At 40.8% G+C, this 72,089-nt stretch overlaps 1 protein-coding gene across 1 annotated transcript; it reads right to left on the bottom strand.

The window, feature by feature from the left end:
* Positions 1-21,595: 21,595 nt before the first annotated feature.
* DAP (death-associated protein) lies at positions 21,596-69,131 on the bottom strand. The gene is made up of 3 exons (XM_009883747.1): positions 69,040-69,131; positions 25,522-25,564; positions 21,596-22,331 (listed from the first exon to the last, which is right to left on the bottom strand). Exons 1-3 carry the CDS (start codon positions 69,120-69,122, stop codon positions 22,212-22,214), a joined length of 246 nt encoding a protein of 81 aa, XP_009882049.1. The 5' UTR covers positions 69,123-69,131; the 3' UTR covers positions 21,596-22,211.
* Between the last annotated feature and the right edge of the window lie 2,958 nt (positions 69,132-72,089).

Below are 72,089 nucleotides of genomic sequence, written 5' to 3'. Positions count from 1 at the left end.
GTAAAAGGACCATAGCAGGGGAGGGGGCACACCTCCAGCCATCCAGAACGAGAGGAAATGGGTTCAAGTTATGTCAGACAAGGTTTAGATTACATATTCGGAAAAAAATTTTCACTGAAAGGATTATGAAGCATTGGAATAGGCTGCCCAGGGAGGTGGTGGATTCGCCATCCCTGGAGGTGTTTAAAAAAAGGGTAGATGTGGTACTTGGGGACACGGTTTAGAAGTGGTGTTGTCAGGGTAGGTTAATGGTTGGACTTGATCTTAAAGGGCCCTTCCAACCTCAACAATTCTATGATTCTATGATTCTATGATCCGTCCCCCTTGAGCTGCTGCCACTGAGGAGGATTTGATTTCTGTTGGATTTCAGGACAAACAGAGTGGTTTGGTTTGTGTTTGTCTGGTTGGTTGTTTTTTTTTTCCCCAAGAGACCTATAACTATGAAATGCCAAGCAATACCAGCTGTACTTCAGATCACTCCTGGTTGCACAAGCAGGATGGTTTACCTCCTAAAAAATGTCCACGGGCCCTTGGCAGTGCCTCCCTCCTGGCAGCTGGAGCCCTGGAGGGAATGCGGAGGTGCTGCTGCAGGAGGATGCTCCCACAGAGGGGAAGGGGACACCGATTCCTCAGGCAGAGGAAGGTTTTCTACCTGCCTTCAGCACCAGGCTGCAGCCTGGCACATTAGTGGGAACGATGCTCCTGACCATTGTGAGGGAAACTGGAGCACGGGCTGTGTGCCTTCACAGCCATTGCTTGTCTTGGTACACCGTGAGCTTTGACATGACGGCCAGCCTCTCACCATCTGATGCTCACTCACAGAGAAGCACCCAACCCGATGCGTGGGCTGACTTCTGCAGTAAGCAACGTGGATTTAATATAGAGATGGTGGGAAGAGAAATCCCAAGTACTTCCCAATGTCTTCTGAAATGATACTGTGCTCCTGTCTTGGAAGAGCAATGGTGTCACAAGGAAGAGACTACCGACCCCATGGAAGGTTTTCAGGTGAGAACACAGAATTACACGTAATTGGCTCCCTGTGTCACTGTGTATTATTAATTTGGGGGGTTTTATGCCAGTGAAAACCGTTCCTTAAGCCTTGACAAAGATCCTCACTGGGCCTCTTCACTGAATGCCTTTTTCTGGAAATGGTCTTAATAGCCCTCAGTGTTCATGCTGGCCTGTTAAGGGATAGATATTAGCATCTCTCCTATGAGGAGAGGCTTAGAGAGTTGGGGCTGTTCAGCCTGGAGAAGAGAAGGCTCTGGGGAGATCTTATTGTGGCCTTCCAGTACCGAAAGGGGGCCTACAGGAGAGCTGTGGAAGGACTTTTTACTAGGGCGTGTAGTGATAGGATGAGGGGGAATGGCTTTAAACTAGAAGAGGGCAGGTTTAGATTAAACATTAGGAAGAAATTTTTCACTTTGAGGGTGGTAAGGCACTGGAACAGGTTGCCCAGAGAGGTTGCTGAGGCCCCATCCCTGGAGGTGTTCAAGGCCAGGCTGGACGTGGCCTTGGGCAACCTGGTCTAGTGGGAGGGGTCCCTGCCCACGGCAGGGGGGGTGGAACTCGATGATCTTCAAGGTCCCTTCCAACCTAAACCATTCTATGATTCTATGATTCGAGCAGCTGGCAAAAAAACACCTTGAATCCAAAAATGGCACACAGATATGCGGCATTCTTTGAGGATATTTCTTTTTTAAACATCTGTATTTCAGCAGAAGACTTCCAAAAGCTGTGACTGAAATTAGGACCCAATAAGCAGATGGTCTGAACTGAAGCCTTTTCTTTTTTCTTTTTTTTTTTTCTCCTGTAATTCATGTGCTGCAGCCCAGTTTTGCTAGGTGTGCTCATTGTGCCTCAGGACTTAACACTGCACGGTTTGGTTAGGTACCTGGAGGCTGCAGGTGGACAACAGGCTGGAAAGGGCAGCTGTGTCCCATTCTCCTGCCCATGCACTCCTGCTTGACCCCGGCAACCCTGGCATTTTGCTAGATTAGCAGTCCGCTGATTTAATGAGCTAGACAAAGTCACTGGAGCCAGTGCAGGGGAGCAGGGAGGGGAAAGGGCGAGATGGTCTTGCTGAGAGCCAGTGAGCTGCCAGGTGGCTCAGCCAGTGCTCCAGGCTGTGCCCAAAGCAGCAAGGAAGAGCTCCTCGGCACAGGTTGGGCAGCTCCAGAAAACATCCAGTTGTGTGAAACATGGAGGTGACACCCTCTTACAGGCATTTGTATCTCTTCTGAACCTCAAGGAATGGGGCTTGGACTGGTTTGCGGGAAAATTACAACTCCCCCCAACTCCATCCTCCTTTGAGCCTGCTTTGGAAAGATTAAACAAGCACTAGCAACAGGGCTGCTCAGTGACTGCAGCCTTAAAGTAGGGCAGAAAGATTTTTAAGAAAGGGGAATTATCCTCACGTTTTTCTTCCTTTTAAATTATCACAGGTAGAATTACAAACCCATACAGTCATTTGGGTCATTTAAAGAGCTTCTTCATTACTTAGATAATTACTCACCCAAAGAGTGTATTCAGCAGAGAGAGCAGCTGAGCAGCCAGCCATCTTCTCAAGGCAAGCAAAAACTGGACTGACAGTTCTGCACTCTCCCTATAGTAAATTTTGCAACTCAATCTTGGTATTCCAAGTCACTGAAAACTGCTAAACCAATGCTATCAGAGATAACAGTGGGCAGAGATAATCCCTGGAAGAGTGGACAAGAGGTAATAGAGGCAGTGAGGAGGAAAGAAAAATACATTTATGTCTATGGTGTGTCTGTGATTTAAAACAAGATCTCGTTTTTGACCCAATTTTTTCTGACTCGTGTAGACAAGAGTCAAAAGCAGCCATAAAGGCTTGCTTTGGTCTGCTAAGGAATATATTATTTAAAAAGAAAGTGATTCAATATGAGCCTCCTTCAGTGTCTCCTCAGTCTCCCAGCATTCTCTTGTGAAGATTTTTACTCAGCAATGACTTTGGACAGAGTTGTAAAAGACTTGATCTGAAGTTGGGGAATATGCCTCCAACAGCATCTTGAAAATAAAAAAAACAAATAAACCTGTTACCCAGCAGGCTGGCCACCAGGGGCCCTCTCCAGGCTCTAAAGCATCCCATCTACCAACATGTTATGCATTAAGATGAGTAAAAAAATCGAAACAATAGCTAATAACAAGCAACATCACTTAGGTCCTTCCCTGTGTACCTGTGCTAAATATGTTCAAGGCACCCAGGCCTGCTCTTTGGAGAAATAATGTTGGCTGGAGGAGCTAGAGACCAGAGGCAGCCTGCAGAGCAGTGGCAGGCTGGCTGTGGAATATACACAGGTCAAACAATGAAAGTCTGAAATCAGCTCATTTAGAACAGGACACGTCAAGCTATTGATTTTTGTATGGACATACTCCTTAAGTGAGTCTAAGAGTGCTCCTTTGTATTAATAGGGTGGCGAAGAGGTGATTTCTAGGGTCATAAACACAAACCAGGGCTTCAAACATGCTGTGAGGCAAAGGATTCCTCAGATGCAAACCTCAGAAATAAAACTCTTCAGCTCCATAAGTAACTCACACAGGGATAGTCCTGTATCAGTTCAGTTCAACTAGAACCCCCTCGGGACCGGTAAATGTTGTCTGTCTGATGATCCTGGGGACAGTCTTTCTCCAGAACCTCCCCAAACCAAATGAAAAAAAAAAAAAAAAGGAAAAAAAAGTGCTTATCATCCCCAGGTACCATTCCTCTCACAGCACCTTCTCAGCTTGCAGAAGGCCAAGGGGGCATTATTTCCAGGGAGCGCCACTTTGGAAAGTCCACCAAGGCATAGGAGAGGGAAATTGTATTCAGAGATGTAGTGTTTGAAGTGTTTCTGCCCAAGCTCTTCAGTCCTGCAAGTAAGCAAAAAAATGTAGTATTCACAGATACCTCCAAAGGTATTGCTGGCTGTCACACTATTACAAAGGAGGCCTGGAGAATGTCTTATGGCACATGAGAAGGGCCAACTCACCTTGATGCTGCCTGGAGAATTCCTGTGTACAGCTAAATATGGTATTTAAGGAAAATCTCACAAATTCTGGGCCATTTTTGCTATGGCTGTGGAGTTGCTGACCACTGAGAAGCACGTATGACGTCAGCCAGAGCCACGCTTAGACCAAGATGTGTTTTATAATGCTAAATACACTGAATAAGGACATCACAAACTCGGCAAACTGGATGCCCCAAATCAGTTCCCTAGCTATAAAATATCTGTACAATTAAGTTATATTAATTATTCATGATATTAAATTAAATCATACCTATAAAAGTACCTATTGGTAAGATAGCCATGCATATATAAAGTAAACAGGTGCTATACGTATATATATAATACCTATATATTCATATATGTTTAGAGATTTATAAAATATGTACATATTAACGGCCTCTCACCTGCCAGTGATGATGCGAAGCACTCAAATATGCTAATGATGACCATGTCTAAGAAAGCTAGCATTAAATAATTGTTCTGTAAGAGGAACAAATCATTCAGGGTACAATATGCAGGCTACAAAGAGAAAACAGACCAGCTGCCTTTTCACTGAACACTATGGAGCGCTTGCACGGGAAGAGGCAGGGGATTCTGTGAAAAATCGTACTTCATAGGGTAATTAAAGTTATTATGCATGTTAATTCTGCCTAGTCAGGTTTAAATTTGGCACTTCTCTTGGCACATTGGAATTTACAATGTTCATAGCATTCTTTCATGGCTATAAAACTGTGCAGAGGTTTGTGGATAATTAGTGGGCCAAATGATGCTGTTTCAGTCCACTCTCAGGAAAACAGAAGAGATTGGGAAAATGGGTTCAGGTGGTTCCTTTCCCCCTTCCTGTCATAGCAGCTTCCCACATGAATGACAGTTTACTACTTTGCCCAAGCCCTTCCTCCCAAATAAATCAAAAATAAGCACAAACCCTGAAGAGGCAGATGTGCAAATCCATGCTCGCAGGCACCATCCTGGATGCATTCGGTATTTTCTCATAGCGCACTGATTGAACAGGGAGCTCTTGTATATGAGGATCCAGAAAGGGACACAGGAACTGCTTGAACGTTTCTATTGTGCGTGTTCACGTGCATGTGCATGATATTTTTACTTCTGGTGCCGTAGTAACTGAAATCTGCTCAGGTCAGTGTTAACCACCAAAGATGCTTTCTGAGTATCAATACGCATCCTTCTGCTGACAAAGATGATAAAATATTTACTTTCCAACTGCATCCGGCAATGGGAGCTAAGGTTTCCTCGTGCTTGCTGCCATTATGCTGAAGCGAGCTTCTCGCAGAAGCCAGTAGCGTGGGGATGCTCTGTGTTACTGTGTGACAGTGTTACCGTGACATGAATCAATAAGCGATGCTGTTAAGTAATGGCCCCACTAAAAGTTCTGTTCCAAAGCAAGGTGCAACAGCTTTTCAAAAGAATATACGACCATAGTTGCATTGAAAGCAGACATGCTGTATTACCAGCTTGGCTGCTTTCCCAGGGAAGTGGAGTGGAATAGTTGTCACTCAGGATTTGCCCAGTTTCTGTGCAAGCGATATGTGGTCTTGTAATTGATCACTTTCACCACCTGGTATCCTTTTCCAAAAGCTGCAGTCTCAGCCTCCTGAAGTGTATTGTTATAAGCAAAATAAAACAACACTTGTTTGGTGATCAGACGAGTCAAATTAATTTTGCTTTGTTTTGCACTTAAAAATGTGTTTTGCAAACTCAAATTTGAGTGACGTGCTCAGATAAAAAAATACTTTGTGGGTATTTTACACGATCACTTTTTCCCTTCTGCTTTGTGAAAATTGTGGGTTTTATTCTTTGTATGATTGATTGTATTAGCCTTTTTTTTATATTCCTGAACAGAGTGAGCAGTGTTTGCCTGTGGTTTCCCAGCCGGTATGAGGCAGCCTTTTGGGGCTTACATAGGGTCCTGCACCAGCACTATTGAGAGTCTGCACCTGCCCTTTGCTAGATGAAACTTGGTCAGCTACTGCTGAGCCACAGGAACTGGGCTTCATTGTGTGACAGTGGTCATCTCAGTCATGGTGACTTATGGGCACTAGTTTTGGTTGCACTCTAAAACTGGATTCTCCGCTTTCTTGGGGAATCACTTGCCCATTTATGAACCTTAAGTACTCTAAAACATCTTAGGATTTCCATGAGTGACTAAGCTATTGTGCTTAGAGAAAGCCAAAGATAAAGTGCTGGACTTAAAACTTCATGTCAGCTGTCCAAAGAAGAAATAGCCAGGGATCATGATCAGGTCTTAAAAACAAAGCCAAAAAATAAAAAACAGTTCAACTGATTTAAGTAGAGGGTTAAGATGAACAAATATACACAAGCTCTCTTGGGTTGGTTTAAATCAGGCTAATACTCACTTGACTTATCAATCAGAATCAGTCTGAGATTAATGTGATATGAATCATTCATCCTGAAATCAGAGTTTCCACCCAGAGAGTTGCGGCAGCTTAACTCAACTGATTTTCAATGGAGAGTGCTGCCCTGCCACTGGGCAGAGGGCCGTACCCTCCACCTGGGGGAAGGCTCTGCCTCAAGCTCTCTGCTGACCCATTCCAGTTTCCTTCCAGCTTTTCCTTTTGCCAACAGGATGGTAAGGTACTTCTTTCTCTTCTACAGTTCATCATTGATGAGCTCTCTCGTACACAGCAGAGTCAATGGCACCTTCTGGAGCAGTTCAGTGCCTCTTCCTCACCTTCAGCTAATTACCCGTCTCACTTTCATTAACGTGGTTCCCAGCTGCCAGAGACCCTTCCCCTCGCACAGACCCCAGCACCACACTGCAGCTTTGCACTCCCATTTGGATCTGGGAAACTTTAAACCCCTGCATGCAGCGCTGGGTAAGAACCACATCGTCACCACCCTCCACAGAGAACTTGCTCTCTTTCCATCAAGTAAAACACTGGCTTAATCTTTAATTCAAGGCTGTCTTTTGAGGATCACAGCCCCAGCTCAGGAACAAAGTGTGCCTGACAACAGTCAGAGGCAGAAGATGAAATATTAATCCATGCTTTTGTGACATCCAGGCTGGATTAGAATAATTCCCTGTCTGCAGGTCTTCCCAAGGCCGCCTCCTACAAAACGCAGCTTGTACAGAAGCCAGCTGTGGGATTTAACCACATACTGCAGACAAACAGCCCACCTCCCAGACACCAAGGTTGGGCCTTGCCTGGAGACCTCCATTTCTTCTTTATCTCCAGGTATGTTCTTCAATTGCCAGTGTAGAGCACATCCATAACTGCAGCTATTTTTAGTCACTAAAAAAAGTCTCGTCTTCAGAATGTGTCTACCTGTACAAGAAAGCAAAAAACACAGAAAATCTATAAATGTGGTAGGCAAAATCTACAAACATGGTAGGCAAAATCTACAAACATGGTAGGCAAGCTCTAGCTCTTTCCCTCCTAAGCCCATCATCCCAGGACACAGGAGGTATGCTATATTGGTCACCCTTCTTCTTTCAGAGGATTGAGTGGCATTTCCTCAAGGCAAGAATTAGTTAAATTGAAAAAGCAATAAAATGAGTTTGTTGTGAAGAGCTGAGTACACCAGTCAGCTAGGATATGACCAAAGTAAGGAGATGTGAGGTTGGATGAGAGCCAGGAAACCACCACCACAGGGGGATATGGCTGAAGAAAACACCGAGGGAAGGAAACAGATTAAAGCCAACATCACCATCCGGGTATTTCCAGAGGCATCAAAGCTGCAACTGTTCCTGTGTTGGCACATACTAGATTGAGTGCAGGGGTTGTTCCAGCCAGACTTGCTTGTCCCCTCTGTGCCTCAGTTTCCCCATCAATTAAAGAGAAATATTTTCCTAAATCCCAACTTAACTCATAAGGGCAGCTCTTGGTTATCAGGTAATGAGGGAAAAGGACGGGTAGGAAAACCCATAGAGAAAAAAAAAAAAACGTAATGAAAACTATGTCAAATTAAGCAAGCAGAGCACATATCATCTACTGGCTTTGGAAAACCACATAAAGTTCTTTACAGATGGTAGAGGCAGTTTAGAGAGCAGGGGCCAGAGTGGAGCCTGGGGTAATCCCAATGGTAGGCTGCAGGTGTCAAATGATGGTGAGGCCAAACACATCCAGAATGTAGGTCATCTGCTGCTCATGGCTGGAGGGTGGCTAAACCTGTACAGCTTCTGAAGACAAAAAAGTATGAGAGTGCTCGTGCATTCCCCATAGTATAGATACATACCATTAAATGTATCATCCTTCAAAACCCATAGGAGTAAAAAATCCACCAAAAAAGCCCTTCCCTGGGAGTAGCAGGAAGCTGACAGTGTCTTTAGCCTGTTTTTCCACCAAGTGCTCTCCTCAACTAAATGAGTGTTTGCTGTATAGCATAAAGTACACTGAAAGTGTCACCTAGAAACGCAAGGCAAAAGAAGTTTTGCATCATATACCACCACAACAGCTTGCTTTTCTGAAGAGCTCCAGCTTTTGGAGATTCCAGTGGGCTATTTAACAGATTTATGAAGTTATGAAAACAAAAGCCAGGTCCGTGCAGTCTAAATGCTGTTAAATCCTGTGCTGCCATTTCCCGTTAGCTGGGCTCTTCTGAAAGCCTTGTGCCAGCCGAGAAGACACATCAGGGAATGACGCTTAGAAGGAACTGAAATGAGCCTGGGGCAGGAGAAGAGAGGAGGGAGAAGCGGCGGCAGCAACCCAGCAGCAGCAAGTCAAACAAATCCAGGTTCTAAATTAACAGTGATAATCTCCCACCAGAGTTATTTAAAAATCCCATTAATTTATGGACACGAGTTTTCATATGCAATTGTGGGTTTGCACCAGCCCAAAATAGCCTTTGGATTTCGAGGCCCAGGGAAGAGCAGAAGAAAACAGCATTTCCTTGGCTTGTGCCTGAGGGCCTCTCCCCCATGCCAGAGCAGCCATGCCTGTCACGTTATCAAACCCAACCCAAATATCTGATAATAAAGTTTATAAAATGAGTATGAGATGCTCGGAGCACGCATTGATAAAGGCTTTAGGAGAAAAGCAGATATTTCCTTACTTCTAGTCTGGGCAAGACTGCTTTTTAAACAGGCCATGCAGTATTCAAGCACCACCTTATCTCAGTTCCTTTGAGTTTATCCAGAAACCTAGCTGAGGCTGGTGATGTTTGGATGGGATTGTAAAAGATTCCTAGGCACCAAGAGGGAGCCACGAGTGAGGAAGAAGCAGAAGGCAGTAAACTAGGCCCTGGGGACACCACAGCCAGCTGAGCCTCAACCCTGTCACAGGCTGGAGGAAATGCAGCACTTTCTCATCTGATTTATACAAAATTAATGAACTAAGTATAAAAATAAATACCACAGTCAGTACAGTAGTCAGACATCTTATTTTGATATGAACTTGAATGTGTTTTACCCTGCCTTCAGCTTCAGTATTAATGATGCTGCCGATTGCCAGTTTAGGGTTTCAGTGCCAACAATCCCATTAAGACACATGAAGAGTACTTTTTTCTTAAAGATAGTTTCAGGCAGCCTGCAAACTCACATAACAGTGCACTGGTCATACTGCTCACATTTTCAAGACAGCATCAAGAAAGCCGTGGTGGTGGGAAGGAGGGAAAGCAGGAATTCTTGAGCACCAAGCTGCACCCAGACCTCTGCAGCAAGTTCTGCACCTCCAAAATACCTGGAGAGCTGCTCATACCTTTCCTGGGATTCCTTGCAAAATGTTTTTTCTAATTTCAATTGCATTGGTGTCTTTCCCCTGAGAAAATATCTACTGAGTTAGGCAGTGAATGCTGGGGTGCTGGCAGGGCATATATTTAAAGGTTTTTTCACATCTGTTTTCACAGGCAAACCCTATTAAATTGTAATAATATGCACATGCCTTTTTGCTGGTGAGCGATCAACTTCCATGAAAGACAACAAAGCTTCCACTGAAATAGTCTAGAAATCCAGATCCCTTAAAATTTGAGTCCATATTCTAATCACCATGCTCTACGTATTGCTGTAAACGCTGCTTGATTGAGGGACTCAATGTGTGCTTTTATTAGGTTACTTGTAAGCATCACTGGCAGATACAGTCACACGTGGTCTGTACCCCCACATATTTTATGTCTGGTACTATCTCAAAACATATCCTATGGTCCAGAACAAAACAGTCTTGTTCCCCCCTCTCCTGTCAGCTGCTTACTGGCAACAAGCCCTCAGACTCTCTGAAAGAACTTCACCTGATGGCTGGATGCTACCACAAATGCCACACATGCTGGGGCTTTCCGACCTGCCTGAGCCCTGAAGACCATGCAAGGCAGTGTCCTGAGAAGTGTCCCTGGCAGTGGCCCTCCAAACTCCTACATCAATAGCATTTGGGTGTAAACTTCAGAGACGCTCGCACCAAGGAAGGATACAAAGATCACATTCTGGTCTTCCGTGCTGGTGGGCTGTCCACCACATCATCCATATAACTGACTTGGAGATAACAATAGAGGGAGACTCACTTCTAAGGCAAAAAGCTGTTGAGAACACTCAAAAACATTTTCTGATACTTCATAAGCTCTTTTCGGCTTTGTTGGTACTGATTGTTCAGGTGCTTAAAGGCAGCCTTGAAAAGCCTTTTCTTTGAGCAACTATTTGTTTTTTCCCCTGATGTACAGATCTCTGTCATGCCCAGACTCTCCCAACGCAGCTAGCTCCAGGGGAAATTTCTGAGCAAGCCAAAGGCACCTTTTCGGCATCACTGTTTCTCCCCTTGCTGAGAGGCTCTCATCTGGGATGCCAGCAGTGACAATCCAGAGCCAGGAGCGTGCCTAGCTCCCTCCAGAGCACAGTTCCAGTGGTGAGAAATTTCAGGGAAGGGGGACGGGGGAGTTGGAGACAGAGGTCCCCAGAAGACCGTGCAAGACAGTGTGGCAACCTCGTCCATGAGAGCTGAAGGGAAGGGCAAAGAAGGTGGGATTTGTGTTTTCAGAAATGATGGGGGCCAGGCAAGTGAAAGCTGCGGGCACGCATGTGTGCATTTCTCCCTGTCACAGTTTTCGCATCCACAGAATATATGCTCATGATTCTCTTATTCCGAGTGCCATAGACAAAGTTGTCCTGAATAATTATGTGAGCTGTATTCACTCCTTTTCTGAATCGCACCTTCCTTAAGAGGTCTCTTTTCTGCTCCTTCCAGCCCCAACTTGGTGCATTTCCAGGGTGTGCTTCCAAAATGGCTGTAGCATTTCCCTCTCAAAATATCAAGGTTAGATCAGCCCAGCTGCTACCATGATCTTTTGTTAATATCCTCCCCAAATTCTGCTCGTCTGCCAAGCCCTCTCCCAGCACATCTACAGAAAATGTCTATGTGATTCTCAACATTCAGTGGAAATTTTAGGGAGTGAAAAGATGCATGTTCAGCTTGAGGTCTCTCCCCTGGATGGTGTCCCACTGCTTTTAGACACTTCCCCACGCCTGGACAAGCTCTCACCTCTGAGAAGCTCAGCCCACCACAAAACAATACCAGCTGCTCTACCAAATTTAATCTGGGAGTTTGCAAGGCACGTGCAGGAGCCAGGCCACGGTGTGGCATGACAGCCCGTCCTTGAGAGTGGCAGCAGTGGGGAGTGAGATGCCAGCGGGTGAGACAGACCCACATGCTATACACCGCTGGCTCTCAGGGACTCCAGGTCCAACAGGTTTTGCTGGCAAGTTAAGTCCCTCCTCCTACCCCTTAGCTGATATTTTTGCAGAATCTTTCTCTCGCTGCCTCTCTTTTCTCCCTTGTTGTTGCTGATGGGAAAGGCTGTGAAGCCAGAAAGAGTCTCCCCCAAATCTGCATCAGTCCCACTGAAGCGTTGCCCCAGCCAACTCCAGCAGATGCTGCCAGCAAGCTGTGCTGGGATCAAAGACCTGTTCTTAAGAACCGTTTCTGTTAAGTTTGCAGAGTTAAAACAAGTTCACCTCTCCTTTCACTCTTGAAGAGCTTTTGCCGCACAGCTGATGGAAAGCAAAAAATCTTCAGCTGTATTGTTATTAATGCCAGCAAATATGGCTGAAAATACACAGGGCTCATATTCATTCCTGTAGCTTATATTACCCATTAGAACTATAACGCTATCAAAGTAATATTCTCCATTTACATCAGGTCTAGCATTTTACCTTGAGTACGTATTATAAGCTATCAAAATGCAGTGGCCCGTAATGAACACAAAGGTGCCATCTTTATTTAGACACCTTTCAGAGTAGTAGTGCTAGGTCACTAATGCTGTTTAGAATTGCATCTCAGGGTAATTGGTACATCTCTTCTTCCTGAAGTGCTGTGCTTTAATCTTTTTACTCTATAATCTCAGCTCCTTAAAAATGGCCACAGAAACATTTGTATTTTCAGAACATAAAGGACAATAAATCAAGAGTGAAGTTGCTACTTGATTCTGACTATTAAAAGCATTTCAATAGTATCTCCAGGTTGAGCAGATATCTTTGCAATTGCTTTGCAGTCTCGTTTGATTATAGGCAAAGCAACGCATAAGTAAAGGAGAAAAAGCAGAGCAGTAACTCTGGGAGTCCTTTTGTAAATTAACATGGGGTTTATACCATTCCTCAAAGAATGGCTGTTGTAGGACTTAAGTTTGTTTCTGCTGAGACATACCATACACTCATTTATTAGGAACTGCAAAATTAGGGCATAATAAACCTTAGTTATTAAAATCAGGTAATACTGAATTATACAACATATATATGTAAAGATGTACATGTACATGTGTGTGTTTTAATAGTGATTTTTTTTTCCCCTTCCTATCTAGTAAGCTACAGCATTTTGTTCAATTGTTTTGTGTTTTAATAGTGATTTTTTTTTCCCCCTTCCTATCTAGTAAGCTAATTTACAGCATTTTGTTCAATTGTTTCCAGAATAACTCAGGCGTTCACTCATACCATCTTTTCTTCTAAACTTGCTGTTCCAGCAGGAAGCACTGCATAGACAGGTGTTCCTTCTTCCAAGGAGCTCTGTGGAACTCCAGTCCCCTATTTTTGAAATCATGGGACCTACCCAACAACAGGCTGGGATCATATTTGGCATTTCACTCCCTGAAGCCAGGGATTTACAACACATTTGGGAGTTGGCAAAAAGCCCGCGAACCAATATTAAAAAGGGGCTTCATAGCCACCAAGATGCAGAACTGAAGATGGGACGTTGTCATCTGACACTGACATTCTTCTGCAGAGCTCCACAAACACAACTCACACAAAGCAAAGGATTTGCCCACAAGTCTTCTCCTCCATCATTTGCCAAGTTGATATGCCTTACAGTGTTTGAGAAAAAGAGACATTTGGAGGTCCCTACCTCATGTAAAATGTCTAGTGTGATAGTCCGGTCCTGCAAAATGAATCAGAAGTTAACTTAATTCCTTGCAGAGTATCACTGAAGTTAACAGGACTCTGTAAACATAAAGTAGAAATCCTCTCTGAAAGACTGGTGGCCTGCATGGGATAGGAAAATAACCTGCCTTGGTTGAATCACAACCTGCCAGATGTGATTCCTACATCTGTAGGAATCCTAAATCTCCCAGGAGAGATCTGCTTAGATGCTGTTGGTGACATTTTATATACATTTTGAGGCATCAATTTTGCCTTTTAACCTGCTCCCACTGAACAAAGTCATACCTGTTGCAAAGGACCGACCACCAGACAGTGACACACGCTGCACGCAATGACAGCCAGGAAAAAAAACCTGTGTCCGTAAACAAACTAAACATACAAACCTAGGAGAGAGGAATATCATGAGTCACGATAAATAGTCGGATCACGCTCTATACTTTCCAGAAATATTTATCTTAGCAACAATTGGCTAATGGTGACCCAGCTATTAGCATGCAAAGTAGAGCTCTTGTACGACGAAGTATAGGTTTCTAGTGTGTATGTTGCAGGAGCTATTTGGTGCGGTGAAAAGCGAGGCAGTGTTTAACAAACGTCCTCATAATAAGCTCAATTGAAAGGCTTATTTAAAGCTTCAGCTTTTCATTCCAGACCCCTCCAGCTGTCACGAATGTCACATCAGCAGTGGGCTAATGTTTATTCTGTTCTGGGTGATAAATCAGGCTCTAAAAGAGAATTCTTGCATTTGCTATTCATTATCTTTTATCCAGAGAGTAGGAATTAGGTAAGGAATCAGCTTCTAATGTAAGTTTTTTTATTAGCAACTCAGATTTAACACAGTGAAAAGCTGCCCGCAAAAAACATGTGAAAGGTGTTCACCCAAACTGTGTATTCCAAGGAATCTGATCTCACATTGCTTAATGCCTCTGAGATGAATAAAATAGTAGATTTTAGATTCTAAAATTGACTGTTCTCTTTCTTTGTAGGTACACACACACACACTAGAATATTTATTAGGCCTCAGTTCAACTAGAATATGTCTCAATTCCACATCATACATGCGCATACAGCCTGGGCTGGCTTTTGCAGCAGAGAGATAGTATCTATATTATGCTAAACTTTGTAATTAAAAGATAATATATACATTATATAAGAGATAATATTAAGAGATAATATATATATATTATGCTAAACTTTGCAGTTAAAAGAACCAGAAGTTTGTTAAAATATGTTTGCATTTCCATTTCCTCATCCAAAGTTCTTTCACAAGCAAAAAGATTCAAGGACATGTAGATTTACAAATGAATTGTACTTTCAGTATATAATTAGGCAGCAGAAATTGAGGTCACTGAGCAGCATAAGAAACGGTCAGTATCCAGTGCTGAAACGAGATGACAGCTCTGTTTCTTTTCTCCCACCATCTTCTAACAACAGTTTTACAGAGCACAACTGAATCCACTTCTGTGCTGATCCACTTACTGTTCTAGTTCTAATACCTGAGGGTTTACTCCTTTAGTCACAGCTCCCGTTCACTGCAGATTTAAATACATCACAAAATAGAAAGAAGTGCACAGCATTCCACTAGCATGTGTCCCAGACTGCTGGTCTTCAAGAGGCAGAGCCACAAGACCTTTGGCTCCTTCAGAGTTGCCCACAACCCTGTTACAAACCCAGCAGGCCCACCTTGCCGCCGGGGAACAGACCTGCTTGGAGCAGCGGCTCGGAGCTGAGAACCATAGCTCCACTCAGCCCACACTTCTATGATACCTTGACAACAGATGCGAGGACAAATGAGGGAGAAAAAGACCAGGGCCATGTATCTGCTCTGTCCTACTGGCTCAGAACTACTATCCCTACCGCTGTCCCCCACCTCCTGGGCCTTCCCTGGCAGCTGAAGGCTCAACTCTCTCCCTCGTGAACCACATCTATGGGCTCTCCCTTCACTCCTTGACCTCGATGAGCATTAGGAGTCTCTTAGGAGGAACCCGCTGTCCGTCACTCCTGTTTGTGAAAATCTCTGAATTGACAGAAACAATCACAGATTAGAACAGCTTTTTAAAGAAATGAACCATGAGGTCAGCAGAACTCAGACAAGCGGAAGGTTAATCCTCACTGCAGAGCCATACATCACTTGACAAATGAAACGAAGCCTAAGATTAGGTGTATATGACTTCGCTTTTTTAAAAAATACTAAGCAAAGTTTTCAGATAAATACAGTAGGCTCAAAAGTAAAACAAGGAGAAAAATGATGCCTCTCTTCCTTCAGACCCAAACACTGGCATGCTGGTGCAATTTTACTCAAAAAGGTATTGAACAGATCTCTGGTTTCAGTCACATCTGAAACACAATGAGATACTAGTTATTTCAGCCGCTGGCAGTACGCAGAGATTAGTAGCTAACTTTTGCTTTTCATTGTAACTAAATCCGCTGTTCTGTATTTCAAGAGACAGTTCTGGTTTAAGAGGGAATCCAGGTTAGTCACTGTGCCCTGCGGTGCACTCGCTCCTCCCATATGTAACTAAGTGATGCCATTATCCTTCTTAACGTGGTATCAGACATCCACTGACACCTGAGGCAGCCAACCAAAAACAGCTTGTGAGAAGTTATTTTACCTACTTTCATAACCTGTCAGCCAGAAAGATGGATAAAAAACGTTTTGCTGAACCAGCTCTAGTCATAAGAACGTGAGAATGCACCAACGGTAATACATGTGTCCTTACCGCTGGCTGTAGAGAGCTCACAGCTCGTTAACAGCTAAACAATTTTTATAATCCTTAAAATCACTGTGGATTACAAATGCTTTTCTTTTCCTAAAGCCGCAAGTGACCTACAGAATGCCAGCCACTCGAGTTTTCTAAAAATACCTCCAACGCAAGCTGGGCAGCAGAGATTATATTGCAGGGCTTCTTTCAAGGTCATTGCAAGATCTATGCCTGCGATGGCTTTACGAGCTGTGTCTCCATTTTGTCCCTGGCAGCGCTGGGACTGCGTTTTGCAAGAAGTCATCAGCATCCATGCATGCCTGTCAGCGCCAAGCAGTAATAAATTATATTCTCAGAAAATGGTATTGTGTTCTCGTTCTTGACGCTGATCAGCATCCTAAAGGGAAGGGAAACAGTCTTTGCAACTGAACTGACTTGTTCATGGAGAGCTTTGTCAAATACAACCCATTCCACCTCTCCTTACAGGCTTCCTAGCTAAATCCCGGTGCTACCATTTTATGAAAAGACTCAAAAAATAGCATACACTAGATGCAGTCTCTTCGCTGATGGGGCATGAGGAAAGCCAATGAAATACACGTTCTTGAAGGAGACCCAAGAACACAGCAACAAGCAAAATACGGACCTCCACCTTCCTAAGAAAAAAGTCTGCATGCCAGAGATGGGATAGAGAAATTCTGAGGAAAAAAAGGAATTCCTTAGGAAAGCAAATTAGGTATTTCGTAATTACCTTTACTAATTATCCGTAATACAATCTTGCACAGCACTTACCAAAGACTACAATGCAGATCTATTTTACTCATCTGTTGAAGAAGCCAGATGAAGATTTACCACTGTAGACTTGACTCAGTTTCTTCTCACCAAGGCTCCTCCAGTCACTATGATCTGGATTCCTCTTTTACTGACAGAACAGATAAAGACAACTGGCTACAGCTAACATTACGTGTCTTTATCTTGTAAGGGAGGAGGTTTGTGTGCAAAGAAATTCAACCAAAACTGAGATTTCTCTTTTTAATTCTTTATGTCACTGCAGCATCTGAGCAGCAACATCTCTTCCTGCTGTAAAAGTAACTGTTCCCCTTACTGACATCCGCACTTTTTCTAAAATGCAATTAACAAATCTCAGTCCAATAGCTAAAGGCATTGGCCTACACTTAAACCTCATTTTGTGGTGGGTTGACCCTGGCTGGACACCAAGTGCCCACCAAAGCCGCTCTGTCACTCCCCTCCTTGGCTGGACAGGGGAGAGAAAATGTAACGAAACGCTTGTGGGTTGAGATAAGGACAGAGACATCACTCAGCAACTACAGTCATAGGCAAAACAGACTCAACTTGCGAATATTAGTTTAATTTATTACCAGTCAAATCAGAGTAGGGTAATGAGAAATAAAACCAAATCTTAAAACCACCTTCCCCCCCCACCCCTCCCTTCTTCCCGGGCTCAATCACTCCTGAAATCACTCCTGATTTCTCTACCTCCTTCCCTTGAGCGGCACAGGGGGACAGGGAATGGGTGTTGGGGTCAGTTCATCACACGTTGTCTCTCCCGCTCCGTCCTCCTCAGGGGGAGGACTCCTCACACTCTTCCCCTGCTCCAGCGTGGGGTTCCTCCCACAGGTGACAGTCCTCCGTGAACTTCTCCAACATGAATCCTTCCCACGGGCTGCAGTTCTTCACAAACTGCTCCAGCGTGGGTCCCTTCCACGGGGTGCAGTCCTTCAGGAACAGACTGCTCCAGTGTGGGTCCCCCATGGGGTCACAATTCCTGCCAGCAAACCTGGTCCAGCGTGGGCTTCTCTCTCCATGGGTCCACAGGTCCTGCCAGGAACCTGCTCCAGCCCAGGCTTCCCACAGGGTCACAGCCTCCTTTGGGCACATCCACCTGCTCCAGCATGGGGTCCTCTATGGGGCTGCAGGTGGTTATCTGCTCCACCATTAATCTCCATGGGCTGCAGGGGGACAGCCTGCCTCACCATGGTCTTCACCACGGGCTGCAGGAGAATCTCTGCTTTGGCTCCTGGAGCACCTTCTCCCCCTATTTCTTCACTGACCCTGGTGCCAGCAGAGCTGTTGCTCTCACATATTCTCATTCCTCTCTTCAGCTGTTACCATGCATATTCCCCCCCTCCCGCCCCATCCTTCTTAAATACGTTATCCCAGAGGTACTACCGCTGTCCCTGATGGGCTCGGTCTCGGCCAGCAGCAGGTCCATCTTGGAGCCGGCTGCCCTTGGCTCTGTTGGACGTGGGGGAAGCTTCTGGCATCTTCTCACAGCAGCCACCCCTGTAGCCCCCCCCCCAATACCAAAACCTTGTCATGCAAACCCAATACACATTTTAAGCTTCATATACCCAAATCTGAAGGCAATACGAGAAGTGGTTTATAAAACCCACACCTTCATCCTCTCTGAAGATGCTGAGTATTCAGAATAAAGTTATTCCAAAGGGACAAAAAAGTACATCTAATCCACCCTCTTCACCTTTGTATGAAACAGATTGCTGTGAATATTTTCATTAAACAGCCAGCCAGGAGCATGTGGTGATCATACTGCCATGGGTAAAAGTACAAGACTTACGTTTCAAGATATCTGTTGAGAAAAGGGTAAACCATACTGTTGAAATTAAAAGTAAGTAAACTCTAATTACTAACAAGCTTTGCAATACTGCTTACGGCAGGGCCATGGAACTTGGAATAATCATGGACAACTCTATGAACAGTAGGCCAGACGTCATGCACATGTATTTTTCCAAAATTTGAATGAAAGAAGACATATTTTTCAATAATACAGTGCACCATGATGTGACAGCAGAGTCTAAGGATGTAACATTGCAATACTCCCAGGGCTTTAAATCTATGATTTGCACTGTGAGGTATCACATATATTTGTTGTATTGTATACACACTACACATATATTAAATATAGGATACCAAAAGTATCAGAAAGCTTCCAAAAACACTGCAGCCATTTCTTCAAACTCTTTTGTGAATCACTTGTGTTATGGTGTGCACTATGTAATGTTAACGGTAGTGGTATGAGAGGTTGCCACCACTTCTGATTACAGAACTTTCTTTTTCAGAGAGAAGATTAGAACTCGAACAGCAATGAAAAGCATTACATTTCATTTCCTTTAACATACCGATTTATTACCAGGCTTAGATTGCAAACCTTCGCAGAGATCTAGTGGGGATCTCCAATTTCATAGTGGAAAATAGCAACTCCCATTCTAGTTGGTAGTGTCTAATTTTATTTTAATGAGACCCGACTACCCAAAAGAGCTCATCCACTCTGTCATAAAACTTCCTAATAAATTTCACTAGCTATAAAATGTTGATTAGTTGTCCAGAATTCTGTAATAAAACCCCATAAACCCCACCCTGCTGATTTGCATTGGACTTTGGAAAAATGAGCGCACTATACAACTTCGTGCTTTATTGTTGCATTATTGCCACATTGACAATTACAGAAAATTTCTTTTGTGATCATTTCAAGTTAATGTCTGAACATCTTATGCGTTTGTATGTTATTGTAACATGTTTTAAATGTACCAATAACCATCAATAGGCAATCCAGACCACCAGTTATGATTCTTTATTTTAGGCAAGGTAATGCTTTGGTAAGGACACCTGTGTATAAACATGGATACCTCCTGACAATATAGAGTATGTTTTCATACAGAGACGTTTTCTAACCATATAGGAACTCCTGCACTCTAAAAGCCACTAAAGCTATCCTGAGAGTCATACTTCATTGTACAAAATTACATATCCATCTAAGTAATCAAAGACAAAATTCACATATTGTCTATAGATGCGGTATATATTGCATTAACAACCAGGAGCAGTAGTTCATAATTCAAAAGCATCCATGTTCCTAACTTTTAGTATTTGAATGGAAATGTGGTGTTGTTTTCAGAAGACAGAAATATGCATTTCTACCAGCTATTCCTAGACACAGAGTAGAGGTACCCAGCCCCACCTAATTGTGTGCTTCTACACTGAGGTACGTTTAGTTTTCCACTGCAGTCACCATAGTCAAGAGTGATCCAGCTATTCTTGAAAGACGCTTCCATTTGGTCAACACCTAAACTCTACCGACTGTCTTGACTACATCACCACTGACTACAGCTGGAGCCTAGACGCTATTTCAGATGTAGGCACAAGACTAGGGGAGCTGAATCCCATCCAGCTCACCCTCAAGCCAGCAGCTACCAGCACCAAGCAACCGCGATGATCTGCTTCATCGCTGACACAGCACACTGCCAGCTACCGGCTGCACCATCAATGAGATGACACCGCCTTCTGTCCCGAATCTCCAAACGTTCCTGCCAGCAAATTACCTCGTGCATATATTCCACGGGGCTCAACAATGCTACCCTTATGAACGAGCTACTCATGTGTGAATCACTTGTACACTCATGAGTGGCTATGAACAAGGCCTCAGACGTACTGCCATCAGAAACATTTTTTTAAATTATGCATATTCTAATAGAGAATAATTCTTATAAACAACGCTCATTCCTTAAGGCAAGTATGGTTATCTAATTAAATTGAAAGTAAGGACTGCATATACAGATTGTACATCCTTCCTTGGGTGTAGAATAAATATATCCATGCATATCCTTTGCAAAACATCATTTCCACTTCAAACCTACAAGAAATGGAAATGCCAGGTCCCTTTCACCTACATGAAGTGAGTTATTCCACTTGTGAAATGGGCTATATTTCACACGATTTTGTTGGTTGTTGTTGTTTTAAATCAGCTACTCAGGGAATAATTATTTAATCTGCAGATTTTTAAAAAATAAAATTTAATTCTTTTAAAAAAAATTAAATTTTTAAAACTCTCCTCACTCTTTTTTCCATACTATTTTATTTCAAACATAAATGAACCAGTAAAGTGAACCCAAACCTTCACTGATTTGCCAGGTGAATGTTTGCAGCACTAGCTCCAGTACCCACTTTTTTTGGAGGTTATTAGAAGTTTTATAAACCTAAAGGGTACTAAAGCCTGTACTGTAATTGTAGTCAGTTAAAAACAGAACTACACTTTAAAAATTAAGGTGGAATTTTAATAAAATTATTTTCCTGGGTTTTATAAAGATGAGCTGTAGAAGGAAGATCATAGAGCTAAGTGATTTTGAACTGCGTTATCAAAAGATTTAATTATGTGGCCAAAACTAATCCAATTGCTCTATTTGAAAACTAACTTTTTTATTCCCTCGTATCTGTTATTCACAATAAGATGACTACAAAAAAACCAACTATCCACAATAGAGGTTCGGTCATAAAGTTAATCGCATTTACTAATGGTATCTCTTAATTTTCAAGTGTTCTCAAACTGTAAGTTAAAAAAGGAAAACAGATTTTTCTCCAGTTTATTTTAAGCTCAATTCTGGCAGGTCCTGAGCTCCTTCAGCTTGCTATTGGAATTCAGAAATCATCACCTGATAAAAATATAGCCCTCGGTGAGATCCATGAGATCACAAGTCAGTTGCCTACAGCAGCAGTGTTCTTGTAAACTGATTTCTCTCCCCTCTCCATACCCACAGATCTCCAAATGGAAGAATCTCAGCAAGACTGTGCAAGTGCAAAAGGGTGCAAAGCAGATTCAGCTGGATTTCTGCCCCTTTGTCATCTCACTAGTTGAAATCAGAGGGCACAGCCACTGTGGTGGGACACTGTAGGATGCTGAAGACCGCAAGGGTTCTACGTAATCAAGACAACCACCGATTTCCATCTCAACACACACGACAAACTCCCTCCAGATAGTAAAGGTACCAGTACAAAAGGGCTATTCTTCCTTACCGGCTTAGCTTAAAAACTACATTAACTATCTGCTATTGCGATGCCACAACTAAAAGTACAAGTTTTAAGCTCATTAATCACATTATTCGTACTAAAATTTTATTTTGGCAATAAGAAAATCTTATAAAAAACCCACCCTTGATCAGCAAATACTTAATAGAGAATTTTCCATCTGGGATAACAACTGAACAATGTCTTCATTCTTATTAACCCTTGAGAATTAAAGTAAAAGAAACTGCTTATTATTTTAGAGGTCAGTTTTACTGATTTGACAGTGTGAATCCTAAAAGGTCTTTGTCTTCTCTTGGAAACTTATTCCCTGATGGCTGTTTGGCTGAAATTTTGATGGAGGGCTCACTTGCGAGGCTGGTGGATGTGCTGTTTGACATGTTGCGGGTGAGGAAGCTTTTCCACAGAAGGATGTGGTTTCTGATGAGCCACCTGAGCCGCAGCTGGAGGGAAGTCCTTATCACCCTGTTCAAAGAACACACCAGGAAAAATGTAAGATATCTTAAAAGCATACTTGCTAGTTCAAGTGGATGCAAGGTTTTAAAAATGCGAACAGCGGATGGAAAAGTGTTGCATGTTACTCTGAAGTCGCCCTGTATGCATCCTATCTTGCCATTCTTTTAGCCAACTTCAAAATTTCAGTTACGCAAGTTTCACTTCTTCCAATTACGCACACCATCCAAGAATGTAGTATCTTAAAGTGACCCGAGGGAAAAAAAACATTCCTGTCTTCAGTGCTTAATGGCTCCTCATGCTGCATCACTTTCACTGGCTCCATATGGTCAGTTCTACTTGATCTATTTGGTTTTCACAAAGCAACCAGAAAGAAGAGACTATTTTACAAATACGGTAAGGCTGCATGAAAAACTATCTGCACAAAAAAACCTACTGTAGGAATGCCAGTTCTGTAGGAAGAAAGGGAGGATCTAAAACAATTTTCGGCTCAAATCTTAGGGGTGGCTGGTTTCTAAGTTTAGCATGCTCTTTTAGCCAGGTTTGCTAGTGTTAGTTCTCACGTGCTGCTGTTGGGCAAGCTCAGTTCAGGTGTAACTCTTATGCCACCTATTTACAGCTGTCACTTCTAGAGTCAGTCCCATGAGGTTTTCAAAAAGCAATGGGAAACAACTACAACCAGTGCTCAGGGAGGAGAGTAGCCACACAACTTCCCTCTTCAGAAACTGGGACAAACATATCATAAGCCAGACACTCCCTGCATTCCATTGGCTCACGGGGTGACAAATTCACATGGAGGTATTCTATACAAAGCTGACATCTCAGATGGCCTGTTTCACACCTGACCCCATTTCAATCTACTCCAAATTCCTCCTTTCTGTTCTGGCGTAACTTTTTTTTTTCCATCTTGATCACTAGGTTAACTTTTTACTTTTTTCCCCCGCTATTTTTGTACTCCAAGTTGCTTCCAGTTTTCAAAGATCTGTTTTCAGACTTGACATTTTCTGCCTTCTTTCCCCGTGATGCTGCTGTTTGCCTTTTCCAAATCTCTCTGACCTCTCACACCTTGTTTTCTCAAACCAGTGGTGTGAATGCAGCTCTTCTATGTAATGTGGGTACTGTAACAGTTGAGCAGATGACAGTCAGTCTGTAAGCGTTAGCAGGAAATGCCTATCTTCAAATCAAAATATTGTAGAATAATTCAGGTTGTAAGGGACCTTGGGATGTCTCTAGCCCAACCTCCTGCTCAAAGCAGAGCTAGCTATGAGACCAGACCAACTTACTCAAGGGTTTTATCCAGCCTGCTCTTGAAAACCTCTAAGGACAGACACTGAATAGCCCCTCAAGGCAATCTGCTCCACTGCCTGAATGTCCTCAAAGTGAAAAAGTTTATTTTTTTATTGTCTAGTCAGGCCTTTCCATTTCAATTTGTGTCTGTTGTCTCTTGTTTGTCTGCAATGCATTGTTCTGAACAGCCTGTTTCCATCTTCTTGATAACCTCCTGGTAGACGTGGGAAGGCTGCTATTAGGTCCTCCCAAACCCACTTCTTTTCCATGTTAAACAAGGCCTGTTCCGTCAGCCTTGCCTCCCAGGGCGTGTGCTCCAGAACCTGACCACCCTGGTGGCCCTCTAGTGAACTTGCTCTGGTTTATCAGCACTTTTCATACACTGGGGTGTCCAAAACTGGATTAACTATTCCATATGTGGTCTAAAGCATGCTGAGTAGAGGGGAATAATCCCTTCCTTCAATCTACCAGCTACTTTAATGTAGCCCAGGATGCTGTTGGCCTTCTTGCTGTTCTGCATGCGGCTGGCTTGTGTCCAGCTACTGCCTGCCATTCTTCCAGCCTGTCCAGGTCCCTCCGAGTAACAGCCCTGCCCTCAAATTTATTAACTGTTCCTCTCAATTTGGTGTCATCCACAAACCTGATGAGGAGCACTCTGTCTGATAAAGACATTAAACAGGACAGGTCACAGTATATAAACCTCCACTTGACACTGATAAGAACTATCAGGAAACTTGAAAATATAACTGAAAAATTACTCTGGGTTCAAAAAAAGCATTGCTAGGTTTTGTTTATTACATAAAGAAGAATTTTTGATACATGTTTGGGAGCTATCAAGTCTCAGAAAATGACAGAACAATTTCGCCCTTCAGAGGTTAATAAATAAACCTGTAGCTGACAGCTTACTAAGGATAAGTATAGTACCCTATCAAGTAACTGAATAGCTAAAGAGCTGGGTTACAAAATCAAGAAAATAGTTTCCTTCCATTTTGAATCTTTTGCATGCCTACTAAATTGGGAGCCTGTGGGTTTTATGTCTGAGAATTCCGACGTCACTCAAAAAAATATCACTACCCTACAATTGTTAATGTGCTATCAAAATTACTAAACATTAATGCAATAATTAATTAGAAATAATTAAGCATCTAAATGCCTAAATAATAGATATCCACCTTGGTGCAGATGGAGGTCCAGGAAATACAGCAGTGCATGTGTACCACCCCTACAGGCTAGGGAAAGTTGCCTCAGCTTGCTCACTCCACCTACGTGACCTGACACAACCACAGCATCTTACAGGTAAACCGCCCCCCTTACACACCCCAGTGATGTAATGCCATCAGGACAAAGGCATGCATCATGTAAAGCCACAATAAAAACCCTGTCACAACACACGAGGCATGAATTACTGATCATACAATTAACGCCTAGTTAATACTAGTGATTTAGCTTATGGATTTCCAGGTCCTGCCTGCTGTTAAAATACAGGGAATGATGCCGTGAATCCCAAGTACCTCAAAGTACATATGGCAGCTGAAACATGTATCTTCAAACACATAACCTTACAGGCAGGAGCTCCTCATCACAGATCAAGCTATAGCAACAGACTTACATGCAACCGTTTTCAAAGAAAATGAATGCAGTAATTTCTAGCTTAGATAAGAAAAGAAGATCTCATAAACTTAAAGTGCTAAAATTCAAAGTAAAATGGTGGAAGTAATTTCAATAAATAATTTCAATTTCACACAAAACTACAAAGAATGTTCAAAGGGACTTACACAAATATACAAAACATAAAGCCTCTTCTCATAAAAGAGGAAGGGGAATGAAAAAGATTAATTTTGCTCTGATCAGTGATAATTCTGAAAAGCCTACAATCATTTTTCTATGATTGAAAGAAATTTAATGGCAATCTTACCCTAGCAATGACACCAGAGATGAACACCGTTGGTTTAGGTGGGCTGAAAAAAAATAAGAGGGATTATTCGTACAAATAATTTACAAGGCAAAAATGAAAAGTACATCACACATACAATGCAAAAACAGGTGGCATTTTTGGCAATTAGGAATGTTTCAAATAGACAAGACAAATTCCCTCTTCAAATGACTATTGCCTTATCAGTACTTATTGCAGCCAAAACCAGACCTGTAGGTTTTGGCTGCTATTACTTCACAGTAATTGTGACAGCAGTGAAAGGCTAGTCCAACAACGCTCCATTCCTTACTTAAAGCTGAGAGTCTTTGTTTGTTTGCATTGGCTTCTTAATCCTCAACTTTTATATATAAGCTGCCAGCAGTACTTTAGGCTTAGTATATTTGTATTGCAACAATGAAAACTGTAGTTGGACTAAACTTACTGCTGTGATGGAGAATAAAATAAAACTCAAGTTTATACCTGTCAATCAAATAGATTAAGATTCTGAGTCTCAGAAAAAACAACACCCAGTACTTTAAATCATAGATTTTTTAAGCAGATATTTACCTACTCTGTTACACAGAAGGACAATCATGTCTGCAATAAAACAAACGTTAAACATAAAGCAAAGTCTGTCCTGCTTTTTCATTTGCAGACCTCCATCCATGCCAATAGGAACAGATTCTCCACAGGTAGAATTCAACGCTGAAGCTTGGTTAGCACGAGGGATCAGTTTCCCTGGGCCACTCATCTCTCAACTGACCACCTCTACAGAGGGGCCAAAGTACAGCCACGTCTAACAGCTCACCCCTGGTGGTGGGCATTGCCACAGTGTCTAAAATATAAATACTCAGCAACTTCAACGGCCTCCTCAGCAAGCAAAACCGTACATCTGCGTGGAGTCTGCAGAAGGATTGAGATCAAGTGCACTGGAAAATCTCCACAATAGAGGTAATACTTCTGTAAGAAAACCGTGTAACCTGAGGCATTGCAAAGGGAAGGAGGGTGCGGAGGTGAAGTTGTGCCTCCCTCTGAGCATGTCGACAACCGAAGACTCAGAGCAGGTGGTTCATTAATTGGACCACGAGAAAGGTCCCTCACCTGCGATGTTACGGTTAACAAGGTTGGAACAACACAAAGCAAACACAAATCAAATGATTTATTAGAGGAATGATCCTGATTATTACGATGCACTTTACAACTACACAGCTTGTAAAGATTTATTAATATGATGCTATGTGAAGTTAAGTTAACAAGCAACACAGTATTAGACCTTGATATAACAGTCTAATAAATACTGCCTAAGCCCTGCTTAAGTCACAGGATTGCTACACAGTCTCTGAACACCCTAGTTCTTTAACAAGACTCATCATCCCTTTGAGAAATTTTTTAAGTCAGAAAGAAATGATTAGGAAAAAGGAGAAAGGAAGTTCTGCTCTAAAATACCTCCATTGTGATACCACCAGTCATACTTCCTGAAATGAGAAAGGATATTTTGATACCGTACTAGACTTCTTCAATCTAATTTGCTGTTAGTATGAATTAATAACAAGCAAAGATCAATAGCAAAACACTTACATTTTATCCTAACTGTACTGAGCCCATTTGTACGTTACAGTCTGCGTGAGATTTCCTGGATGCCAAGCAACAAACTCAAAGAAATAACTCTGACTGAGAAAACACAGATGCACTGCAGTGGCTCAAGATACCATTCATAAACTAACACCATGACATTATAAAGGAAATTAACAGTAAATGGAAAAAAAATGTGTGGCAAGTTATTCTTCAGCTATCCATAGAATCTGGCTTTAGTCACACTCGGAGAAACAGTTAGTTATTTGACATTGTATTATTAACAATATTGGATAGTGAGGAATTCAAATCAGACAGATTTTTTCCTTATATTCTTACTATGACCTTTCAGTGTTCACTATGCTTGGATGATGCATGAAATTCAAATCAACCCTTTGCAAAAAAGAGCCTGTATTTGCTGAACGTGCTACCGCTTGTCTGCCTGCCACCAGACTGTACTATCTGCTGTCCGTTCCATACTTCTTCCTTTAAAAACAGGTTAAATGCTCCATGGCTTTGGCCAAAAATGACAACCGGATGGAACCTCTAGCATAATGGCCATTGCAAACACAGCTTTTCCCACTGCAAATTGTAAAAGTCTTCTCACAAACCCTGGTCTCCTGTTCAAAATGTCACGCTATTAATATTCAAAGGACCCAAGCTTGCAAGTGCCGAGTTCCCTGGGTACACAATAAAGCTGGATAAAGGTAGAATATTTGGTATGTTTTTGTACTTATTTTTACTTAGTGGTATATTCTTTCGTCAAAGGAACCAGGCTGAAGATCCTGTAAGGATCGTTTTCAGAATCAGTTAAGCTAAAAATCCAGTTTGAAGTTTATGTTTCAGCTAGTACCGCAGAACTAGCTAACGTATCTTTGTAAAAAGAAGACAAAAATCAACAATACCATTTTCCTGGTAAAATTAAACCCTTCAGATATAAAGCATTTATCCTGAACTCTATCGTGAAATAACATATTTAGCCTTGTCTGTATGCAGTTGGCTCTGGGACCGTCTTCAGTTGCACTGGCTTAGGAACAGGACACCCATTAGGACTATCCCATGGGTATGCAGAAGGCACCGAAACGCCTCACACTAACTCGCCTAAGGTTAATGTGGAACATTTTAGGATAGCACAGGGCAATTCACTGACACATAGGGAACAACCTAATGGGAAACCACAGTTGCAGCTGGAACAGATTTGTCCTTGACTTTCTCCCTTGTTTGCTCTCTCCGTGACTTTTTTGATTGGACTCTTCTCGTGTTATGCTAGATTTCCAGCTTCTAAATGGAAGAACTAATGGGAACACTGATATGGCTTTCAGCTCGAGTGCCTCTATGCTCCATCCACAAAGATCTTCTACAGAAATTCTGGCATTCATTTCTGGCTGACCCAAGTTCCCACACTCAGCTGTGGGCACACAATGTAACGAGGTTTCACTAGATTACATTGTCCCCGAAAAGATCTTAAAAAATTTAAAATTATCAGTCATCTTTGATGATCTATAGAACCAGAATCTGGCGAGAGCATATATAATCACACATCTATACGATGAAGAATTCAAGGTCAGAGAAAGGCCTGGATAATCACTCACTGATTCACGCTTTAATTTCATTCTTAAAGGAGAAAAATATTTCTATACATGAACTTCTTCACAAGGAATTCAGTCACCACTGCCAGACTCTCAAACCATTGGCTTTTGCAGACCCAGATTAGCTGCCAGGACCATAACTCCGTAATTACACTCTGGGACATCTACTGGGATTGCAGTGTTGCAACATCGCTCATTATCTTCCCCAAGAATCTACTGAAAATAGAAACAAAAATGAAGAATATGCACAGGCTATCATCGCTACATTTGTAAAACACTTTCAAGTGCTTTAAATTCTAGTGGTGTTTTATGCGAAGCACAACCTACATTTCCAGTATTTTGTAAGCTGTGATGGTTGCTTTGAGGATATACTTAATCTGATGAAAATCGGTTTGACAGATGTTGTTTTGAAGATGCAGCATTCCTTTGTCTAGGCGTCAGTAAACAAGAAAGCGAAAAAATATTACTTGCTGACAAAAACTGATTTTATTTATACATATATGTGCTTTACAGCTATTTAATGCACATATTTATTTAAAGTTAAATAATAGCCACAGCCAATATAGTGTAAGAAATACCACAGCGTGTTTGCCAAGAATGCTTAGAGTGTGTGTCAATACTTTCAGAACAAATCCTTATTTTATTATAACATATGGAGAAAAAGAACACATCTGTTAAGATCTGAGTGTTCAAAGAACTTACCCTGATTTTACATGTGCGATGCTGCTAAGAACTGCACCTGCTTAACATCCGATTCTCTACTGGATTCATTTATTCTGATTGCATTCAAATAAAATACAGATTTCTATTATTTCATAATACTTAGCTTAAATAAGATCTTTATCTGACATTGCAAGTAAATCACAAAGAAGATGAAATACTTGAAAAGATCATTAACTAGATGAAATGAGGCATTAATAATACTAAAATCTTATACCTTCACCTTAGAGGGATTGGTTGAACTGAAGTCTGACAGGCATACTCTAAAGACAAACACTGTGACATTGGAATTACTGTGAAATCTCCCACAGGCCACAGAACATACATAGGGCAGGTGAGTATTTATCTAACCCCTTTTAAAACAGAGAACCTGAATACATTAGTTTTCTAAGTCAACAGGGAATTTGATAGTTATGAACTATATCTATCTGTATACGTAGTGTATGTGCACACACATGTGCAGAGGCTATACATGTATACTTATATAGAATACACAGATTCACAGCTGTTTGAGTGGTCCCAAATGCAGGAAAGAGCGCAGCACGTTCACACAGCAATGCCAGAGATGAAGGCCTGCAGCCATTCTCCTGCTTGTAGCGTCTGAATTGCCTACCACACCGTCACCTGATGGGATGGACCTGAATCTGATGCCAGTTTCCAGTGGCAGGTTGAATGGCAGATCCGATTTGGAGGAAAGACTATGAGCATTGCTCACTGTGGCTGAAAACAAAAGCCTACGTTTAGAGCTGACTAACCAGAAAATAGAACCATGCATATGCATCATTCCTTTCCACTATAAAAGCTCCTGAAATGGAAAATGGGTCAGCTGGTGTCAAAGGCTAGTGCTCCATGTCCACTGGTGATCAGAAAAACCAAACCAATACGCTAAGACAAATAAAGAATGAGAAAAAGCAATGGTAAAAATAGTATCTCACAGTATACCTCATTTAAAATACTGTATTAAGTCCAGGAACACCGGAAGTAAAGAATTAGAGCAGAAATAAAGATGGAAAAAACATCTGAGAGAGCATGGAGAACCTTCTCTATGAGAAAGAGCTAAGAGCTACTTGCATACAGTATACAAAAGTGAAGAATATTGTTCCCGCTGACCTTCTTTATAGTATAAGTAGAAAGTGACACTTGAAGAAAGTAGAAGACATACATTTAAAACTAACAATAGCAGATACCTTTAAAGTACCATAGAACTGCAGAAATGGAATACCATAGAAATGCAGAACGTCCTGAAAATAAGACTAAATTAAGATGAAAAGTTTAGTGAGATTCAAAACCGGAATTAGACATTTACATGATGCAAACCCATTTCCATAATTTAGACTAGAAACATGTAAAAGCATGAACGATGATGCTCCAGGGCTCAAGTTACCCTTAAACTGATCAGGACTACAAAGAAATATCTCCTGTGCAGAGGTTAAACTTTGATACGTCATTACCCTTTCTGCCTTCAATTAAATATCCTAAGACATTATTTTCCAGATACATCTGAATAATTAAATATTCATATACATACTATAAATCAGGGTACAAGCACAGTCTCAAGATTCCTATTATGCCAACATTTAAAACAGGTTAGCCTACTTTTAAAAGGACAGAGCTACACAGATGCAAGGCTTTTGTTTGTCAGATTTTTTGTCAAAATAGGTTAAAAGAAAGGCAAATACTTTGAAACTAAAGTAAACTAATCTTCTTAATAGGAATGATTCATATTTGTCTTTTCATATTCATGGAAATTAATGATATATCTTATCATTAGCAATATCTTACCACTTTTGCTGTTTAAGTGGGCCTGGCAAACAGACACCTGCAATATATAAATAATAGAACAACGTGTTTTTTAAAGATATGACCACAAATCATGTCATGTCATAATTTTTAACTACCAAACAGTAACGGTGGTGTTTGTAATTTGGTGTTTCCTTCCTTTAATCAAACCATCCAGTAGCATGTACTGCATGTAACTCATAGCTGGCACCTAGCTGTGAAAAAGCAGAGAAGAACTTTGAGTGCCAAGCTGTGAACTGAAGAGGCACCTATGCAGAACCAGGAGCTGTGCCCAACTCCCGGAACCACGGGGAAAAGGCAGTGTGCAGACAGCATGCACCTTGCCCTCCAGCACCCCAAAACGGCAGGGACTTGAAAAACGGGCAGAACCTTCTGCTGAGCAGCTTGCCCTGTATTTCCTTGCTCATTTGCTAACAAACATATCATTCACTCTCATTAACTAAGGGAAGCAAAACAAAGAACATATGAACTAGTGTGATCTGCAGTTACCCATTGATCCCCCAACTGCTCCCTAATGACAAGAAGTTTTGCTATTTTCTACCTTGTCCCGGCATGATATTCACTCCATGAACAGAAAGTTCTCCAAATATTCTGAGCAGAATTTCATCTTCAGTCACCAAAACTTCAGACTTTAATCCTGCCCTTATCTTTCTGGAATTAAAAGCATTTTGGCCAGTTGTTCAAACCATCCAGCTTAATCTTCAATGTTGCTTAGGAATTCATATTTTCTGCTTATGAAACATGAAAGCTAACTAGTCTTAGTTTCAGTCTAATGTATCTTTAAAGACGTCCAGATACTTCTTTATAGGGCTGCTTATTTGAATTTATATAGTTGCCTTTGATTTTGGCATTGTCTGCAAAAATAAATTTCAAGATGATTAAAAACACACTGACATGATTAAAAACACATTTCTCAGCAAACGAGTAAAACTAACAAGCACGCTGCTCATCAGCTTGCCTGAAATACTTTCCCATTGGTTATAATACATTTAGGTTATTAATTTTCTGGACAGAAAAGTAATAATTAGTTTGACTGACTACCAGAGGGAAATATTCTAGCTGATTGCATGGGGACATACAGTATCTGATAGTCTATGATAATTTATCCTGTTGACATCATTTATTTACCTGCCATAGCTTTTAAACCTTTAAGATCACCCACAGGATGGCACTGTTGAACCTCTGAGTACCGTGTACAGTAAGTAGGGAACAACCTCAAAGAAATCCAGGCGCTGGGCAAATACGAAAACAAGTAAAAAGCAATACTTCCCCCTGATGCCAAACCTTGATGAAATGCACTACGTATATACATACGCACATACACAAATTCATACGTGTACCTACAGACACTGCTTATAAAGAACAATTTTCTTGTCCCGTGTATTAGCCTGTGCCCCAATAAACCCATGAGATAGCTTCCACTCTGCTAAATTGTTCCTCTTCCTATGCAGGCAAAATTAATGTGCTTGAAGGAAGAACTCAACGCCGGATCAGGAAATTTTAACGACTGTTTGTTTTGCTATTCACATACAAGCAAATTGGGTGTCATGATCTTTTAATGAGGTGGTAAATCACTGGCCATTATATGTAATAGCAACTGATTGACATTCATTGTTCTTACATTCACTGTCAAGGTATTGCAGCATATGGCCTGATTAATCTCACCAGCCTCTCATTCATCTTTGTTTTTAGTGCATGTGTTAGCCATAAAAGAAAATTATTTAAGAAAGATATCCACCATCTCTTATCTATATCGTTGTACATGACATTGCTATCACAGAATAAATTTCTCTTCCGTGCCTTCTTCTGATCACAAAATGAAGATTTAAGTATTTCACCTTTTCTATAAACTCAGAGGATTTAGAAATTGGCTGCAATTCTCCAACTGCTGGTTCATTTATTAGGGTTCATCCCTGTTATCGCAGTATGTACATTAGCTCTTAGTGAGCATCAAGGACAAACTTCTCATGGGCAGCAACTGCAGCATGAGCCCACTAAATATCTGTAGCCACTTAACTGTGGACAAATGAGACCTGTGAAAACTGACATAAAGCAAGCATTACTTAAATTGTGGCACAACTCAAAGGAAACTCTAAAATAAGGAATCAAGTAGGGTAGACTCTAAGCATTTACAAAATGGCCAGCAAAGACCATGACGCAAAGGGGAGAGAGGACCAAGTCTTCCACATATTAGCCAAGTGCTGAAGTCTATCCTGGTGCCTGTTCCCATGACAGCAACACACTTCCATACTGAGAATATCACAACCGTGGGCCTGCACTGCCGCATCTCACCTACAGAGACACATTAGCCAGTTGCAGCACTGCTGCAGCTCCTCCACATCCCAGCAGATGAAAAATGGAGTGCAACAGGAAAAAACGGCGTGAACACACAATGTCAGTGCAATGAAGGAGACACAGAAGGTAGAAGCTAATGAGAAGGCAAAAATCTTCTTACTCCTGCCCAGTTGAATCTGTATTTGTCTCGGAGACACACAGCAGCAGCCCAGAAATTGCAACCCTTCCTGTTAAAAGTTCGTACCTGAATTTTGCTTTCCAATGTCTCAAGGCATTAATCATTCCGTAGATGTGTACCTTTCACTCTCCTGCTGCTTTGAACAATTCCAATATCATTTCCTACTACCCCAAACTACACTGCAGACACAAAGTCAACCGTACATGGCGTGTGCATGTGTGTGCATAAATACCACATCATCTTCCGCAGCCACAGCACTATTGCAAGGAGTCTTCTCAACCCAATTTTACACCATGCATTCTGCATGGTTTCCATTCTCAAGTTGCACCCTACTGCTCTGTGAAGCTCTCCAAAGCAAATCCAGACTCAGATCAGCTTTTTTTCCACTTCTGTGATTGTTCACCGCTCTGCCCACAGCAGAACAGACGGTGATGAACTTGTCCATTTCAAAAGGCCATTGCTGGGAAAACTCTGAGCACACTAAAGGGCATTGGGGAGGGTCATCAAGACACTCTGGTAGTATCAGAGCCCATGCTGAAGATTGTGTGAGCTGGCTGTATTGCCCAGGAACTTGCTTTAGTCCAAACCCTGCCAAAGTTATTAACACAATTCTCCCTGTTCTCCGGTGGCAAGTGGCATTTCTAGAGGCATAGATCTTGTCACAGGTGTAAGAGGCCAGTAAATCCTGGAACCTGGAATTCCTCTTAATTCAGACATAGAAAACAAAGAAAACATTCTTTAAGTATGCAATCTTATAGTTAGAGCTCATAAAAGAGCAACAGAAGACAGAATCAGAAAACATTTTCAACTTAAGAGCTTACTTTTAATGGCAAGAAATCCTCTTAACCTCTAATAAACTTAGCCCAGCTAGGTTTTTAATGTGACAAAAGACAAGGAGCAAAGTTCTCTAAAAGGGATTCAGACAAGGGTGCATCTTTGTTTTAATGAACTTTGAGAAATTTAGTTTCTCCAGAGAAACTGGCCTCCATTGATCTGAGAGGAAGCAACCACTTCATTTCTCTGCTGCCATTACTACACCTGCTGCTGAGCTGTGGCAGACGGAAAGGCAGCATCTTCATTTTCCATCTAGAAACATCCAGTCACCTGAATGCAATCAAAACAGGGTGTTTCTTCCTTCCATATTTATCTTAAGGGTTTAATCTAGAAGGTCAACATCAGATATTACTACAATCACTTGCAAAACTGTCAATGGGACTGGAACTTGGTACCAAGAAAATACACAGAAAATGACCTTGAAGAAATCAATAGCAATTGGATTCAAAGCATTACAATCTGAGGGAATTCAAGAGGAGTTCTTAGATAGTAAGCTTTCCTTCAGTATGAAATAAATGTCTAGCTTTTTTAAGTGGTAATAAAAGCCATGACAATGCAAATGGGTAACAGACCAACGTGCTATTAAATCTGAATAGTTCTATAGTGGTACCCATTCATTTCAATGGAATGTAGAAATCTTAAAGCAACTCCAAACTCTTGAATGTCAGTATCACTAGTGATTTTTCTGTTAATCTAACAAAAACAACTCTTAATTTTCTTGTTCAGTCTGTTAGATCTGTCACGTCCTGGTGCTCCATTTGTTTGAATGCCTTTTAATTGCTTTAATAATATAGCTCAAGCAGTTCGTTTCCGAAAAGACATACTATAGCACCTGCAAGATGGCAGCTAACCACTTGGCAACATTACCTCCTACCATACAGAACAGGGCTAGATTACATTTTTTCTGTTTGTGATGCACATGTAGCTTTGCTTCTTCACTTTGCTTCTACAGGACAAATAGATCAGTCTCTTTGAAGAAGGAAAACAAAACAAGCACGCACAGTCTCAGCTGAGTTTACATTTATTGAACAGCAGCAATACTGTTGGTACTTCATACTGGTAATTTGTACCACTATTTTATACTGGTCATTTCCATACAGATCACAACAGAAAAGAAAAAAGACACTAAAAATGACTCATTTTACTTTATCCACTACCTGGTGGCACAGTTCTGGCTATGCTAAGTCATGTTTTCTGTGGCTGTAGCTGAAGGGTGTCCTCAGCAAGAACAGAGTTTTTCTAAAACAGCTGCCTAGTGGCAGTACCTCTGGCCACTGTCTGCATGTTAGAACAAGTGACAGTATAATAATGGGAGCTGAGTTAGGAAATCATTAGCCTACTCACCTTTGAAATTACGGACAATGGGCATAAGTAAAATGTACTTCTTATTTCAAAAATAAAGTGTACCTATCTAAGTATCAATTTAGCAAAAAATATTTTTTTCTAAAGATTCCTCAATCCCTCTGTCTGCTTCAAAAAGCCGTTTCTGTCACACTCTGCGTACTTGGACATATACACATTTTAATTAATTAGCTGTTATTTCCTAATGAGCCAGGATATACCTTTTGTAGAAATCTATTAACATGCAAATGCAGAGATTTCTCCTGATTCAATAGGTCATTTTTACTCTATGTAGTTCAACAACGTAATGGATTCCAAGTACGGTCAGCGTGAAAATTAATGAAAACGTATGATACTGCAATCAGATTTTCAAACAATTAAAAAGTGGAAATAGTATTTGTCACAGTAAGTGTGCTTTCTGTCATACGCCAAACCAAGCATCTACATTTGTAAATGCTGTACTGCATGATTTTCATAACATGGTTATGACTTACCGACAGCTTATTCTTCCCAAAGTTTCACATTTTGAAGGAACATTTTGTAAATATGAGACATTTCCACTACAAAAATGTATTTCCCATTATTTACCTCTTTGTTCCACTACATTGTCTTATTTTCCTTACCACCATTAAAACTCCCTAATCTGCTGGGACGTACAGTTAAACATCTGTGTAATGCTAACTTTTATTTTAAGCATTCAGTATATAACACATCCCCACTTAGTTTTCATTACAAAAGCAAATGGTTAGAGGGAGCTCAAGATCTGCAGGAACAGGAACCAGAGGAAGTTTTTTTAATGGTACTTTTTGGCCCAGGGTAGAGGGGAGATAATGATCCTGTCCTTCCTCTCTATCCTCTCCACCTCCAGCTAGTTCTAGCAGCCTCTTAGACCCCAAGGGCTAGTTCCCAAACCAATAGGTTTTTTTGGTTGTTTTTAATAACAACGTGTTAACTGTGCACAACGGCAAGTTAATCACCAAATTGTTTATTTTCTAAGGAGTGATGACTTTGGATAACATATCTCCAAAGCCGGTGCTTTCCTGAGAAAACATCTCTGTAACTTACAGTATAATTACTTCACATGTAAATGGAGAAGATCAGGAATTTGAAACTTGTAGCAACCAAATTCTGCTGCAGGCTGGAGTGCAAGATGATGCACTGCCTGATTCACCTGAACTCTCCTGAAATCACATGATCTTAGAAGCAGCTGCAAACCTCTGCAACGAGAAGTCTTAAAAATACTTTAGAGGAAATACACCATTTTGGATCTTAACTTTCTTCTTTTTTTATCAAAGACTTAAGGAGAAAATTAAAGATAAACTGTCCTAAGATTGCTAAGTCAAAGAACACCAAGAAAGGATTCAAATGGTCAAACTGCTCGCATCAGGAAAACATACCACAAAAGAATGTGAACAGTGAGAGACATACAGTAGAAATCATACTGATAGAAATATATGTATCTGAGAAAGATCTCACGCTCCATTAAGGCTCTAAATTCTGGTTTGATAGCTTACAGTACAGATAAATCTTAAAAAATGGGGCACCGAAAAAGAATCCAAATTTTCCTGTAACTGAAAATTGAAGATATTATTTGATTTTTTTATTCAGATGAGACAAAACTCTGAAACATAAAATAGAGGAGGTCACTGGAAAGCAACAAAGCTACATGTAATGACAATGTATTTTGGGAATGGTTGTCTATCTGTGGTTGCTTCTCCTCAGTCTCATAGTGATTCCCAGAGCACATACCACATGGTAGTTGCAAATTACGTGGTGAGGCTGGATTACAATTCAGGCTGCTCCCAGACACATAAAGCTGGGGTTTAATGAATATCTAGTCTCTGATGTGGGTTGAAAAAAAAAACGAATCACATGGATTACTACAGGTTTTTTGGTCACAGCCAGGCAGTTATGCTTAAGACCTCAAAATAAGAATACAAGAAGCCAAATTAATGCCTGATACTTTCACTGCTTGTACCTGTATTCACTTGTAATCCTCCTTTCACATTATTTCCCAGGATCACATTTTATAAACCGGTACATGTAAATTTCTGACCAGCAAACAAATTTGCACGCTCTTTTCATGTCAGATACCCACCCGTTCATTCTGAGTTTTCACCATGGAAAAAGCAAAAAGAGCAGGTGTAAAGAGAACATCCTTAATTGATCAAAAGGCCAAACCATTTTCTAATTTTCATCCTCTATATTTATGGCAAAACTTTGTATTAACCAATGTGGCATTCCTATTATTAACCTGCACTTTCAAGTGAGAAGACAGACCTCTTGTGTATACTGTCTCGGAATACTCGCTGCTATGACATTAAAATTGACAGAAGAGTATTGGGCTCCTGTCATATTTATTTAAGATCTTTATACAGAAGTAGTCCACGGAGACATACCCTAGGCACCCAGATGACAGCAATACTATTGCTGCAACATAATGGCCAGCTGCAAACTGAAGTTTAATTTCATTTTTGTCTATCAGAGGGATCTCTTCTAGCTACTTTCAGTTGCAAAGAAAGAGAAATTTCCACAAATTTTACAGCAGCGATTCTCATTCATAACTGTAACACATCAAGAGAAGTAGAAAGTAAAAAAGAGTACAGGAGCTTTAAGCGAGAAAAGCAAACTCTGTTATGAAGCTCTGCTGTGAAGAATGGTAATGTTTCCTGATGCAACATGGAGAGGATAATAGGACAACCCAGGGTTCAGAAAAAACACGGTGCAATCATGCTACTTAATCTGTGAATGGAAATAAGACGAGAAGGGCCCATTCTTTCCAAGGACAGATAGTTCAAGAATTTTGTGAGTACTGGGCCTAAGTACAATAGGAGAGGAAACTGTAGAGGCAAGGGGAGGGAAAGGCTGGGGAAAGGGGAGAAAAAAAAGGAAGGAAAAAAGGGGATTGTCTCCTTTGCCAGTACCGCTGAATAAGCATCAGGAAAAAATTTCTAAAACACAGTAGAAGTAAAGCTATTGTGACAGACCTAGATGACACCGCAGAAGAAACATCCAGTGACATGCTTCGTGTTACAAGAACTGGGTATCTTGTTTTGTACACAATAGTAACACTAGAGAAAGCACATGAAAAGACAATGCAAAAATGCCATTGGTTCGCCCATGAGGTGCTTTGATGTAGATACCGCAGAGTATCAATAACAGGCATGTTGCCATGGGCTCACCACCTCATCCAGACAAAGAGCTTGGCTATTACCTTGTTAAGTGCACAAAGGGAGACAACACTGGTGCACAAATATTCTCTCTCCCTCTCCTCCTCCCCCTTTTCTGTGTGGGTGAGCCAACTACAGTTGCATGGATGCAACTCCCACCAATACATTTTACTGATGTCACATGGAGAAACGATCCAAGTGTTTTGTAGCCTATGCAGAGACAAGGAGCACTCTCATTCTCTTTGAGAGAGAGAGAGCGCACCAAAAGACAGATTCGCAACTCTTATGAAAAGCACTGATAAGCCATCAGCATTAATGAACCACCAGGCATCTACATATGCGCTCTGGTACCTCTGCTATTTCCAGAACTCTAGTTTCCCTATATCCACTGGAGATCCTCACTCACTCTTTTATGAATCAAAAGGTTGACTTGAGAATTTGAAATAGGAATTCCTCAACTGTCCACAGCAGAAGAAAAAACGCATGGGAAATTGTCCATTCTCTCTATCTACTCTGCGCTGGCACGGTACAACAATGATGTGCAATAGAAATTATACACGTAGCATTGTGTCAAAGGGGGAGCTACAATCATCCCTGAAAGTAAGAGAATTCATGCTGATTTTCATCTGCATTCACTTGGCAGAGCTTCAAGTAAAAATAGGGTGTTAACACAGAATGGAAACACTACAGGAAACATGAGCTAAACCAATTCACTACTAAGAAAGTCCACCCTGAAGTAATTCCTGTCTGTCTTTCTCCAGATCTCACAGACTGGCAAGCAGCCTCTCATAACTTTCTCATCAACCAATCAGTGTGCAGGAAGTCTTATTTTTATTTCACTTAGTGTTATCTGTCACTCTTGGCATATGAAGCAATTTGATCAGCTGTTACCATTTCTTTTAGGTATGGTAATCTTGAGGAACAAATTAATTAAAACCTTAAACCAGGCTGACAGGTGTGACTATTTAGTGGTGGTTTTTTAATGGAAATGCATATTTAGAACTTCAGAAAGGCTTGTAATTATTTCAGGCAGGTCAGGTTTTGGATCAGATCAAAATATTAACATAGCAATATGCAGGTGTAATTTGGTGGTGTTTATGTCCTCGGAAAATCTAAGGAAAACCTATTCAGTATCTGAGCTATTGTGCACATAATACAACAGTTTCAAAAGCAATTCATAAGCCTGAAGTCTGGGTATTTTCATTAATATACCCTGCCGCAATTTCCAAAGGGGTTAGGCATTCATAATTTTACTTCATTTAAACAAGAACACTGTACCTCTAAAAATTGAGTGAAGAGTATCACGTAGGGTACTTCCACTTGAGAAACCACTTCTGAATTTTCAGTAGAATGTGTAACAGCCTGCATAACCACTGCCAAAGAAGCATGACAAAATGGAAACATCTGATATAATCCTTGGGGAAAACGTGAAAAGAATTTGAGCATGAACGCACAGATTAAACTGGATAGAGCAAGAGAGCTGGTTGTCCACCACCTCACACACAATCTTGGTTTTTAGTCTATATAGTCTAGTTTTCAACAGCTAACCCACATTTTTCTTAAACAGTTTGGTTGTAACAACAAGGAAATACAATATTGTGCAAAATATAGACTTGACAGTCCAAAAGGTCATAGTCCTTTAAAGTACAGAACAGGCAACACACGCAGAGGCCAACTCAAACACCACTGCTAATGTGACCTTGTCCCTGGACCTGCACTTCAGTATCTCCCCTAGTGGTTTATCTGACTGCAGCTTAGGCTCTGTCAGCAGTGCCCATAAACAGGCACCAGGCCACAGGTAACACACTCATCGCTACAGTGATGCACTGGCTCAGTGCTCAGGGCAGGCTATCTCTGGAAGTTCAAATGCCTATGGCAGTTTTCAGCATGTCTCACTCTGAAGATCACTGGGGGGTTTTTGGTTTTTTTTTCTTCCTTTGTGGAGCATGTCACTGCATATACGTACTTTTTGCACACAAAACACATACATCTGACACTGGCAGTCTGTTTATCAGAACTCAGACCAGACAGTTTGGACCAGTAGAGTTGTAGAGATAAACAAGAGGTGGTTCTTCATTTCCCCACCAACCCAATTTGTAACATCTGGGGATGCATGCATAAGGTGTCACCATGAGGTGGGTGCCCTGGGTCATCCAGTCTCTAGTACATGCTGCTTGGGTGGCTCCTCCCAGACACTGGCACAACGGACAAGTGCTGCCTATAAGACCTCTCGTATTAAAGGTCTGTCCCTACACTTTGGATCAATTTAAAATTGCTGTCTTGGATTATATCACTCCTTTAATCTAAGTCTCTTAAATCTGAGTATTGGAAACACTCATTCCTAACCTATTCCCTGGGTATACTATTTACAGAGTTCATAAAACAAAACTGTCTTCAATGATTCTGCTTATTTTTGAGAGTCAAGTCTAAAAGACAACACTGAAAGAACTAATAGACCAAGTTACAGGACTGTAATTAGACAGTAGTCCACAACTAAACTATAGAATGGTTGAGGTTGGTAGGGACCTCGGAGGTCATCTGCTTCAAGCCCCTGCTCAAGCTGGGCCACTTAGAGCAGGCTGCCCAGGACCACATCCAGACAGCTTTTGAATACGTCCAAGGATTAAGAGTCCACAACCTGTCCGGGCAACCTGTGCCAGTGCTTAGTCACCCTCACAGAGAGGAAAACAAACAAACAAACAAAAAAAAAGGTGTTTCTTGATGTTCAGAGAGAACCTCCTGTGTTTCAGTTTCTGCCCATTGTGTCAGGTCCTGTCATTTGGCACCACTGAAAAGAGTCTGGTCCCATCTTCTTAGCACTCTCCCTTCAGTTATTTATACATATTGGTAAGCTCTCCCTGAGCCTGGTCTTCTCCAGGCTGAACAGTCCCAGTTCCTTCAATCTCTCTTCACAGGAGAGATGCTCCAGTCTCTTCATCTTTGTGTCCCTTCACTGACTGGACTCTCTCCAGCAGTTCCAGCTCTCTCTTGTATAGAAGAGCCCAGAACCAGATACAATTCTCTGGAGTATCAGCCCCTCCTCCCAGTTAGGTGTCATCTGCAAACTTGCTGTGGGTGCACTCTGCCCTATCACCCAGATCATTAATGAAGATGTTGAACAGGATTGGACCAGACCCAGTATTGACCCCAGGGGTACACTACTAATTACTGGCTTCCAACTATACTTCATGCCACTGATCTCCACCCTCTGGGCCTGGCCATTCAGCTAGTTTTCAACTGACCTTGCTGTCTGCTCATCCAGCCCATACTTCATCATACCCTCTCTATGAAGATCTTACAGAAGACAGCATCGAAAGCCTTACTGAAGTCCAGGTAGACAATATCCAAGGCTCTCCCCTCATCCACCAAGCCAATATTTTCATCACAGGAGTTTATTAAGTTTGTCAAGCATGACTTCCCTTTGGTGAATCCATGCTGACTACTCCTATCACCTTCTTGTCCTTCTAGTGCTTGGAAATGGTTTCCAGGATTAGCTGCTCTATCACCTCCCAAGGGACTGAGATGAGGCTGACCATCCTGTAGCTCTCCGGCTCCTCCTGACTGTCTTTTCTGAAGTGCTTATAAACATTGGGAATTTTCTTCTTTCCTTTGTTGAAAGAAATACAATTCTTACTCTAGGAGCTTCTCTTAGGTGCTTCTAGACAACAAAAAAGCTACTCTAAAGGTAGGACTGAAATGTCAAAATTATGAATAAGATATTTCCTTCTTCAAAAGATTTTATTTTCATTTAGCTTTTAACTTACCTGAATCTTTTAAGTGACAAATATATTTCCATATAGAGCAATCAAAACTTTAAGAGATATACATCAGGTTACACAGTGGTTATTCTGCAATAAATACCAAAGATAATTACACAGCTATGAACTCATGAAGTGATCATGATATACACATTCACTTTTCTGTGGTTTGGAATTAACTACATACATGTATGTACACTCCTCTATGAAAAGCAGCAGAATAGCGCATTTCAGCAGTATTACATTTGCCCCACTAAAGAAACTTTTGTTGTAGACAACGTCTTAAAAGTTCTTATCTACAAAAATAGTTTTTACATAGAGCTATTTGCACAACAAAATTTGATTTCCTCCTTCCTTGCATTTATGAACTCAACTTCATGTAAAACAATTCAACCATTCTAATGTCCTCACCTAACAGATGAGAGACTTCTGGGGTATGGAAACTTCAGAAATTACTATACAGAGACATATTTGAAGTAAGGGGTACATGTAACACTAAAAGAGTACTGTATTGCTGATATAAGGTCTAGATAAACCTTGAATTCCTGAAAATGCATGGGGAAGATACATGTAAAATTCTTGGAAGGTATACAAATTGGGAAGCATGGACCTCCACAGTTAACACTGTTCATCTTCACAGAAACTGTGTGCATTAAGAGAAGTTAAAAACTTCACAGAGGACTAGTGAACTTGTGAATCAGCATCATCTTAAGTCCCATGACAATTAACTTGTAAGCTGGTTTTATTTTTTTATTAGTGTTTTCACCCTAAAATGAACAGTACAAAGCTGGCCAAAGGTTGGCTGGTTCCTGTTTAACCCCACTCTGTGGGAGACCAGAGTTATAATAGAGGAAGCAGTCTCTGTCAGAGTTACCACAGTAAATTAAAAATATAAAGACTTTAAAAATCCAGTTCTGAGAACAGAGAATAGCGAACCACTGATCAAAGTGACACCGTAAAAATAATTCTAAAACTGTAATAAATACACATAGGCAAATAAATGAAATTAGTGCCTAGAAACTGCCTTTTACTTTAGTTGGCCTGAGATGCTTCATCTTGTTTACAGTTTGGACACAGGAACCCGCGACATCTCCTTAAAAAGGAATACATAATACCCTTCACATCAAAGCTTGCTCCAGCTGAGATGATTTCCACAGCCAGGAGAAAATGCATGTTTCCTAAATTAGACTGATGTCAACACTTTAAATAACAAGTTTCTCTTACTGTAAGACACAGGGCCAACTTTTTTTCTATTGAAAACACAAAGCTTGAATTAAAATTTCTGTCCATGATAAGTTATCCTCATGTTCACAAAGCAGTCCAGATCTTTAGACCTTATTATCTGAAGAAAAACACACTAAGGTAACCTCAGGCCTTCTACTTTTCTATGTGCTAGGGTCTATTAATCCAACAACAGCAAAAAAAAAAAAATCTAATGCATAGCTGGACTCTGTGCTCTACTCTGGCAGCATTAGTTCATGCACTGCAGATGACTTTCTCTAACCGCAAGAGCTTCATCCAAGATAATGTCTGCCTCTGTGAGAATGAATCCCTTATCCATGGCAAGAAGTGCTCTCAGATGCTGAACTGTTTGGTTGCAACACATGGAAGATAATCTCACATGTTCTGTATTACTGTCCTCTGAATTTCAAAAAAAACCCCAAGAAGTTACCTCTGTTTCTCCCAGATACCTTAAGATCAGTGGACTGATTAGCTAAGGGTTGTTCTCTGGGATCAACTGGTTCTTGGAATTCATCAGCTAAGGGAAAATAAATGCAAAAAAGATAAAGACCTTGAAGAGATGTACAACAGAAGTCACGGGGTGGGACTCATGACATTACTCACTGGAACACCTCTAGCTATACAGAAGTCAGGACATATTACCTCTTAACTTTCTAAAAATTTATCCTGATACTTCTTGAAATATTCGTGCATGACTGACAGCAGGACCGACACAGTTCCCACCGGGACTTGACTTCCTCCACAGCCATGAGTTTGCTTACCCTCTGCAGGTAGAAGAAATCTCTACCACGGATGCTGATCCCTTGGAAAACAGGGATGTAGCCCAACTGTTCAAATAACTAGCTTCAAAAAGTAAGTTGTTCTGCCATACTGAGATTGGAAGCAAATTTAAGAAGCAGTAGCATTGCCACAGCTTATAGGTGAGTCTCAACTGCCACTTCTTTGTCAAGAATGTTCCCTCTAGCATTTGTGAGTGTGGCAAAAAAACCCCACAAGGTCTTGAGGTGACAGCATTGTTCCCGTGATGGCCTAAGGACATAGGCAAGGCAAGATGTGTAGGCATCTTCAGGTGTGAAACAGAAGTCTGAATATTTTGAATATAAAGGTCCACAAGACCAAAAGCTCATCTAAATTTCCAGTTATGTCAGGAGATCTAATGAGATATACCATCTGTCCTTGTAGATAAAGTATTTGTGCTTGCATGTATCTACTACGCACGTGCTAAGGCAGAGTGAATATGAGTAAATATAGCTCACCCCATACAAGATTCCTCAAAGCTTCATGGGCCAAATGGGACTGCCCTGCAATTTCAGCAGACAGCAATATCCCCAAAACCAACACATAAAACACCAGCTATGCTTTATCATCATTGCTTCTATGTGTTGACCCTACTATACACTGTCACAGAGGAAAATCCCAGGAGATCTGAGAGCACAAAATACTAGCTTCACAGGCCAGGCAGGAACAGATCAAGACAAAGACGACAAAAGACTGAGGTTTGTGAAAGAGATATAAAGACACCTGAAGCTAAAGTGGAAAGAAACCTAACACAGAGTGCTAAGTGATGGCTGTAGATGATGAGGCTGAAGAAAAGATCAGACTAAGTTTTAAAACTAATACACTACATTTCTCTCCTGGAGTCCTGATGAACAACAAGCTGAACATGAGCCAGCAGTCTTCCCTGGTAGTATGTAAAGTCAGCAGTATTTTGTGCTGGAGATTATCCCCCTCTGCTAAGTGCTCACTAGACCCCGTCTGGAACACCGTGCCCAGTTCTGGGCGCCCAACATAAGACATTAATAAACTGGAGTGAGCTCAGTCAAGGCCATTTGAATGGCTCAGGGTGTTGGACCACTTACCCTGTGAGGAAAGGCTGAGGGAACTGCATTTGTTCAGTTAGCAGAACGAAGGTTTTGGGGAAACCTAACAGCAGCCTGCTTGAGTATTCATTCTGGTCTGACTTCATAGTTAAACCTGCTTTGAGACTAGACGAGAGCTCTCCCGAGGTCCTCTGCAACCTGAATTATCCTATGATCCAGCGTCTGGACTGTGTTCGTAAGATGCTATGGTTTATAAGAGGCTTAGAAGTGTATTACTTTAAACCAGGCAATCTGCAACAGGCAATTTGTTTCTAATAGTGACCAACAGTAAACCTTTAGCAAAAGTGCTAATGACTAAAGAAAAGTATACAGTGATCACTTCCCTGCTAGTCATCTCATCAACAGCTCTTTGTCTTCATCTATTCCCATCCAGCTTGGCAATCAGTTGAGAGATTTCTGAAGTCTCACCATTGCTTTTGCTGTCAGCATACACCTGAAATCAGCTCCAAAATTAACTTACACTCCCACCTAGCATGTATCCAGGTAGAAAACAAAATTCTGCTAATGCTAGGATCATTGTTTAAAATGAAAGAGGCTATGAAACTGATAGAAGAGTGGGATGAAGGTGCGTATGAACTGGATGTTAATTAATGGAATTTAGATGGTTCTACTCAGTTTGTCTACTAATAAAAAGAATTCACAAGTGGCATTGAATGCACAACTCATTTCTTTTATACTTTACCCTCATATAACCCTGTCTTTCTTCAGCAAATGGAAGAGACCTCTGGTGATGAATGGGGATTACGCAGAAGGAGATCCCTTTGCTGTAACAGTTGGAAAGGGTTCAGCAAATAAGCTAGGGAATGCTTAAGAGAGAAGATATCTAGGGTGAAGGGAGTCTAGTGATTTCCCAGAGAATGTGCCAAAGCTATACTTAGCAAATCACATAACCAAACTTTTCACAGACTATACTTTTTTTTTTTAATGTTGTCCAACTTGATTCAAAAAAAGAATGGCCAATGCAAATAAAGGCTACCAGAGCTATGGTTGAAAGATACAAAAAGCTACATGCAAGCTAAGTATTCTAATATGTCTGCATCTTAGGGTCAAGCTGGCCAGCCAATTAATTGTACTCTCTGCACTTTAACATTAAATTCAGCCTCTTCATGCCTTAAGAATGCTTTAAAAACAAACTGATGCTAGAAGCACCACTTACAAGCACCACGAAAAAGTCAACGAAGAAATTATTAAAAGACTGCTGTGAAAGAAGATTTTTAAAGTGTAATAAATAGGAACCAGAGCCACAGGAAATTCAAAGGGGATTATAAAAGGCTGAGTGAGTAGCTGCTTAATGGCATAAATTCTGTGAAATAAAGCAAGTTCTGAAGAAAACTTGGAGAGTTGATCATGCAACTAAAATCTGTCAGTGAATACATAGATGGGAACAGATTTAACCCTTATTCTTAGTTCTGTAGGGGTTTTTTTGTTTGAAGTCTTACTGTTACTTTAAAACAACCTTTGCACATATGAAGCTTCTGATTAGTATCATTTAGGTGTGATGGTCTAAAAACTAAGAGAAGTTAAGTCTGAACCAGTTCTTACTAAATTCACAAAGATGTCTGAAAGAACAGAAAGGTTTTCTGCAGCTCCTACTGCTTTTAGAAGAAACCACTAAACCAAAGCTCAATGAAGGTTAAGTACATATTTTTTATTGTTTTTTTTAAGTTTAGTTTAACCTAGTAATATTATTCAGGTTATCTGAAATCTTTCTTGTAGCAGGGTAAGGAAAAGGAAGATAACTTTCTTTTGTTCTTCTGAAGATCACTTTCACAAGGGTGCAGCATTACACATAGCTCATTAGATGGTAAGCCTGCATGGGATGAAATCTTCTGCAAGTTTGCTTTTGAAAAACAAAGTGGGAAAACAAACTTCATGACACAGCATCTTACTGATGATCACACTGATGAAAATTTGTAGGTTATTGTATTCACTGAGACTATCAGTTACTTAAGCCAGAAGGGTAAGTGATAGTAGTAATGAGCTGTCATGCTCTACACTGGCCAGCACTGCATGCGGTAAGGACACTCTGCTAATGTCTTGTGTCTAGTTCCTGGCCACAAAGGAGCAGCAGAATTAGAAGCAAACACACTTTTCTGCACTCCCTTCTGTTTCTCAGGTTTAATCCCTTCTGCCATTCCACTTTGAATCTTGATTTTTGACCTCCTCCTCTTCTCCCCCTTTCTATCTAGCTCCTTATTAATTTCCTCAGGCCTCTCACTCACTGCCTAGTGCAGTACAGGTCTCTTTCTCACGCTTAGACAACTCCACCTTCCCATTATCTTTTCAGACAATTACAATCTTTTCTTCCAAGAGCCTCCTCCTACTCCCTGAACCTCCCTTCTTTGTCCTAGAAAGATATTCATCCCCTCAGGATCTTTAATTCTTTCCCCTTATTATCTAGCTCAGATAAATTACTGCTTGGAGACGTTAGTCCCAGGATATTTCTACAGTCAGGATCCTCTGCTGATTTACTTCTTGTTGCAGGGTCAAAAAGGAACTTCAGGAAGCAGAACATTTCCCTGCTGCCACTAACCAGTACCACCCCAGAGCTGACAGCAGATTGCAAAGAGAAAAAAAGCAATTCTTCAGGAAAGAAACAAATGCCTACCTATGTTTGTCAACTTAATTTGAAAGTTTTGCCAAAAATCTTTCTGGTACTGGCACAGTTTTGGCCACTGTCACAAGGCAAGAACTGATAAACGTTTTTTGTCACTTCTTCAGAAAATATAAACAACTGGTGGAACAAAGCACAGATAAGAAACAGGTGGTAGCAGTAAAGACAGCTGCCTACAAACACAGCATTTAATCCAGATTGGTGCCTGAAGTCTTACCTTCCTGAGAAACCATTGTCTTTTCTATTTCAAAGCCAGTCTCACAGCAGTGTGTGGGCAAGCATCTTTTAATTTTGGAGAGAACCAACTGCATTCTGTGACTGCCTAAAAGGTAACACCTAATTACACTAGTTTGAAGCAATAACAATAAAACTTTGATGATTCAGACAATTGGTTCCAAGTTTGTCTATGTCAGTTGCCAAGCAGTTCTTTTCAGTCTTTGCTTTGATCAGAGAAAGTGACCTTGCTGTCCTTTTAATACCAACTGTAAAATAAGCTTGCAATTAGTTCTTTAAAGTTCAAGTGATTCTAATGAAATCTCTTATGACCAAAAATGCAAATTAATGCTTTAATTCTACATCTTGATAGTTCAGGGAATTCAGATTGCTCTGTCCCAGATACACTACATCAGGGAAGAAAATATTAACGGGACCAAAAACATAACGATAAACATACTAACATGTTGCCAGAACTAGCAATATTTCTATGCCTATGTTAATTAGCAAAGATTATGAAAAAAGAATACAATAGTTTTTTAAAGCATTTGATGAAAAGAGCACAAAAAATGGCATTATTTCTACATAAGCAAAATTTATAGGCAGCCATTTGTAAAAACATGCATGTCAAACAACACTTAGATAATAGAGCTGAAAACGATTTTGGTACCAATGTATTTATCCTGTTTCCCAGCACATCAAGCTGCCAGACTAACAATTAGTTTCATTTCGAATTAAACCTGACAGGCAGCCCCTTGGTGAAAGAATATGTGTTAATTTAACTAAAACACATACCTCTTCTCTTTCAAAATACCTCCTCCGTCAAGCACACAGCTTTTGCGATACTCTCTTCCTGCTAGATGGTACTTCTCTTCCTGTCATCCCACAACTTCTTACTGTGAACACAGCAAGCCTCTAACTTACCCTCAGGTGGTACATAAAATGAAGATTTTTTTTTCCCCCCCTCCCTAGGGGAGGGGAGACATGAAGCAGACATGAAATCTGGATGTAGGCGTTCCTGTCATTGACTGGTGTAACCACTAATAATGTGTAAAAACCGAATGGGAGAGAGAACTTCTCCTGCATTAGCCTGTTGAATAAGGATGACAACACCCTCTGAGCAACTGGCACTTAATAAGCACAGTATCCTCTATACGTCATTGCTTATCCTCAGACAGATTCTTCATCTATCCATGCCCTTACCCTTTTGCAACTGAGGTCTATGAAGTGGCTCCAGGATCGGTTAACAATAACCAAAGTAACACAGTGAGGACACTTAATGTTTAGCTACCAGAATCCAAGGACACTGAAGGACAGCTGTCTTCCCATATCTAAGTGAAAAGAAACACTCAAAGAAATGCCAGCAAAATTAGCCTTGAAGACTTGATATTTTTAATTCAGTATCAGCCAATGTTCCCTCTCATTCACAGGCTCATCTTGCCTCAGGAAGAGGTGTCAAACACACAACAGCAAGAAAACTATACAAGAATCTGATTATAAAGGAATGTCTTCCTGCTATATCACATGGGGCTGGCATTTTTTGAGGAAGATAGTTTATACACAAATGAGACTATAAACACTGCTGTTTTAAGTCTGTCTTTTTAAACTTTCCAAAGCTCTTGTTTGCAATAACACCAAATGTGCTTCAGCTAAACATGCTTTTTTTGCTTGGACTTTTAAAAATACACTTACAAGCTATCCAGTGGTCTGAAATTTCACCCCACAAAACAGAAAACAGAATAACTGAAGTACTACCTGTAGACATAGAACCACAGAATAGTTTGGGCTGGAAGGGACCTTTAAAGATCATCTAGCCCGATCCCCCATTCCTTGGGCAGGTACATCTTTAAAGTTCCTTTGATCAGGTTGCTCAAAGCCCTGTCCAACCTGATATTGGACCCATCCAATGATGGGGCATCCACAACTTCTGTGGGCAACATGTTCCAGTGTCTCACCACCCTCACAGTGAAAAAATTCTTCCTAATATCTAATCTAAATCTACCCCCTTTCATTTTAAAACCATTGTCCCTTGTACTGCCACTACAGGCCTTATTAAAGTGTCCCCATCTTTCTTATAAACCCCCTTTATATACTGAAAGGCTGCTACAAGGTCTCCCCGGAGCCTTCTTTTCTCCAGGCTGAACAACCCCAACTCTCTCAGCCTGTCTTCAAAGGAGAAGTGTTCCAGCACTCTGATCATCTTCATGGCCCTCCTCTGGACTCGCTCCAACAGGTCCATGTCCTTCTTATGTTGGGGGCACAGTACTCCAGGTGGGGTCTGACCAGAGTGGAGTAGAGGGGCAGAATCATGTCCCTCCACCTGCTGGCCACACTACTTTGAAGCAGCCCAGGATACAGTTGGCATTCTGGGCTGCCAGTGCACATTGCCGGCTCATATCCAGCTTTTCATCCACCAGTACACCCAAGTTCTTCTCCTCTTCTTGCTCTCAATCCCTTCATCCCCTTCAGTCTGTACTGATACTGGTAACTGTCCTGACCCAGGTGCAGGACCCTACACTTGGCCACTTTCTCTTCATGAGGTTCACACTGGCCCACTTCTCCAGCCCTGTCAATCCTGCCGATCAACCTCAACTCAGTTCTTACGCAGGAAGAGCCAAAGTATCTGGCAAAGCCAATCCTTCTCTTTTTAACAGACTTGGAGTATGTAAGACAGATTTTCCTAACGTCGTCAAAGCACTTTTGCAGCATGTGTTATTGAGGAATCTCACGTTCAGCAGCTATGTTGCTGCATGCCAGGTAACGAGGAACAAAACCATTCAGGACTTACAGATTAAAACAAAACCTCCACATTTGGTTCATGAACATCAGTAAGAATCAACACAGATGTCCACAGAGCAGTGGCATAGTTAAGATGCAGAAGTTTACTTCATAAATAAATTGTGGATCTGTGCACTGGATACAGCTGCTCAGTGAGCCTTGATGGAGCACACAGCAGCAGCAGGACATTTGTACCTCAGTGGTGATTCCTGGGAGCAAAGGTCGTAAGTTTAAAGGCACATACAGAGGGAAGACAACATTTTTAAAGCTAGCACCTCTGCACTTCTGCTTACCCAAGAGCGTAACAGAAACCCAACTGCCTTGCAAGGCTCCTCAATAGTATCTCACCTCACTCGGGCTAAGTTGAAGCCAGCCTGCTGTCCTTAAAACATGCCTGAGCCCCTGAAGAATTGTTCATATATTACCCAGAGCAGGAGACACTGCAGATACCTGGGGATAAAATCTAAACTGGCGCCTGGGGTAAAAGAACAATTGCCTGCAATTTCTCTTGGATGATCACAGACAGGTGGGAATACAATCCAACAGTATTTCACAACCAGTATTTTTTAGAAGCTGCTTATAGAAGTAAACATTTATGCTGCTTTTGTTTACTACGACTAGATCATAAATTAACACAGCTGTAGTTTCTAACTCAGAATTGGGCTCACATAAACAGAATTACTCACCTCTACAGAAATGCAAGGGGAGAAAAAGTCAGCCTTGTCCCCCCACAAGGCTCTTAACTCTTTTCTCCTCAAGAAGCTAACACAAATTGCAGTTAGAGGGTTATCGTATAGTCTGCAAATCCAGAAGCACTACAAGCTGGTTCCTGGCTGGCCTGGAGAGTTAACACAGGGCTCAAACTATACCTGTCAATAACCTCAGGCAACAAATTCCTCCTTGCTGGTGGAAGTGTGGAAAGGAGGTTAATTCACGTTCTGGCTGCAGCCTAGACTTCAGTCATTTTATCTGATAACCAACGCAAAACTGTTTTAGCCCACAGCCAGGGCTGCAGGGTGAAGCTTGCAACAGAGGCAGAGCTACCGCTACAGAAGAGAGATTTAACTGTTCTACAGGTTGTCTGACTCCACTGACAGCACACTGCCTCCACTCTTCTTTCCCTCCCCACTAGCACGCCAGAGACACAGGAATCTCGTCAAGATGGCAAGGTACCACATGAATATTTCAGACAGTAACCAGACTGCCAGCCGCTCGGAAGTGTTTCAATGTGTGAGGCAAGGCAGAGACTACAGTGCAACTGAGGGAATCTGTATCGGTTTCTCACATTGCAGAGGTATTTGATCATAAAAAAAACCTCTCTACATACACACAGCCAGTTTGCGAGGAGACCTACCAAGGAAATTCACTGATGTCTTCGTAGCTCATCTGAGAAAGGCCACATGATAAGTATTTCCTTTCATTGCCTTGTATTTTCACTGGATATTCTAGTCTTGTGTTATGGTAGTAGATAAATAGAAGCATCCCACAACACCTCTCTACATGATCTACTGATACTTCTATTAGATCCTTCTTATTTCACAGTACTACAGAATAATTTAAATTGGAAGGGCTTTGTAAATGACCAGTCCAACCTCCTGCTCAAAGTGGGGCAACCTTGCCATGCCTTGACCTGTCAACTTTTGACTATCTCCAAGGGTGAGGATTCTAGAACTCTCCGGGCACCTTTTTCAGTGGTTGACCACCATCATCACTATAGTGGGTTTTTTCCTACTTATGTCTAGTCAGAATTTCCCTTGCTGCCATTTGCATCTGTTGACTTTTACCCTTTCATTGTGGACTTCTGGGAAAATTCCACCTCCATCTTCTCTATAACTGCTCATTAAGTAGTTTATTTACCAGGGAATGTGGTGATCAAGTTCCCTAGAAGGGCTTACTTCTTGTCTGTTTCAAATGCATTTTGAAAACACTGGTAACAAGACACCAATGCTTTGACCAATTTCTGCTTCCCTAACATGCTAAAGTGCCCTAGTAGGTGAGAACGGCTTGACTTTTGATTTCTTAAACTACTCTTTCATGTCATTTTACCACTGATGTATCTGTGCCCAACCTTGCCCCTCGCCATCCCAGCTCAATGACCCCTCTCCCCAGGTGGGCTCCAGCCCTGGCTCACTGTCTCCCCTGCTTTGGTGACAGCAGGTGCCCCGAGGACAACCCATCCCTGCTGGGGTGCGGTGGGGCTGCCCCTTTTCTCCAGCAGCTGCCCCTGCCACACGTGCTACTTCACTTGCGGTATCTTTCACCTGGAGAGAGTATGGCTAGCAGAGAGGTGCCATTAGTATTTTTTGACTAAAGAAATTGTTGGATTCTCTGCAAAGGCTTTTATTACTGTAGCTGGTTCGCAGTTTATGTCCAGTCCAAAAGATACCTTGCTTTTGACAATACACAATCCTCCTTAAGAGGCTTTGATTTAAAAAAAGCATCAGAGTAATTTTCCTGAAAAAAGTGCTCTGTAAAAAAAGGTGACTTCCAACATGGATTAACAAAAATAAGGCTCACTACTCTGTCAGGGTTACCTTTATGTTGCAATACTAGCCACCAGTTTTGCCTCTCCTGCCCCTAGCCATCAACTCATGGATTGGTTAAGACTGGGGGAGATTAGGAAAACCAAAATAATGGAGGTTCTCGCTTATCATGCAGCTTTACAGGGGAGAGCTCTGAACCGGGGCAGCACAAGCACTGACGGGAGCAGACAGGTCCCTCCTGAGGTCAGAGCCACCCACCAGCTTCAGGTAGGGTATGCACTTAGAGCCTGGTGACTGTGATCTTGTTCGAACAATGCGGTATCACCACCCACAGGCCAAGCACCGACCCTCAGCACTCACCAGCCTTGCTGACACCCCCTTGGTTAAATGCCCTAGCAATGGTGAGGAACTCCAGAAGGACATCACTAAACTCTGCAAAAAGCAGCTTTGTATTACAAAAAGCCACTGGAAAAATCATGGAAAATAGTTTGCTGAGGGCTACTAAATACAAGGACACGAGGCCGCATATGTTCAGAAGATGCTTTTTGCCTCAGGAAATACTGCTGTTGCTCTAGCTTAAAGAGATTTACCTTTTAACGCCATTGAAGTGTCTCTGGTCCCAACTACTGTGTGAAAATGTGACAGAGGTCAGTTCGGATCATTTTGGGATTGTTTGTAATTACCAGCTGATGAGTCCTACCATGGAAGTAAATATTTACGCTGCCAATACTACTTCTACCAAATGTGAACTCTTCCAGGACATTGTCCCCAAAACATCACCACTTCCAAATTACTCTAAGATGCCTAGCAGCAGATGGACCACAGACTTGCATCCTAAATGAAAATTATCACACCAGGAGCGCAGGGGTGGGGAGGTGAAGAGCTCATTACTGAGTATGAAAGAGTCATGAACGTCAAGTACTACACACTGAACTAAAGCAACTGCACTCTGCATAAAGATTTTTCAGACTTCTTCCCATATAGAGCTATTTCATCCCTTCCAACAGTTTACTTAGGGAAGTCAAAGTAAGTGATGGATATACAGAACCAAATTAAACTTTTAGATCAAAACCGTCCATGTCTTGACATCTATCCAAAGATTGACTAGTCTCATTGTAGACTTTATTTGCAGAGACTACGCTAGTTAGACTAACATGTGGCATTTAAATTTTTCATCTATATTTACCAGGTTGTTTTCTCAACTTTCAACTGGAAAAACACAGACATCTCTCTAGAAAATCTCTGCCAGGTTTGTGGTAAAATTATTTTTTTCAGACAACTCTTACATTTCCTTCCTTTTCCATATTTCAAAAGCTAAAACATGTTTTTGGGGTGGGTTTTTTTTTCCCCTTTTAGACAAACTGATTTTGGCGGATCATGAATCATCAGCTAACACTTGCAACTCTTATCTCCCTGTATTTAAGAAAGAGGAAATCAAACTGAGAAATGTATAAATCAAAGTTCTTGTCCTCTCTTTGCTTTTCATTATTTTCTTGTATCTGCTAGAAAAGCTCAGTCTGCGTTTATGCCTATGACTATAGTCTGAAGAAACCAGGAAAGAATTGATCACATCCAGTTTATGCTATATATTAAAGATAATGGATACAAATCTAAGCAAAGCCTGTGAGAGTTAAGGTGATAACTCATACATTGCTATGCCAAAACTGAACTCCTGGAAGCATTCCTTGGCAATCAAATCTTAAAAAAAACAAACCAAAACGAACAAACTTATACATGTGTCTTTAAATCCCCCCCCATCCCCTGAGTAATTCTCAGAATCTAGCCAGGAGAGATTCCCTGAGGTACTGTAAACAGTGTCAGGGTTATTTCAAGCAATTAGATTTACATTTTCTCTAGCTCTTTTTGCCTAGGGAATCTTGCCAAGACTAAAGGTATTAGTAACATTAAGTGCAACAGTGGTGAATCCAGAGAATAACACTGCTTTTGAGTCGTTCCCTGAATTTGCTACAGAGCCTATGGATATCCCACAGAAACCAAACAGGTATAGGATGCAAAGACCAGATCCTCATCTAAGGCTACGGAGGTCTGCTAGCACCAGCTAAGGATCTAGCCTACTTATGCTACTTACAACAGGGTTAAAGCAGCAAGAAATTTGTTAGATAAATTTAGAAGTCAGTTTTAGAATGCTTTCCTGGAAGGTGCTCTGATGCAGGTTTCCAACTTTTCAGGTTCCTAAAATCAACCATACATATTCTGCAAATTGCTGCAGCAGTACTAGTGGATTGCCTCCACAAATCAACTAATGCCACCATGGCCACCGAGAAGCAATATTCCCAAGTACTTCTCTTATTTAGCATCAATACATAAATCTTTCATGAGGTCACCATTGCCTCCCAACACGCATATGTCTCTACTGAAATGGGAACTGACCTTCATGTTAAGTCCGTCTACCATTAGCCACACAGTGTTAGACCACACATTCACCTTGCTAACTCTGAGCAGGCAGCAGTGAACCCATGGGGAAGGAGATGATGTTGGAGCACGTAGAAGAGTGGTCTTGAGAGCGCTCTCCAGAAATCTGCTGCTTGGGAGCTTCCCAAGCCAGAGGCTATGTCCTTGTATTTAGTAGCCCTCAACAAACTATTTTCCATTATTTTTCCAGGGGCTTTTTTTATCCAAAACTTCTTTTTGCAGAGTTTAGTGATGTCCTTCTGGAGTTCCTCACCATTGGTAGGGCATTTGACTAAGCAAAACAGCTCTGTATCACCTGCAGACTTGAAGATTTCACTGTTTACTTCCTTGTTGAGGTCACTGGCAACAATCAATGCTTTCACTGTTTGCATACATGAAGTCATATGTCTACCATTCCATAAATATGGCTTTTGTTTATTCATTCAAATCCTGATGCATGAATATTTGCCCAGAAGCTTGGCTCAACACTGACTTCTCTACTGAAAGGCGAGATGGGTTATGGAATTTCATGGCAGTAAACACTCACTGAATTATGGCAGACTAAACATAAACTACGAAAATTCAATAACTCCAATGTTAGCAAACATCATCATAAAGGCTGTGAAAACCTGAGATGACTTTTGATAGAAATACTGCTGTTAGGTTCCTCGCACAGACACTTTGTCCTGTTTGATAATCTTCTTTGTCACCACACTTTGTAGTAACATAATTAAGTTCAAATAAAAACAAATAAATAACACTTATGTCACAGAAGCGCTCTCTCTTAAATAGGTACAAAGAAATAACTTAGAATCAGAAATATTAAAACCAAGCATTAAAACCAAGCAAATAAAGAGTTAATTTGTTTCAGCAATGTGAGTGGTTAATTAGATCCCCTTCCAACCTAGATGATCCTATGATTCAGCATATGAATCTATTACTTAATTCCTTTGTTTGCATATTTTTGCATGTCACCTAGCGAGTGTAACAGTGTTAGAAGACTTCACTTCAGGATTTTCTACAGAGAAAATGAGTGGGTTTTCAAGGTACAGTTACTGTAAAGCTACCCAAATAGGGGTTATATACGTTGGCTAAATATTTGATGCGACTGGTATTAAAACCTGAATGAATGATAAAGTGAAGAAAAAAACCTTCCAGTCTATTTGGTATGCGCAGAATTCCAAAAAAATGCAAACAAGGCTCCTGCTTAAATAAACTGAGTTACCATGGGATATGGCAGAAGACACTCTTGAGGACCAGAAACTGGAAATAAAGCACTGGAATAAATCAAGTATCATAATGATGGAGGTTAACAGTGGGATCCTACAAGAGTCTCGAAAAGAAGTCTAAATACCAAGATGACAATATATGCTAATGTTAGTGAATTATTCTGGATTAAAAAAAATGCTGAATGTATACAGTTACAAGGGATCTCAGAGGAATCACGGAACAATAAAGTGAAAGAGAAAGATGACACCTTGATAAATACAAAATACACATACTGGGAAAAACAATCCTAACTGTACATACATAATGATGGGCTCTAGAACAGTTATGAAACTCAAAAACAAGTGTTGGAATCATTGTGAAAAGATTTTTTAAATCAACATCTTAATACCCTAAAGGCAGTTACAAAGGCAACCGGAACACAAGAACAATTAAGAGAAGGAAAAGAAGCAGAAAAAAATAGAACTATGCCAACGTGTAAGTCTCTGGCATGCTTTTAGGTAAGAAATGTGCATATGCTCAAAAGAGGGCTAGAGAAACAGGAACCAGGTCCAATGACAGCGATTTAATATGATTAGCAAGTCTCTATGCAGTAATTTGGATTGCTAGATGCAGGGAGAGTTCCCTGGGCTCATTCTACACCATCCCTTCTTGTACACTGCCCTGAAGTACCATCTGTTGGGAGCGCTGCACAGGTAGACAAGAACAGAGCTTTGTGCCGGCCCTGCATAGCCATTCATGTTCTTTAAAACAGAAGAGGAAGAGATTATAATGAAGTTATAACTCCCTTTCCTCATTGTATTAATAGTTCTTTTTTGTAGAAGACATAGCAACAGGCAGGGAGAAGTATGAACTACACAGTGTCTTAAAAAGCCATTAGCTAATAAACCTACATAAATTTAAAAAAAAATGCTGGAAAGGAAGACAAAATCTGGTGCATTAGTTGTGAGCAGTTATCCTCCTACTGGCAGGGAAAACCAGTGTGCCTTAAACTTGGAAAATTTCCTCTTCCCAGTAAAAGGTATTAAAACCTGAAAGAATTATCAAAGCAACAACAACAAAAAAAACTTCTAGCCTATTTGGTATGCACAGATTTCCAAAAATGCCAGAAAGACTCCTCATTAAACTGAGTTACCATGGGGCACAGTAGAAAACACTCTTGAGGATCAGAAACTGGAATACCCAAACACAAAAATGACACATCACTGCTTTAAAACATATATGACTATTACATATCCTATTTCTATACAACTATGCAGCTCCAAAACCTTTTTTTTTTTTATTTCTTAGTCTGACACAGAAAATATAAAAGAGCCAAGTCCTGATCATCAGACCAGCTATGTTGTTAGTCAGCTCTGCATAGGAGGAACATGTACACAGAGGTCTCCCAACATTAGAACTCTTCACAACAAGAAAGGCGATTTTAGGAAAATATAACAGGAAAAGGACAACTGGCAATCATTAATACAGAAATAATTTCAAGGGTAAGACACGACACAAGATAAGAACATTAAGACTGCGAAAAAAAGGCATCATAAAGGGAGATCCTCCAAAGGGCAGCAGCAGGAATAAATACTACATTATCAGCAGGACTGCAAGTTTTCCGTAATTGTGCTTGCTTACAAGATATGAAGGAAAAATATAGTATTAACTTCAAGCCATCTAGAGGTGATCCAAACCATCCCAATACAGGGAAGGAACCAGAACAGCCGGTGTTATCAGCTAGAAGGCCTATGTTTGGACAAAACAGCAGAACATGAAGCTGCACTCTCTTAGAAGCTTTTGCGGTTCTGGCATTTTTTGCCCCATTGTAAACTTGAACAAGAATAAAAATCTTTCAAACACACCAGCAGAAACAGAATTGTGTAATGTCTGAAACCAGGAAATGAATTCTACAGCAGTTTTCAAAGCAATAAGAATGGTAAATTTCATTTAGTCAAAAGCCTTATATAGCCTTATGTAGAAGAATTTGTGGTAATGTTATTAGTGTCACTCTTGATATAAAACAGCATACACATGGCTACATACACTTCTCTAGAATCACAAGTTTGCATAATCCCAGAAGTTTAAAATACCCAGTTCAGTTTACTGACATTTCAGTCCATCACCTCCAATACAAAAGCAACATTTTAACAAACAAGTCAAAGTCTATTATATTGCATGCAAATAAGTTGCTAATTAGCAATAATACGTTGCATATTAGCAAATATGCTAATATGTTGCATGCAAAAACAAAATATTTTTTTAAAAATTAAAATCTAGCAATGGCAGCTTTCATAAGTAAAGTAATTCAAAATACTCTTGATCCTAACAACCACCAAACAGTAAACACAGTTTATCAACACATTTTCTAAATGCTAATATGAGGTTACAGTCTCAGGAGAGTGACCGTCAGGACTGGAGGACAATCAAGCTCATTATCAATATTTAAGGTGTACAAAGATGCACACACTCAGTAATGAAATTTTGCTTACCAAATTATTTCGAAGACTTTCAGTAGTTCCAAATGCTCTCAAAAGAAACACTACAACTTAAGCTTTTCTGGCAAAACAGTCTAGCCCTGCCATTGTAAAACCAGGAGCTTTGGACTTATTATCAGAAATAAGGCTTTAGAGTAAGCTTTAGAAAGCAATAACAAGCATTGACCACTGCAAAGCACAATAAAGTGTTTGTCGTAAATACAGTCCTCTGTATTTGTCATGTTCCCAGATTGAAATTTATAATTTGAGAAGACACCTACACAGGTATATTTTCAGCGCACTGTTGTTTGCAAGCTTAGTGATACTTCCCCCCACCCTGGACAGAATCCCAAGGGAAGTAACTGGAACATTGTGAATCAATGCCTCAAGACTTGGGGAAGGCAAAGTCCCCCTGCTGCAAAAGACAGCAGTGACACCAAACCCACTGGGACTTTGGGACTGTCTGACTCAGTACTGCAGGACAGGGTGCTACATGAAGCATGCCATGTGTCTCTCCATAGTTGAGAGCTAGCCTAGTATTTCATTATGGCTCTAACAATTTAAAAAAAAAAAAAAAAAAGCAGTTACATTTCAAGATCACTAGGGAAAAGATCGAACCACTTTGGTTGCACCCCGCAGCAACAGAACCAGCTCCTCTTTGAACGCGCTAACAGCCCTAGGCTCACTGTATCACATATATTCTAAGGAATGAGTCCCACAGAAACTGAAACTCATCAGAACTAAGATTTTTGTGAATGTTGCTTAAGTATTTTTTACTAATTACCATTTAACAGGATACCTGTAACCAAGATGTAATCACTGAAATGTTACAATAAAATCAGGAGGCAGCAAGCCTACTGCAGGGAACACTTTCCCATTAAGTAATGTGCTGCAACGAACAGCTCTAGCAACTGCTACAGCAGACTAAATAAAACTCTGACGATAATATAACAAATGTTTTCAGTGCTGCCTTTAATTATCTCTCACGTATCTACTGCTTCTAGCAGCAGCGTCCTGGGAACAGCCAAGTGAAATTACCTCCTGTTTCACTCAATGACTGTTAACAAATGATAATTCTAAGTTTATTTTAATATTAAACTGCTTCAAAGTTCGGTGCCTGATGCAGCTGAGGCAGAAGAAACTTAAGGGAGAAGAAGGTGCGACTTGGAAAACTAGATCCCCCTCCTTGGCACACATGGTGTCAATCTCACACACCTCCTACTCATTTTCAGCTCATGGTGACTTCACTTCAAACATAGGGTTTTGATTCTAAATAAATGAGTAGCATCTGGTCCGCTGGCAGCTTTTTCCAGTAGAAATTCATACCTTTAGCTTTAAAAATGCTCTCAGTGTTGCTGAACATTTAAATAATAGAGATTGGGGCTTAGTTGGCATAATGAAAAGGATTTGATTATACTTATGGGTTTGGAAATTTTTGTGGTTCATAATGTCTATGTAATATCTGTTTCAACACTGTCTGTGCCTTCAAACTGGCCCGGTCAACTGCATCCCATGCACTGAAATACTTCACAAAGATACCAAGAGAAAAGCACAAAGCAAAATGCCACCACTCCGTCTATTAGCTTCAGACATTTTACTTTTCCATACAGACATGGAATGCTCTGCTAACTAAGCTGTGCCACTCGTAAGATACTATTTCCCATCCGTTTTCCTCTCGCATATGACTAAGCTTTTCTCACTTTCCTCATCACACAGAATACAAATTACAGACTTTCATTCTTTTAAAATCTTTTTCTTACACCAGCTTGGCTGACAATTCAGCTCAGCTTTCCAGCTAATTTCATAACACAGCATATGTTTCTTTGGGACAGAACCCGGATCTCGCTGAGCTGGATGGCATATCTTCTATTCACTTTGAAGGGGGGAAATATCAGGTCTTTTTTAGTTCTTTCACACATGCACACAGTACTTCAGGAATATGAAAAGAGCTATCCATATAATGTCATAACTAGCACTTACACTGATGGATTTATCAACTTACTGCTTCAATCATCAAGAAATACTGGAAGCATGAAACATTCTTTCAGAAGATTCACATTTTCCTGTATGAGAATGCTTCATTCATAATCTTGTCTAGCTTTTTCTCCATTCCCTACATTCACTGATATTTCCACTTCTTAAATGGAGATATTCACAGCCTCTTTTCTTGCCTTACAGTAGTTCTGCATTTAAAAATCAGCATTGAATAGTCTGTTCTCTGTACTTCTAGTTAAATAATATATAACCATATATGTGCTTGATGTGGTTCAACACAGGTCAGCAATTACTTTGCTACTTCTCTCCAAGTAACTGGTCATCTGCAGAAGGTATTGTTCTGAAAATCACATGAAAACTGCTAATATTGGGTTTTGGTTTTATAGTTAAACAAATTATGCATATATAAACTTTTGCAGACTTGAGCATCTGCTAATCATAACTAATCATAAAAAACACTGTGCAAAAGATTAAGACATAAAGATGAATAATGAGGCAGGAAAATGCATCGAAGGCAGTATCACTTATGTAAAGGAAAAGAGTGTGACACTATTAAGAAGCTATTCCCTTAATTGTGAAGTGAATTCAAGTCCAAAATAATAAAGATAAGAAGGAGGAAGGAAAAAAAAAAAAAAAGCACTAAGCCCAGAATCTTTTTGGAAAATAAAGATGTCTTGGAGAAGATAAGAAGCTATTTCCTTCATTGCACTATGTTCTGTATTGTGCCTAATAATATTACAAAGTCACGGTTGCAAATTTTTTACAGCTCTTTTGCCAGCAGAACTTCCTTTTAGCCTTTGGAATATTTAGCCAAGTATAGAAAAAGTTACAGTACCATCAAACTCTGGTATGACAATGGGATAACACCCAACGTTTGCTGCAGTTCGCATTTTTCCCAGAAATTGCAATCCTGGTGTTCCCAGCCAGGTTGCTTTTTCATTGCATTGCCCCCAGACATCTCACCCTCTAAGGCCAACTGCCTCCAAAGCTCCACATCTGAGTAATGAGAGCTCAAAGGCCAAAGACGTGAATAAAACCCCTCCAGAGTCATACCAATTATATCCATACATTAACTCAAATTTCAGTTTTTATATGGTCAAGCATAAAATGGCAATATAATCTGTGAACATAATCTTTGTGTAAAGCCACATCAGCTCACAGAGGTAACAGAAGTGGGCCCCCAAAAGAGGGGAGAAAAGAGGTGTTTTGAAAAGCGGAAGAAGAAATGTGAATTCTGTTAAAGAAGAAGAGCTAGATGTTGATGGATGCTTGTACGCAATATCAGTTCACTCCAGAGTTGCCTCCACTGACGTAATACCCCAAGGGACCTTTTAAGCCAACACTTAAGTGGCCCTGCTGCCAGAAAGGAAACTCAATCACTCCTCTACCCAGCAAAGCTGTACATTCCCTCTCCAAAAACTTCAGCAGAAGATGTAGCAGACCATCTGCCCCAACCTGTCTCTTTCTTTTAACCTCAAATATTCACCATGTGGAGTCAATGCCAGCTCGCTTTTCAATATTTTGGTTGTATAGATGCGTGAACACAGGTAAAGAGGTTTCTTTCAGCTTTATGGTGGTGAACTACACGGGAGAAACACTAATGGACTATTCACCCTGAGTATTTATGGAAGTACAATGCTACCTGTTTATGGGGGTTTGGTTTCCATGTTTAACAAGCTGTAAAGTATCTCACTTTTTTTTTTTATTTTGCTTGGAACTCCCAAGATTTCCCTCTGTCAAACACCTATTGACTCTACAACAGACATTAGAACTAACTGGACTGAAACATCTTTATTTGTGACAGAAACTACCTCCTACAGGACTTGTGTGCAAGCGAGCTGAACACTGGACATCATTTCCCAGGTCTTAGCTGTGCTAAAGGGCAGCTGTTCCCAAGTTAAAGGGTCAGGACTTTAACTTTACAGTTCACACCCCAACTAAACAACCAGAACAACAGGGTGAAATACAAGAGAAACAGTTTGAAGCATTTCCATATTTAGGGTGCAAACAAACATACAAACCTGCTCTAATGGCTTAGTTGTATAATCTACTTCACACTTCTTTAAATTGTGCCAGAGGTTTGGACACCAAGGGTCTTTACAAGGCAAAAATTAAACATATTTCAATGACAGCTAAATCTTCAGGGGCAAATAAAAAATGGAAATCATGCCTGTGGCTTGCTTCTTGTCAGTTACAACAGAGCAAAGTGAAACAAAAACAGTTTTATTCTGGAATGAAAGTATATACCCACAGCCTGATTTTTTGAGACTTCCACCACACTTCTAAAAGAAAAAAATCAGGCACAGCTTAACTAGCATATTCAGACTTAACAAGTAACACAGAGATACCTGAAGGATGACAGGGGCCTTCGACGACAACTCTCTCGCCATGGAACTGCGTAAGTACTGAGACCGGCTTTTTGACATACGGACACCCATATGCTTCATTAGCATGACTTTGCTTTTGAGTCACCACATTCTAAATTATCCTCTTAATTTTTTTTCTTTAGCCCAATGAATACAGCTAAGGCCAATGTCCACATCCTAAACTGAATTGAAATCCAGGCTGCATAATTTATTCTTTCTAGAGCTAACAGGAAAGTCAGACATAATGCTGGATTCACAATCTCCAGGTAAGTTTAAGATACAAAATACATACAATTTACATACGCATACTCAGAAACCACTCTACTGCATTTATATTTAGTAATTAAATCCCTGTAATTACCCACTTTGTTTCACAAATACAACAAAAGGAAAGAGTCTTTAGACACGAAAGCCTTTGCGGTTTACTGTGTTTGTTAGAAGACAAAACAAGCCAGATATTTGCTTTAATTTTATTTTTATCCAGATGTTGATATATAATTATAGTTTCTTTTACTTGAGGTCCCAGACTGGCAATTAATGAACCTCTTGTGCAAAACTGAACGAGCAGCTCTCACTTCAAATTACTCGTCTTTCAGGAGCATTTATTATGGCTAGAGTCAGATGCTGGCACAGGAATGAGTGCGATACTGCAAATCTCAGTTAAACATGCATTCTAATGAAGCCCAGGACTATGGGTAGACTACTTATTCCAAATATTTTCTATGACAACATACAGTCCTGAAAAATGATGCTTTCTAGTCATAACCCTACTTCTAATTTGTATGTTTCACCTTTATCTAGCATCAAAAAAACCACCTTCCGGCAGCAATCAGTTTGACTGACAATCAATCAAAACTTGCATTGATTTGGTTTTCCTGGATATGGTTGCAGTTTTAAGCAATTACAGAAACATAAGAAAAATCAATAACGGATCAGACCAGAAGTTCATCCAGCCAGTATCCTATCTCCAACCAGGCTGATCAAAATCACTGTTGTTCTGAAGAACGTGGGCTGAGTACCCCAACTGACAGTTAAGTTTACCACTGACATCTTGACCACAGCAGTGCCACTGTTTTTGGATGCCACAAACATTTTCTTAGTTTACCTGAGCCACATGATGCAATCCCTCCCTTTTTCATTGAGTCTTCTCCATATAGTCATATCCAGCCATTCCTCTTAAGTAAAATTATATTTATACCAGACATACAAAATTCTTTCCATGACTATTCAAGGCTGAGAACTGCCTTGTTGGAAAAGTTTAAATTCGTATAAAATCATCTTACCACATACTGTTTTAAGGGATCACAAAGCACCATTATGACAAGTCAGTCTATCATTTCATGAAATGGTAGGCTGTCATAACAATTTTATTTTAGGAACGAGAACTGAATAAAATACTTTGCAGGGTAAGTTACAGTAACTGCACTGCAAGTTGCCAAACAACTGAGAAAAAGAAACGCCAAGAAGATATACCTGGTGAATGTTACTTTAAAGTTACCTTTATCACAGCACAGTTAGCTACTTCAGGGGTGTTTACCTGTATCAGCCTCGTTTACATTAGAACTAGAAACACTGACCCAATGTCCTGTTCTGCTAGCACACTGCGAAAACAATGCCAGCTGTCTCCAAAGCCACAAATACTTCTATGAACACTAGCCAAAAGCTTTCTTGCTGAGCAGCTGCTCAGATTCCTGCCATCATGGGGAGGACATGTGCCCTCAGAGCTCCCAGGGAACTCTGGGAGACCTCAAAATCTTACTGCCAATTCCACTAATCTGTCCTCAACTAAGCCTGCAATGAGATTTAAAATAATCACTCAATCATCCCAGCCTCCCTCTTCACACACACATACAGATTACTCCTCTCTGGTTTATTATTTTCTCTCACATCATTGTCAGCTGCCCATATCACCTGATAAGGATTGCCTCAAGGGCTGTTTGCTTCTTTTGACTTTGAATGCAATAGGGAGTAGAGATTGCATCATAGAAACGATACTGTGAGAGTAGAAAGTTAAAAACACAGATGTCTCCCCATCTGCTTAGCAAAGGGACATAAAATATCAGCTAGCGAAGACCGAAAAGTACATATATATTGGTGCTGGAGAAAGCAGAACAGAATGCTAGTGGCCTCTGCTTCCGTTCCTGATAAACCAGTCCCCATCTCCTGACAAACCTCCCTTCACAGGCATCAGAAATCCCAGTGTTCTGGAAAGGCACCGTGAATCACCAGGAGCAGACACAGAAACTCCAGGAGACTGCACCTTCCAGCACAAAAGCAGCTGACGTGCTGCAAACATAATTTAATTTTGACAAACAACAACTTTATGTACTGTGGAGTTTGCTTATTCTGTCTACAGCTAAATAACTTCTTGCTCACATCCACAGCTTGTACAGTCACCAGCTGAAATATTCCCACAGGCTCATTAAACCCTTTCCCTTACAGACACAAAGGTTTCCCAGTTCTACCAGGAAAACAACTTCTCTCAGACTTGTAAACCAACTTACAGTTTTGTTTTATAATTTGTGCTGGTTCCCATCTAACTATGCTCCTTATGTCCCTCCAACCTCTTTCTTTCTCAAGAGGATTAAATCATAGAAATAAAAAGTTCAGACCAATGCTCTTTGTATTAATACTCAGGCTTGAGAATCATTGCATGCACAAATGCCTAATATGGACCGATAACGTATCCTGTACAAGAAAACCAAAGCAAAGTGCAAATTTTGACAGTAACCTGATCGGGTACCCAACGGAATGGATTTTGAGGTGCAACAGCTAACTACTCCCTAGTTAACAAGGTAGCTCTAGAGGTCATTAAACTTTCTCCTCTGGCTTTAAAGCATAAAAATTGCTCCCAGACCTGCTTTACAATATTAATATACACTGCGTATTTGTCAGCATCTTAAGATCAGGAGCGAGTGCATTCCTCCACCTGATCGTTCTGTTGGCCACGTGTTGTTTTGTACTGTGGATTGGTCTCAGGGCACTTGACCTGGACTCCTTGAAGATGATGCTAAACTGGGACACACCTAACACACAAGGAGACACCTAACACACACCAGCTAGGATTGGTCCTTCAGTCCAGAAGGCCAGACTAAATAATTTCCAAAACACACACAGTGTGAACATGAAGTCCCCAGCACCAACTGCTTCCCTCTACAAATCTGCTTCTATTGTGCCACCCCACTTGCTAAAGCAGACACAGCCACAAACACCAAGGTTAAATTTTAACTTTTCCCTGCACTATTTGAGTGCGAGGAGAAAATCATAATCCTGTTTGAAGAAAGGATAAAGCAGGTAGCTATATTGTAACAGAGGCTTAGAACTGTGAACAGGCATAAGAAGTCTTCTCATTTGGATCCTAATGAGATTCCCTCACCATGAGGTCGGCATGCCAAGGAAATGCAAGAATAAGTAGGTATATAACACACCTTAAATAAAAGGATGTATCCTGAAGCAAAGTTTAAATTAGCCACAACATATGATTCCTTCCTTTGGGCAAAACCTGACTGCAATAAAAACTTTGTTCCAACTTACATTCCACTGAACAGAAATAGAAGATGACCAATTCGCTTAATGAAGAAATGGCATACAGTTTTGTTTTCCTGCCTTTCATTTGAATATATTAATTAAAATTACTTTTCCCTTCTCATAATTTCCTAGACAAGTTGTGATTTAGTAAATAAACATGTTTGTTCTTACTTACAGAGACATTTTCACAATTCCTATTTATTACCATTGTTTTACATGCAAAATAAACATTATATAAGTCAGTCTAGTTACCAAAGCACAAGCATGGCTCTAGTGGAATTTTTTTTCCCCTTGAGCAAATAGCAAGGACAAACCCATACAATAGGCTAGTACACAAAGATTTCAGCTAAATATAGCCTTGGCCACAAAGAAAAACAGCTAGCCAAGGAAAGCAGCACAAAATCAGGTGGCTTTTGTATGAACAGAAATAAAGCAACAGTCCATTGAACCTCCCTGTTTTCACTTCTACACAGCAGTGGCTAGCAGTTTTAAGCAGATTTATTAATCTACAGTAACAACTGTTTGTTTTGGTATCCTCCACTACTAAAACTGCTAAATTCCCACCTAAAATAAAAGCATTTTGGAGAACTATTAATAGCATTTATTTTTATTTGTCTTTTAAAAAGCACTATTATTGTCAAATACTTCGCAGAGACAGGAATATGGGCCAAAGGGTAAAAGGAATCAGCTGGCACACAGCAAGGCCACCTCATATGCAGATTGACAGCCTCATGCTTGTGATCAAATGTGCCTAGCCTCTGTATTTCTGCACAGTGTGAAGTGATGTTCAGAGATTCAGGAAAGGTGTTGCTTACTTTAACTGTACTTTTTTTCTCTAACCTTCTCTTACCTGGCAGGATCATTTAAAGGAGGCTCAGCAAGGTAAAAACTTCCAAATTCCCCAGTTCTCTTGAAGGAGGATATAACTTGTTACCGCTTTAAACCAATTTTATGATACAAAACCAACTGTATCTTTGATTTGTTATGGGCCAGGAAAACAAAACTGGTGAAAAGTTTCAAGGTCATGGAAATTTGCTGTAGCACATGTACCAAATCAAAATGCTCACCTGCTGGTTTCCCAGTCTTGGTCATCCTTATCTTTTTCTTCTTTGGCATCAGAATTATGCGGGTGTTTCTGCACAATCCGCATCCCACCAGCTTTCACTGGAACAAAAGTTAGAGAGACACAACAAACCTCAGTCAAATCAGCACAAGTGAAGAACATTTTAAGGATGAGGGAGGATGTTTAAAGCTGGGGAGGGACTTTTTACAAGGGCATGTAGTGACAGGACGAGGGGGAATGGCTTTCAACTGGAAGAGGGCCGACTTAGATTAGATATTAGGAAGACATTTTTCACTGTGAGGGTGATGAGGCACTGGAACATGTTGCCCAGAGAAGTTGTAGAAGCTCCATCCCTGGAAGTGTTCAAGACCAGGCTGGATGGGGCTTTGAGCAGCCTGGTCTAGTGGGAGGGGTCCTTGCCTATGGCAGGGGGGGTGAAACTAGATGATTTTCAAGGTCCTTTCCAACCCAAACCATTCTACAATTCTATGACGACTATCCCCTCCCTTCTCTTGCCCATATTTTACAGAATAGTTTCATAGTAAACACAGTTTGAAAAAGTGGCCCAAAATGTTTAGAAGTGGCAAGCATGAGGAACAGCCACTTCAGGACCGCACCTGCCATTCTCTTTCACATCATGCCATCTTTGCTCATCCTGAGAAGTTGCAGCTCATTTTACCACCTGCTTCCGATACCATTTTAGAAAACTCAGCTCTGTTTAAACTCTCCCCCACTCCTGTAAACTTGCAGCAGACAGAAGAAGAAATGGAGGTTATGGCTTGCATAACACTATGCAAAAGGCCACAAATGGTCCCATGAAACAGGAAAGGATGAAGAACCTCACTTGTCATTTCAAGTTAAAAACTACAGCTATAACAACAGCATTTATACAAGGATGTACTTCATGAACTGTATAATAAAAAGCAAAGGTTAGGAGGGCTCTTAACTTGCATTTAGAACAGAGCTTTTTGTTTGCAAAACATAAACATTTACCTATTTCAAATCCTTATACTGATTTAGTTTTAGAAATTATGCAAACGTGAAAGCATCCCTTTGAAACGCAAAACAAGAAGTGAAAGCAAATCCACTTATGTTCATAATTTATCCCCTCCAAAATGAAATATAAAATAGGAACTAAGCCAGGCCTAACACTGCAGCTACTAAGCAGAGCAACAGGCAGGCTGCTCTTGATCTGCTTTCTGTTTTAATATTATATCTTTGTTTTTTTTTCTTTAACCATTGCTATACACGCTTACAGGACAGCACAGGATAAGACGATGCATCTCGTTAGCTAATTGGATGGGTTACACTACTATCAGCAACCACATCAGAAAACCACTATAGAGGTCAGGAATCAATACAACCACCTACAGATGCGTTGGTTTGTATTTCCCACGGCTGCAACACAGGCGGCCTCGGCAGAAATGTCACAGCCCGAGCAGGCAGGGTGCCAGAGCCGAAGGGGCTCTACAGGGCGGCGAGGGCAGGCTGTACTTCTGACAGCCCCCCAGTGCCCGGCCACAGAGGGATTAGGGCACCTCACAGCACTTCGATGCTAATCCCCAAAACAGGTTTCGGTCTCAGTTCTTAACGAGGACAGCAATGGAAAGGACACTCTAAGTTGTACAGCCTGAGTGAAGGCAAGCAGTAAAGAGAAAGTGACCTGCCCTAGGAGAAAGTGACAGCCCTTTGGCCCTGGGATTTTTTACACAGATTTTAAGCTTTGTGTGATATTTGGAAGATATCTTCTGATAAGAACTTCTGATTCAATAAAGGACATTAACTAAAGACAGGCAATCAACAGGAAAAAAAAAATAAAAATCTTTTAAATTAAACCTGTCAAAACTGTGTCCCCTTACCATGCATTAAAAATAAACAAAACCACAAAACTAACCATTTTGTGTTCTCTCTCCAGCATAAAATTTATAATCCTTAAATTAGTGAGAAATTTTTCACACAGGACAAGGAAAGATGGAAAGGTTAGGCAATGAAATGTAGTTTTAAAAATGAAACAAAAATTAAAATTCCCATTAATTTTTCTTGATGCAAACTCCTTAGAAATGTATTTGTTTGCAAAAGCAAACACAATGAGTTCTGTCAAGTGCTTTCTTCTTCTAACATCTCAGTTAATCAAAGTGATTGGTATTTTTTATTTACTTTAATTTATAAATTTAAAATCATTGCACAATCAGTTCTTATTAGGTCCCTTTCAAATTACTTTTTGTGGAAGATGCTGTCTCCACAGCAACATCTGCCAGGTTACAAACAGCACTTCTAAACAATGCACGCATGCTCCCACTTTCTTCAACATCTAATAGACAACTGAAGAAAACAATACCTGAAGATTTAGTGCTAATTTTGGTGGTCTAAAATCTCTCTCAGGCCACCACCCACTTGTTTTCCCCTTATCTGTCACTGGCAAAGATATGCAGCTAACATGTTCAGATTTGTCAGTATGTAGAATTAACAGGGATTAAAAAGTAAATAACCAAACAATTAAAAGGCATAATAGTGACTGACCAATGCAGTAACTTAGTAACTTCAGTAATCTGATTTTTGCACTAATATCAACCAGCATAATATAGACAACTAAAAGTACATTGGTGCATAACTGAATAATCTTTAGTAATCCAGGGTTACTGTGCAGGTCTGGAAAACCAAAAGAAGAATCCAACAAACAACTGCAGTAATAACGTGTATTTCTGAGACCAAAAGTTCAATAATTAGATCAGCATCCTGAACATATAGCTGATGTACATCTCTGCCACCCATGACATAGCATGTTCACACCCAATCTAGTTTCAAGAGATGTAGCTTAAGAAGAAAAATACCCTCACAAGAAAATTCACCTTCCTTTTTGTCCTGGTTTGAAGTAAAACAGGATGAATTTTGTTCAGTAACTTTACTTTTTAGCTAGGCCTCTTCTAACTACTGAAATGAACAGCACATTGTGCAGACGCTCTCAGAGTGACAAGACCCATGTTTATAGTTGATGCAAAGGCACAGTATGCAGAAAGGCTCTTGCTTATACTTATTACTATAACACTCAAGGGC

This window comes from Charadrius vociferus, unplaced genomic scaffold (assembly GCF_000708025.1).
Source record: "Charadrius vociferus isolate BGI_N301 unplaced genomic scaffold, ASM70802v2 scaffold103, whole genome shotgun sequence".
NCBI classification, from domain to species: Eukaryota; Metazoa; Chordata; class Aves; order Charadriiformes; family Charadriidae; genus Charadrius; species Charadrius vociferus.
Note: the sequence above shows the minus strand (reverse complement) of the source record. Positions and strands in the feature narration are given on the sequence as shown.

Coding starts and splice junctions, on each gene's coding strand:
- DAP (XM_009883747.1), bottom strand. CDS start 69,122: ATGCGGATTGTGCAGAAACACCCGCATAATTCTGATGCCAAAGAAGAA. Junction 25,565..69,039: donor CAAGACTGGGAAACCAGCAG/GTGAGCATTTTG, acceptor ATTTTTTTTCAG/CCCACCTAAACCAACGGTGT. Junction 22,332..25,521: donor TCTCTGGTGTCATTGCTAGG/GTAAGATTGCCA, acceptor TTCTTTGAACAG/GGTGATAAGGACTTCCCTCC.